At 29.9% G+C, this 65,276-nt stretch overlaps 4 protein-coding genes, 1 long non-coding RNA gene and 1 other non-coding gene across 10 annotated transcripts in view; 5 read left to right on the top strand and 1 right to left on the bottom strand.

Moving 5' to 3' along the window:
* Positions 1-4,675: 4,675 nt before the first annotated feature.
* LOC109336943 (VHS domain-containing protein At3g16270-like) lies at positions 4,676-10,049 on the top strand. Of its 2 annotated transcripts, XM_019573788.1 has the most exons (6): positions 4,677-4,780; positions 4,814-5,064; positions 5,964-6,710; positions 7,113-7,268; positions 8,480-9,403; positions 9,810-10,049. In XM_019573788.1, exons 2-6 carry the CDS (start codon positions 4,858-4,860, stop codon positions 9,849-9,851), a joined length of 2,076 nt encoding a protein of 691 aa, XP_019429333.1. In that variant the 5' UTR covers positions 4,677-4,780; positions 4,814-4,857; the 3' UTR covers positions 9,852-10,049. The 2 variants fall into 2 exon arrangements, with proteins under 2 accessions (XP_019429332.1, XP_019429333.1); XM_019573787.1 differs by having other exon boundaries at positions 4,676-5,064.
* A 2,603-nt stretch (positions 10,050-12,652) lies between these two features.
* LOC109336940 (dehydration-responsive element-binding protein 3-like) lies at positions 12,653-13,771 on the top strand. The gene has a single exon (XM_019573781.1). The coding sequence runs from the start codon at positions 12,793-12,795 to the stop codon at positions 13,462-13,464; it is 672 nt and encodes a 223-aa protein (XP_019429326.1). The 5' UTR covers positions 12,653-12,792; the 3' UTR covers positions 13,465-13,771.
* A 4,236-nt stretch (positions 13,772-18,007) lies between these two features.
* Positions 18,008-18,080, top strand: TRNAR-UCU. The gene has a single exon. It is a non-coding gene; the product is annotated as a tRNA-Arg (tRNA).
* A 13,724-nt stretch (positions 18,081-31,804) lies between these two features.
* LOC109336939 (GATA transcription factor 9-like) lies at positions 31,805-34,103 on the bottom strand. Its single transcript, XM_019573780.1, has 2 exons — positions 33,688-34,103; positions 31,805-32,641 (listed from the first exon to the last, which is right to left on the bottom strand). The coding sequence occupies exons 1-2, from the start codon at positions 33,982-33,984 to the stop codon at positions 31,940-31,942; spliced, it is 999 nt and encodes a 332-aa protein (XP_019429325.1). The 5' UTR covers positions 33,985-34,103; the 3' UTR covers positions 31,805-31,939.
* A 5,508-nt stretch (positions 34,104-39,611) lies between these two features.
* Positions 39,612-54,873, top strand: LOC109336941. The gene is made up of 3 exons (XR_002106388.1): positions 39,612-39,623; positions 52,917-52,931; positions 54,788-54,873. It is a non-coding gene; the product is annotated as an uncharacterized LOC109336941 (long non-coding RNA).
* Positions 54,874-60,832: 5,959 nt separating this feature from the next.
* LOC109336942 (homeobox-leucine zipper protein ATHB-15-like) overlaps positions 60,833-65,276 on the top strand; it is a 7,522-nt gene continuing 3,078 nt past the window's right edge. Inside the window, exons 1-13 of one of the 4 annotated variants that reach the window (XM_019573786.1) lie at positions 60,833-61,022; positions 61,320-61,556; positions 62,138-62,297; positions 62,470-62,570; positions 62,677-62,767; positions 62,899-62,994; positions 63,077-63,190; positions 63,285-63,368; positions 63,532-63,687; positions 63,777-63,851; positions 64,030-64,139; positions 64,224-64,416; positions 65,035-65,220. In XM_019573786.1, the coding sequence (XP_019429331.1) occupies positions 61,348-61,556; positions 62,138-62,297; positions 62,470-62,570; positions 62,677-62,767; positions 62,899-62,994; positions 63,077-63,190; positions 63,285-63,368; positions 63,532-63,687; positions 63,777-63,851; positions 64,030-64,139; positions 64,224-64,416; positions 65,035-65,220 (1,575 nt within the window). In that variant the 5' untranslated portion in view covers positions 60,833-61,022; positions 61,320-61,347. Of the gene's footprint in view, positions 61,228-61,267; positions 61,557-62,137; positions 62,298-62,469; positions 62,571-62,676; positions 62,768-62,898; positions 62,995-63,076; positions 63,191-63,284; positions 63,369-63,531; positions 63,688-63,776; positions 63,852-64,029; positions 64,140-64,223; positions 64,417-65,034; positions 65,221-65,276 lie in introns of all 4 variants that reach the window. The other 3 variants (XM_019573785.1, XM_019573783.1, XM_019573784.1) reach the window with 3 other exon arrangements.

Here is a 65,276-nt window from a genome sequence, read left to right as displayed (position 1 = left end):
TTAAAGAAAGTAATCCGAGAAGGATGTATGATTTAGGGCGATGCCCAGAAAAGGATACGTGATACCACGGAGCGAGATCGTCTGACCGTAAGTGGCTTGGTCTGGGACCGTCCAGGGTGATTCAGCGATGGTCGTAGTGGTAGGGACGTTACCCTTTTGGTTATGATGTGATTTAGGGCGCTGCCCAGAAAGGAACCCAGGATACCACGTAGCGAGATCGGCTGACCGTAAGAGGCTTGGTCTGGGACCGTCCAGGGTATTCAGTGATGGTCTTAGTGGTGGGATGTATTTCCTTTATATTACGTGTTAACGTAAGATCGGGACCCACAAGAAGCATTCCTGAGGGAGATGAACTTAAGGTAGGCCGAGCATGTAAATAATGATTAAAAGATTTAATCATCTAACTGCGGTTAGTGTTCATATGCATATGGTTAATAATGGAGTAGTGGAGAGGAAATTGACGGGATGACTTAGAGCACCGTGATGTTGAGAGGGACGGCGTTGTTGAGAGGGACAGCGTTGTTGGACGGTGATTCATCAACAATGCCTTGAGGGAGAGTCTAGGTGAGGTGAACCCCTTGTATTCCTGGGAGAGGATATCCTGTTGGATCGGACAATTCTAACAGGCCAAACTAGACGATCTCTGACAACCCCTCTTTGCAATCTGGATCAATGAGAGGGGTGCCCAGAAAGCGTTTGTTACGACACCGCCTCTTATGGACTGTTCCTATGGAACTTATTGATCAATTGGCTTATGAAATGCTTTTTGGTGTGTACAAAGTGGCTTGGTATGGGACTTGTACTCTTGATTTATTTCTGACTAGGTTATTGGAAGGATATTGGGGTAAGGTGGATGATCATGACATAGCGACATAGCATGCATATATTGCACTTGTGGAAGTGGATTCCCACAGCGACTCGAGAGGTCGCGTAGCCGAAAATCGGGGCGCGACAGTGGTTATGATATTTGTTTATGAAATGTATGTTGATACATTATTGTTTATGTTGATAAACGGTGGGTTATGATGCTGGTTATAGATAATATATGTGTATGTTATTATTTGGGGTTATGATCTCCACTTATGTGTTATTTAATTATAGTCATGCTATCTTGTCGATGAATTATATATTGATAAATGGTGAATTATGATATTGTTTGGGAATAAGTGTTGTTTACATTACATAGGTTGATTAGATAATTGTTTATGAGAACAATTGATGAGTTTGGTTATATTACTCATGTGGATTGGATAATTGTTTACGAGAACAACTGATGAGTTATAATGTGATATATTATATATATATGAACTGCTTTTCATATTTGAGTGTAATATTCTGAGTAAGTCCACGCCGTCAATGAATTATATTCATTAGATGTCTTACTCTCTCTATTTCTCTTCTTTTCTATTGCTTGCTTTTCGGACGTGTGCTCGTCAGATAGACAACTTTGCTCGGATTTGGAGCTACCCGTCCGTGATGTTCCCGGAGGGGGCATGAGGAATTGAGGAGAGGAAGTACCCTAGTTTTGGAGTTATCCACTAGGAATTGCTTATCATTTTGTGACTTTTCAAACACTAACGGCTTCAGTTTGTTCATGTCTTTGTTTAGTGTCTTTTGAAGATGATTAATATTTTCGCCCTTTCTTGTTGGATATGTATATTAAGTACTTATGATCTTTTATATCTATGAAGATATATATTCAGGAAATGTTGAATCATTTCAGTTACCGTTAGGTAACCGATTTTGATTTCCGCGTTATATGTTACTTAAAGTGATGTCCCAGAAAAGAAAGGTTTTTAAAATGAAACAATTTTATATCACCAATTTCAAAAAAAATACTCACTTTTCCGCGTAATAAATAAAAAGTATTTTTCGGGGCGTTACACTGTTAGAAGAGTATAATTTTATTAGGAAGTTTTAATTTTCTTAAAATTCATGACTATCTTTAGATGGAGAAATTTTCTTTAAATGCTTGTGAGTTTGTGATTGGTCAAACGTGAATTATTTCCTTACAAATTATACCTATATATATCTAAATAAGAAAATGGATTGTATAATTACAATATAAATTTTTACACTACAAACATAATAGTCATCATATTTACAATCATTAAACTTACAATATTTCTATTGATTCTAGTTTCTAGTTAAGTTCATTTAGTCCTCTTATTATCTCACCAGAAATAAGTATCCAAGATGTTCAAAGTTGGAACCTCCAAAATTACAAAATCAGACAATTTATAGTGTCCCCATTCGAGTTATTAGAAATTTAGAATGACTTCTTATTTGGTCCTTTGGAAAACTCATCACCTAATGGTTTAGCTCAAAAAGTGGTATATAAAGTAATACAATGAGTGAAAAACCACATGTACTATAACACATTTGCTATTCTATTATTTTGTGTTACTCCATGTGTCACGAATTATAATTAATTAAAAAAATATTTAATAATTACGATTTTCTAGGCCAATTACAATTTTCTAGATAAAGGATGAGTGAGTATGGTCTAGGCCAATTACACAATTTTCTCAAACCAAGATGAATTTTAATATATGCAGATGCATTCTTAATCAATTTAGTCCCTCTTAAATGAATGTGATTAATTTTTTTTAAGGGTGATAAATGAATATTATTAATTTAGTCTCTACCCTTTAAATTTTCCATATTTTAATCTCTCCCTACTTGAAAACTAACAAACAACAAAGTTTGTAGCTAGACTTATTTTTCTATTAGTGTTCCTTATAAGGACCACATTACAATTCTTTTTTGTGATGTAATGTCACCACAACACCCTTATAAATAAAAACTAACAAAATTAATTTATAACTCCACAGACTCATAAGTTTATATAATTATTGTTTATAGTTACTGCCATTTTTCAAAACAAATCATTTATTTTTTTTTTGATATTTTATCACGTTTATGTACTGTTTTTTTTAATGAATTAGTTATAGATTCTCCTATCAATTAATTATTATTCTAGAATCAAGGGATTTGGTGTTAGTTTATGTTATGTTGAAACTGTCCTTCCTTTATTTGTTTTATTTTTCAAAACTAAAAAATGGAAGAAAAATCCTAGGAATACTACATGAACACATACTAAAAATATCATTGTACAAATATTTATAAATAAAGAATTGATTCAGTGATGTAAAACCATACTAAATCTCCGCATATCATACTAAGTTAAAGATCAATAATGAAACGACTTCTGAAAAGTTAAGATAATATGTATGTGCAGCTAATACAAAAAATATACAAGTATTTAACTTTATAATAAATATATATCATATTAATAAACACTTTTAACTAATTAAATCGTATTTGGAGAAATAATAAAATTAAATAACTAAAACCTTAGAAAATTTTAAAAATGTTACAGCTGGCAATAGTTTAGCCAACACATGTGTTGAGTTGGCCCATATAGATTCGAGCTTAACTAAATCTGACCAAAAAAACATTTGGGTTTGGTCGAAAAAGTAGTTATTAGGATAGGACCTTATAATAAGGATGGAAGGAGGGCCCAAATAAATAAAGACATATATATATATATATGTAGATATATTTTTAAAAAATGTTTTTTTTCTAAAACACAAGTATGTAATTACTTGTACAAAGTATACATAAGTGATAGAAAAAAATATATACAAATGTGTATATAAAAGTAATAAATATATTTGGAAATATATTTTTATATTAAGAGGAGGAATCCGTTTAAACCCTTATGGTTCGTTAAATTTAAAAAAATGAATAGTTGAGATTGAATATAAATATATTTATATATTAAAATAATTATTATCTGAATAATAACATATACATATTTTAAATTTGTTATTATAGTTTAATCATTAAAATTCATTGTAAAATAACAATAATAAAAATTATATGTGATGTTAAATTAATAAAAATATAAAATATTTATTATAAATAAAAAATATTAAGGTATTTATGAGTATAATGATACTCATGTCATTCATAAAATATTATTATAGTACCCATTCTAAGTATTTTTGTTATCTCTAACCACAATAATCATATTGCAGTCTTTTAGAATAAAAATATAAATATACATTTTAAAAACTAAATTTGACATTTACTGTATATTAAAGGATTATTTTTCATTTTTTGTTTGCTTTTACTACACTTATTAACACTTTTATAAGGGTCATCATCTCTTATATCTTAAAGATTGTAAGATTTTATTAAATCAATATTTTAATGAATAATATTCGATTCTTCAAAGTTATACTCAAATTAATATAATATGATATTAAAAACATAGATTTTAAATATCATTCTTAAAGAAAAGAAATGCATTATAACAATGTTGTTTATATCACTTTATAAGGAATGAAAATAATATTGATATATAGTGATAAATATGTTATTCATATTTTGAAAATGATAGATTAATGATTTAAACCTAATACTTATTTGTATCCTAGTTAGCCATTGAACCATTACTCATTTATATGTTATAAATACTATTATTTAATCTTATATATTTATTATAATAATTATGATATATATATTAATCAATATACAGTTTAATTATTGAACTACCACATGTTAATGTAATTAGTACTCTGACCGAATAAACAATATGATATTAATAATACTAATACATTAAAGTCTGAAAATGAAGCAAAAGTGCTAACGTGCGCGGTGAGCGAAGCATAGTGTTTCAACTCTAACAACCATTTACCTGGCAATATCGCATGGCAACACCTTCTTGATTTTCTTGAACACATATATATAACTTACTTCGATTCTTCTCCAAATCCCTAATCTCAACTCTTTCACTTTCTCCAATATCCATTCTCAATTAGGTTTTTTATTCAATCAATTTGGGGATTAATGGAATCGAGTCGAAGAGCAGTGGAATCATTTTGGAGGATGAGGTTGATTGATTCAGCTACCTCAGATGAAGATAAAGTAACCCCAGTTTACAAATTGGAAGAAATCTGCGAGCTTTTGCGTTCTTCGCATGTTAGTATTGTGAAGGAGTTTTCTGAGTTTATCTTGAAACGTTTGGAACATAAAAGCCCAATTGTGAAACAGAAGGTACCCAATTGATGAAATTGGATCTGGGTGTTTCAAAGTTTGATTTTTTATTGATGGGGTGTTTTGAAATAGATGAATGCATAGAACATGAACTAGTTGGTGGGTTTTGAAATTTGGGGTTTGATATTGCTTTGTTTTTTCAGAGCTAAGGAAATAGTTGGTTAGGGAATTTGTGAGACTTGGTTGTTGATTGAGTAATGTGATTGTGAAAATGCATACTTTTTTTCTTCACTTTTTGCTGATTTTACTTTATTTACTGCAATCTATTGGTGCATAATTTGCGAGGTGAGAGTTATATATTTTTGTTTTTTGGGATACTGGAATGGAATTATCCCCTAATAACCCTTCCATATGATACAATTGTTTTTTGATTTAATTATGCACAATGGTACAATTGTTTGCCGTGTGAGTTGTGACATAGAGGTCATTAGTTTAATTCCTGGAAACAACCTCTTCACTTGCCAGGGTAATGCTGCGTACATATCCTCCCTGGACCCTACCAAGTAGGAACCGCACTGGGCCGCCCTCTTTTTAGCACTCCTTTTGATTCAAAAATTATACCAACCTCCCTTGAGGTTTATGTTATCATTACACTTACCTCTCTGAAAGGTTATGATTCATATCTTTGACCTCCCCTATGGGGAGGTGAATGCTGCTTTTGAAACAGAGTGATGCTGGGTGTCAGTCAATGTAATTTCCCATAAATTTATTTATTTTTTGTCTCAGAGTTTGCACAATCCATTATAGTGGATGTCTCTATTGTTCTAACCACACTTCGTTTGTTATTATATTGTAGAAATTTGGAGGTGGGGATGTTAAAGAAACGGATAATCATGGTCTCAGCGTAGACACGTATGACAGATGTGTTCTTTTTTATTAATTTATTTTAATTTTTGCAGGCTTTAAGATTGATAAAATATGCGGTTGGAAAGTCCGGTGTAGAGTTCAGAAGGGAAATGCAGAGACATTCAGTGGCAGTTCGTCAGTTGTTACACTACAAGGGACAGTTGGATCCTCTGAAGGGTGATGCACTAAATAAGGCTGTACGAAACTCAGCTCAAGATGTTATCTCTGCCATGTTTTCAGAAGAAAATACGCCAGCACCTGCCGAAGATGTAAACAGGCGGATACAAGGGTTTGGAAATACAAACTTCGAAGCACCATCAGGAGACAAGAAATCTTTCATTAGTGAGGTTGTTGGTATTGGCAGTGCATCAATTAAGCAAGGACTTAATAGCTTAACACAGGGACATTCGTTGATGAAGAATAATTCTGGAAATTACAGGGGTCCAGACCTACAAAGCTCATTCACCATAGAAACAGAAGATGGTGGCAAATATGAACCAGTTGCATATCGTAATGAAACTCAGAGTAGTTTTGGACTTCCAAAGAATCAGTCTAGTGGTCCTTGGAATCAGGATTCAAGAGTAACTACGATAGAAATATCAAACGGGGACTCCAGTGCAAGTTATTCAGGGGGTAAGACAAGAGAGGATAGGTTGCTGGAGACAATTGTAACTTCGGGAGGCGTACGCCTACAACCCACTCGAGATGCCATTCAAGTTTTCCTAAGAGAGGCTGCAAAGTTGGACACCCAGGCTTTATGTCATGCTCTTGAATTAAAGCTCCAAGCTCCAATGTGGCAGGCATGTCTGTTATGTTGATGTTCTTTTTTTGCAAAAATATGAATTCGCAGTTTCACACATGGAATCAGTTACACGGACATGCACTTGTTTATTCAAAGGAGTTGCTCAAAACTTCAGATTAACTTTCTTTTCGAAGTATTTTGTGATAAAAATATTGTGGGAGTTTACATACTCCTTTCCGTTTGGCTGCAGTAATTTTGCATGGGTTTATTTTATACATTTTATTTAAGCATATACATCATTTTTATAGTATTATTAGACCTTGCATGCATCAATGCACATACAAGTGAAGGCCATGAGTAATGATTTGTTAGGTATCATTTTTGTTGTGTTTTTTGTTTGTTTCTGCATGTATTATAATGCAACTTCATATAATAACTGCATTTTTAACTATATTTTCAGGTTCGCATGAAAGCTGTTTGTGTCCTTGAGTCCATCCTTAGAAAGAAGGATGATGATAATTTTTCATATGTGGCATCTTACTTCACTGAAAATAAAAATGACGTGCTGAGATGTTCCGAGTCTCCCCAAGCCTCTTTGCGTGAAAAGGCTATCAAGGTACCTTATTATCAATCTGAATGAATAATTACTACATGAAAATTTATCTCCTTGTTGATTCTGACATTTTACGAACTTGGAGTGATTCTCACATTTACGAACTTGGAGTGATTCTCACATTTTTCTACATTCAGTCTCCCCAAGCCTCCCTGCAGTGATGAAAAAAGTGGCTAACTAGGAAGAGGAAAATTTGGTCTAGAGTCCACAAGTTGGCAATATATATCACTACTTTGTACTACACTACAGATTTATGTACTATGGTTGAAGAAAATGATGATCATCAATCTTGTAATATTAGTAATCTAAAAATTTAATTGTTGACAAACAAAACTTGACTGTGAATGCGATTACAGGACCAAAAGAAAAGGATGGTTAGCTTGGATAGTGCCGTCAGAGGATTGTGAGTTGGTTATATAGGTAGATATGGTAACATGACTTTAGTGAAGGGAAATAAGGTTTGAAAATTTTGGTCCTTGTTTGGCATTGGATATTGGAGAAGAATGTCTTTAAAGGATGGCCCAATGAACGAGGGCCTCATCTAGATAGGGTCTATAGATGTATGCAACCTTAACCTCGTTAGTGAAGAGTCTATGAACCCATGACCTCTAGGTCATAAGGCAAGCAACATTACCGTTGTGCCAAGACTCATCCTCTGAATGGAGAAGAATGTCTTTACAGGTTATAAATGGATTTGCCATATGAAAATTTTGGAGACCAGGTAGGTGAAAGGCTACGTATTAAAGTGGAATCTAATTTGAGAAATAACCTTCATAATTTGTAGCAAACCATAAACTGAAAACAAAGAACATCACCTAGTTTTTATTCAGCCACCCAGAAATGACCTCCAACCGAGTCTCCAAAAAAGAGTTAAGTATCATACCACCTAAGGTGGATGGTACCGCGCTGATATTATAATGAAACTTTTGGGTTTGGAGAGAAGAAAGAATGAGGTTGAGTAGTGACAATGGATAACTGAATATGATATTATTGATGAAAGAATGTGTTACACAAATACAATAACCTATTGCAGTTACTTAACCACTATTTCGGTTACGTACTTGTATGACTACTTACAGTACAAGCCCATGCCGAATAATACTAATAAAAAACCCTATTGCATTGATTATACTCTAACACTTGGTAATTATCAGTTTATAAGTTTAAGAGCAGCCCTTGTAATTTAATTTGGCACTTGGCTCCATGATGGACAGGTTCTTAGTCTTCTAGGTGGAGTCCAGCCAAACAACTCTACTGCTAATTCGGAGAAAGCTGTGAAGGTAGAGAGTACTAATGTTGCTGAGTTGCCTGACTTGATCGACACTGGTGATTCAAATGACTATCATAGTACTATAAAGAGTACAGATGATCAAAACTTGGCCAATTTGACATCATATACACCTCTTGTTGACGATTTGTTTGGAGATTTTAGCGGCTCTATTGGAGCTAGTCATGAACTGAAAAATGACGACGACCCCTTTGCCGATGTATCATTCGTTACGAGTGAGAAAAAAGAACAGGTAGATGATCTCTTTTCAGGGATGACGGTTGGTGATGATAAACAGGTTGATCATGGGAGTCACGGACAGGGGAATAAAAGTGATCCTCAACTTTTTGATATTTTTGCTTCCAATTCTGAGCAAGGAAATCATGAAGAGTTTGTTAGTGATTTAATGACTGGGTTGTCAATGGATGAAAATGCCTCAAGTATGAAGCAGAAAGCAACATCTCCTTCCGTGCAATCTGAATCTTTATTTTCGGGTTTAAATAATCATGTCCCGGACAATACTTTAGGTGGCATGTTGGGCTCTCAGGCAGTTGGGTTCAACGTAAATCCCATCTTTCCTACTGGCCATCTGCCTTATAATGGTGTAATGTTGAACCACCCATATTCCTCTCAGCCTCTTAATTATGGTGCAATGGGTCTCTTGGCTCAGCAGCAATTTCTGGCAACAATGGCTAATTTCCAACACCTTAGTAACTCCAACGTGCGAGATGATGGTGTTGCTCAAAGTGCTGGAACAGGTGGAAAAACCGCTCTGCCAGACATATTTCAACCAAAATTTTCAACTCCAACTCCTAGCTCAATGGCCAACAGTTCAAAGAAAGAAGATACGAAAGCTTTTGATTTTATCTCGGTAAGTCACATACATTCGGTTGGTTTCATTTTTGTTAGTGGTCTGGTTTGAATTTACTGCATTGTCGTATATAATCCATTGGATGAAATTAAATCATATAAGATGTGATTCATTTTCATAAGCAGTCCACTTGGTTTTACAGTCCATTAATGAACGAAATACTCAATACCAGAAATTAGTAATTGAACATCTAGAAACAAGAAATCCATAATTGAATATCTTGAAACCAAAAGCCACATGAATAGTTTATGTTGCTAAACCGAATTACTCTTTGGCCACTTGTTCTCAGTAACAGGTTGTGATGAGTGTGGCTTACTGGCTTTTGCTTTACTGTGCAGATTACTCATTAGAATGCTTTGTCTGGCTTTTGGTTGATTTTACTTAATCACTTGTTCCATGCTTGTAGGATCATCTTTCTTCTGCTCGTGATCCGAGGAGAGTGATTTGAAATTTCAACATTGTGCTTTTGTGAAGGATATTTATTTACAGTTTTTAGTGTTGGACTAATAGATTAAACAGTTTATAGTTTGATTTGCTATGAGGAAAAAGTTCATTTTCTCTTACCATGATGGAGCATTCTAGATGCTATTCTATATGTCCATATAAACAATAAAAATAATAAAATGAGAACATTTTAGACATGGAAGAAGAAGTTTCTCTATATTTTTGATAGAATTGAGAATGAGAATGTTGTGCAGTGTAGTTAATAGTTGAGATTTTGAAACTGTAATTCAGGCATAAGTACCATTCCTCTCATTTGACATTTGTTGTGTGCCTCTGTCTCCAGTATTATGTCTCATGTGAAAACCTTGCTTATCTGATTCAACCTCTAATAAGGTCTTTTGCGACGAGTTGGTTTTTTGGAGGTTGGAGGGTAATGGAAGGAAGGAAGAGATTTGTGAGCCGTGAAATATAGTTATGAGATGACTCTGAAATTTTTTCATTTGAAACCCAACTTGCAAACGGATCCTTAGAGAATATGCATCCCATGATAGTGACTCTTATGATGATTTTATGCATGAGTTCAACCACAGAATTCTGTATAAAATTGAGTTTTTAGTGCAAGTGAGACCATTTGGCACTTAATTATATAACACTTTACCATTGCATGAAGTGTAAGAATTTCTCCACAGCCTTGGATATTGACTTCAAAAGTAGGGGTATTTGTTAAAGTGGTCAAGCACTACAATAAATTTAGTAAGGAAAAAAAAAAACATGCATGTACTACACTACATTGTTGTTACATACACTATACTATTGTCAGTGCATAAATATTACACTCAAAAAAATATTATATATAATTTGCTAATGAAATATCATTCTTCCCAAATGACCTTATTCCCTTATTACCCATCCTACTCCACTCCCCACTCTTTCATTGTCATTCTGATAAGTGAAGGGTTGAGAACACTAATTGATGTGAATTTCTTAAATGAGTGACACGTTTATATTGTCAGTGTATAGATATTCTCATCTGTAATCTTTGTACTAGTTTGTATTTTTTATGATTAAGTTGGTAAATACAAAAGTTGTAAAGAACAAATTGAGTATTAACTAGTAATTGTTATAGTTAAGTACTTAGAAAAAAATATCAATAAAATAAACAATTCTCTTATTTATGTAATATATTTAAATAATTTTGTAACAACATTTAATATTGGATATAATTTTCCTACGTTATAAAATATATGCCATGTTAATATTTATTCACATCTATATATATACAAATTTAATATTATCCAAAATAGTGCATAAAAAATATTTGTGATATTCATTTTTTTATTGTGCACTGAAAATTGATATATAAACAAATTCTAAAGTTGTGTTTTATGTTAATAACTTTCGATTTTTTAATTCTTTAGTGATGTCGTAAATTGTCAACCTCAACCTTTTTCTGATTAGAAATGTTATTATTAACGTTGCCTATTGTACAACATTGTGTGGGAACTTTTGTATCACTACTAGTACTCACTCATTATTTGGTTCCTACATTCTTCTCAAAATTAATGTTATAAGTTATAAATAAAAGGTGAACACATGTTCTGCTTTTTAAAAATGATATTAAATATTTGACCTTCTAATTTTAACCATGTATATATATCAACCTAATAATCAATAAGAAACTAACTCCTTCCTAAACATACCTACTTTCTTCTCAATAAATATTATTGATAGGATCAGATCTTGACATTTATAATTACACTAGTTATCCCTATATAAAAACCATATCATTTTTTTTACTATTGCCTTAACTTACTTCTCACCTTATTTAGGTGACCAATATAAAATTAATCCTAAATAAAATAACTAAATAAAGAAATAAAATACACGAAAAAAATTTGATTTTAAATTATCTATATATTTAATTATTTCATTGAAAAATTGTAAATTAATAACTGAATAAATAATAAATAAATATTGTATGTACTTTTTAACCATTTTATAATTTAGTTAATCTCAAATCTTGTTTTATCAATCATCTCTAATTTAATAGACTACTTATATATCAATAAGCTTTTAGTTCCCCAAGAGTCAAACTGAAAAAAATATCATTTTCACTTGTGCATATAAATAAATAGAAAATAGTTTAATCATTGCTAATATATTCATTATTTACATTTTAATTACTAATCCTTAAATAAAATTAATTGACGTAAATGATATATTGATCATGTAAAAATTATATTAAACTTATAAAATATATACTATAAACCAAAAATATGCTCAATCTAAGTTGGATGAGTTCAATTTTTTTATATTAGAAGTATCCTTCACGCCATACATAAGTAGTTAACCTCTTGTGTAGACTGAGTATGTATTGTCCCTCACAATGATCTAACTTTAATATTTGGTTTTAAACTAAATTTGAAAATCAAACAACAAATCCCATCTAACTTTAATATTTGATTTTATACTAAATTTGAAAATCAAACACTTATATTCTTGGACCAACTTCTTTTTCTGAATAAAAATACACGAGTTTTATAGAAACTAGGGTATATATTTCGTAGAATATAGAAGTATATATATATATATAACCTTATTCTAAAAGCGGATAAACTATTTTTAAAATTTGTATCGTTAAAATCATAATCATTAAACAATAAGTTTGTTGTTGCTCTAATCTCACATTGGATACTGACACGCCTTGCAAGAAATCACTAAATTTTGATATTATTATGAGTATCTAAGAATAAATTTGCATTACCTCATCAAGGTTTTTCACCTAACGGTATCAATTGTGAAATACATAATTGGTAGGTTAAGGGTCGCTTTATAAGACCCTATCCTTTCACTACTACAAAACCCTACCCTTATGTCCTCTATCTCCTCATTCATTCCTTCCCTTTCTTTTCTCTATTCTTTCCTTCACTCTCTCTAACAAAACAATGACAGAAACATCATCTTCTGAAACAACCACTGCTACAAAACACAACAACAACAACAACAACAACGTTTGCATAAAAACAGAGTCCCCAAAACAGAGCAAACCTAAGAGATCAAGAGACAACAACAAACACCCTTTGTACCATGGTGTCCGGAAGCGCAATTGGGGCAAATGGGTATCCGAAATTCGCGAACCGCGCAAGAAATCGAGAATCTGGCTTGGAACATTTGAGACACCAGAAATGGCAGCAAGAGCACATGATGTTGCATCTTTAAGCATTAAGGGCCAATCAGCTATTCTTAATTTTCCAGAATTAGTTGACATGTTTCCTAGGCCTGTTACTTGCACCCCACGTGATATTCAAGCTGCAGCTACAGAAGCAGCAGCTATGGTTAAATTTGATCCTCAATCTTCACATGGGTCAGAGGAAGAGCTTAGTGAAATTGTTGAGCTTCCAAATATTGGAGAGAAGAGCTTCGACTCGGTCGAATCGGGGACCGAGTTCTTGCTACTTGACACCATGGATAGTTGGATGTATCCGTCAATTGGATTAGAGGAAACCGAACTCTTAACCACTTTTTCCGATCAGTCATTTGCACAACATAGTTTTATCGCGGATAACTCCTTTTCAGAGTCCGAAATTGAGATACACATACCTGTTTGGAGTTTGTGAGTATGGTGCAATTGCAACAACAACTCCGAGTGAGATGTTGTAGCCTTATTATATGATGCGGTCTGCAATTTAAAATCGTGTTCACGACTAAATTGGGTTATGGTGCACCATTTCTGGCACTGCCTGATTCATGTGGATTCTATTAATGATGTTACTTCCGTTATTGTATAAGCTTTAGGAACTGTAATAATTGAAAACAACCTCCTTCTCTCACTTCTCTATTTAGTCTTAGGTAGCTTTATTCTGTGTACTAGAAATACAAAATGTGAATGTGAAATAAATTTTTACCACATTTGGTAATTGTAAATATTTTATTGTGAGGTTGATATTTCTTTTTTCTCCATGATTTTACTCTAGTTGTTCATTTGTTCTACTATTGGCAGTGAGTTTAATGGTAGTAGGAAAAGATTGATGGTTGTTTTTTTTTTGTCTTACTTGGTAGGTTCACACAAGTTATTTGTGTTGATTCTAAGTGTATATAAAGACTACGGTTCAATGTACCCAAATAAAAGACTAAGGTTCTCATATATTTTTCAAAAACTTCAAACTATCACACTCAAATTAGTAAAATATACTTAATTTATTTAATTTTATATAGAGTGAGATATGTAAGGATAATTAGGAATTAGAATCCTCTTTGATAATGAACATAGAAGTTGTTGCTTTTATTTTTATTTTTATTTTTATTTTTATTTTTATTTTTAAGGGTAAAAATATAATCACTTTTTTATTTATGTATATTCCTTTTCATTACCGAAGAGTCTAATCCAATACTTAGATATATGAAATAATGGAGAAATGAATTCATTGATGCTCACATTCTGGTCTCATTGGCAATATGGTTTTGGAGAAAGACTTATATAAATACATGTCTACCATGTTAGGTTTGGGTTGGTGGTATAAGATGAAATTCTTAATTGAAAAAAATGATAATATGGAATGGAATCCATCCAAAGTCCCATATTGTATTCCTATCATCATTGTGGCTGAGCAAATTGCAAGTTGCAACTTACCTAGGGAATGAGTTTAATCTAGTTAATGTTTTAGACTTGTTAGGCACATCCACTATTTATGACCTAATGTTTTTTTTTTGTAGTATGAAGTTTATTTCCTCGTCCTTTTTGAGTAAGAAACTAATTATTTTTGGATTGGGTGGTTGTCCCTTCCAACAAGTGTCGCTCACAGAAATCAAACATATGTTTGATCTTTTGGTCATCCTATGGATCTAGCGGGTCCTTAAACCAATAGACCAATATATTGTTGGTAATTTAGTTCAAGGAATAAAATGTATTCTCATACCAAAAGATAACTTATCTCCTTAATTATATCTAATGTTTGACAAATGTCTTATTTTTGTTTTATAATATATTTAAAATGAAATTTTTTTGAAGGAAGAGAAATAAGACACATGTCAAATATTGAGTGAAGTTAAGGAGATAAGTTATTTTCTTGTACGAAGATGATATACTTTATTCTCTGTAGTTAATGTGTTTAATCATATTAATATTTTACATTTAATTAATTATATCATTAGTAACATCTAGACTTGTTAATATAGTGAATGTCTATATCTATATATACTTCTATTCTATATATAAAGGTAAAATATGGTGTAACTTTCACCATGGTGTAATTTTCACTTCCTATTTTGTCCTTCATATTATTTATTTTTTATAAAAAAAACCATATAATCTTAATTAATCATCACCAACATAGGGATGACAATAAAAACCGAACCCGTGGGTATCCGCCCGAACCGAACCCAAATTTAATGGGAAAAACCCGATGTGATTGGGTTCGGGTTTTACCCGGGTTTAAATTTCAGGTTCGGGTTTGGGTTTGGTATAGCAAAGACCCTAACCCGAACCCGCTCTGAAGTAAGGTAATTGAATTTAAAATTGAATTTTCTATCATTTGCCAATTGTTTTTAATTTCTAATTTCACTTTACATACTATTGGATCTTCAAACATAAAAGAAATGAAATAATACAAGAGAAAATAGAAATATTAGAGAAAATTTACACGAAAAGAATATCATATTTTCCTTGATACTATATCATTTTCGGGTTTTTTTCAGGTTCGGGTTACCCGAAACACGACGGGTTTGGGATGGTATTTTTATTTTCAACTCCGTTGAGTTTGGGTTCGGGTTCGAGTTTTGAATTTCGGATTTGGGTATGTGCAAACCCGCTCCCGCCCTGTTGTCATTCCTACACCAACACATTAATTAACCACATCTCTCACTTTAAACTATACATTATTATAAACACAATAAAATTATAATATAAAGTACACTAAATATAAAAAATATATTCTAATTATAAAAAATAAAATATATAAAAAACTGATATTTAATACCATACAATATTGATCGGAAGACACGAAGTACATGTACACACTAGTATCATATAAAAGTATTTTAAATTGTAATAATTGAAATGAGTAGCAAATTATCATTTTTATTTTATTTTACTTGTAATAATAGAATACTAGTTAACATAATTTTATTTCTTAACTGATATGGTAATAATGTAATATTTATGCACAATCAAATTAAAAATTTAAACACAATTACTATATCATTCACCATTCATTTGTAATAATTTTTTGAAGAGTCGTTGATAATTAAATAATAGATGATACAATAATGATATATAAAACTCATACATTTTCAATGCATACATTTTTTATTCTAAAAGTGCAATTGTCATATAGTTAATGTTGTTTATGTAGTGTCATCTTCCACAATGTTCATCATCTTAATCATTTGATTAAACCCTCTCTTTTTTTCTCTCTCCTTATTGTTTATATGTTTTATGGAATGATATGGTACTTCTTTTTGCTAACTAACTCGTTTGGCTAATTCAATCATTTCTTTCATTTATCATTCATTATTTGACTTGGTTTAGCACTCTAAATTATATTCACCTAGAAAGACACTTGTACGAAGACGTATGTATATAGAAACAACCAATTAAATTATATCAACATATTAAAAATTTAATTTTGATTAAAATTTAATCATAAATAATAGCATTAATAAATATAAATATATTTGTCTCTAAATGTAACGTATGATACGTGTCTTCATATACGTTTTTCTCCTTCACTAACTTTATTCTGATTTGTTGAAAGGATCCCGACAGAAAGAAAAGAAGGAATAAAGAGAGAGAATAAAGATAATGATCAAAAGATTCCAAGCCAAAAAAGCTAAGCCAGAAAATACTGTGGAATACAATTGGAGTAAAAAAGATTGCTTTTTTGGAAAATGTAACGTTGCCAAGTTTTGAATATCCTTTTGGTATTTGGTAGTATGCCGTTACAATGTTTTGAATTTTTATTTGGTGACAAGGATATAATTTTTATTTGGTGACAAGGATATAATTTTTATTGTATATCTAGAGAAAAGTTATTGGATGATTGACACCTATATCTAAGAGGTTGAAGAGAAAGAGATATTATATCTGATATAGTTTTTTTTGTACAACGATATTTTTTCACTCTATATATAAAGAACTAATTTTGTATGAGTTTTTTGTTTGTCTCTTTCAACAAATGTCGCTTTTAGTAATCGAACCATAAATTTTTTTGGTTTTTTTGGTAATCTAACAAAATCTTATATCACTAATCACTATATGTTGCCTTGTTGATATCGAGTTTGGTTATGAAGAGAGAAAGAAAGTAAAAAATAAAAGATGTGTGTGGTCATATCAAATTCTTTTTCTTCAAGTTTAGGAGAAAGTGAAAATATAATTATAATATTTATTTTTTAATAATATTAAAACAACTTTTTTTACTCTATTTTCTTTATTTTAGAGTTATTATTGTCCTTTGGAGTATAACATGATGTATTTCTTTTGCCACTTTTTATCCCACCAAACAAAAAATTTGGTATTACCAATCATATTATTCTATTGGGTAAGAAACTAATCTCTTCGGATGTATCTCCCAACAAGTGTCACTCGTATGAATCATATCATTAACCTTTTGATCATCTAGATATTTAGTGGAGACTTACACCATTATACTAAAACTTTGTTGGTATTCAACCAAACAAGTGAGTAAGCTATTCATTTTCTTTCATTATTCTCTTGTCCGAAATGTTACAAAAAATTACTTTATTTATCTTTACCCTTACTCATCTCTTTCTCTCTTTTTATTTTCTTTTCTCTAACCAAATAAAGCATAAATGTCATTTGTGGTGTTTTCTTGATTTGGAATTCTAAAAGATACATATTTACTTACTTTTAAAATGAATAAAAAACAAAAATTAAAATAAGATAAACAAATAATTTTTTTGTTATACAAAAAAAAACATAAGGCATTAGTAAGTACATATCTATTGTCCCACAAGTTGTGTTATTACATGTGTCATTAATTATGATTAATCAATAAAATAATTAATTATTAATTTTTTAACTTAAATATATTTTCTTCAATCAACGATAGACTAGTGGTACATGTAGTGGCACAATTTGTTGGCGCAGATGTGCTCTTTAGAGAAAATAAATAATAATCTACTAATGAAAACAGTGTAACAAAAGCGCCCATGGCCTAATGGATAAGGCGCTTGACTTCTAATCAAGCGATTGTGGGTTCGAGTCCCACTGGGCGTGTTTTTATTCTTTCAATATTTTTGTTCTTTTTGTAATTTTTATTCTCTTTTATTTTGTAATTTTTTGTGTAATATATTTATCCCTTTTGAAAGAGGCAATGAAGTAGTTGGGTTGGTTTGAACTTATAAGTTATTATCAAACAAGACCTTAACATGTGATTAGATTCCTTCTGCCTAAGCTTTAAGGTCATTTTCTTACCACAGTTACATAGGGTTGTTATAAGACTACAAATCTTCTCAACTTCTTTTAAGATTCATTTGTCCAATACTTATTTCTTTAGTATGTTTAATGAATTATTTTATTATATTTATATAGAACCAATAACAAACACATACTTGAGAACTTACTTCAATTATATTATAATTTGCTTTGTCCAATAATCATATTCCACACGATTGTTTTGGTACAAAAGAGTTGTCCTTTTAATAACTTGTTTTTTTGTTCAAATAATTTGGAAGTAATGATCTATAATTGGAGTCATAGAAAAAAACCACACAATTATCTTCTGCCTACCACAAAACCATTAATCAATTTATATTTTTGGTATAACTAATGATATCCCTCGCCTATATAATTATAGAACTAATCTTTTTTGGAGTGCATGATTGTCTCTCTTAACAAGTGTAATCGAATATTTGACATTTTGGTCTATCTGATAATCTAATTTGGTCTTATATCACTAAACTAATGATTGGTTGATATTAATAAACTAAGTTGATAAAATAATAATTAATCTTAGTGGAAAGAAAAGTTGATAATACCAATGACCAATTTAACATGTTGGTGGGGCAATAATTTGTCCAATCTTAATGTTGATTGACAACACAATGTGACTTGCCGTGTTCTTATTAGAGAAAAATCATAATCAAATTTGGGTTTTATTTATCATAATCATGATAGTTGCTTTAGTTGTTTAAAACCTCAAATTTATTTTGTATGTTTATGTGATTTGGATCCTACACTTCAAAGATAAAATGGGTTACTAATGAGTATTAAACTCTAAACTATTTAATGATTAAGTTCACTTGCCGTTTAAAATAGCTAATTAGTTGAGAAAATTTAAAAGAAAGCGACAAAACCTTGAAACAAGCATTTAGTGATAAAAGTATAATTGCTAACCAAAGTAGGTAAGTTGAGTCACTCACAAAGTTTTCAAAAAAAAGAATGGATGTGCCACACCTTTTGACCATCATATTTTGCATGATAAATTGTATTTTTTTCCTTGAAGTTTTTATATGGCTTTTGGATGCTATAATAATAATAATTATTGGGAATATATAAATCCCCCAACTATTGGAAGCAAAAATCTCTTAATCTTAATAGCATGACATTAAGACTTTGGTAAAACATTATGATATCGTTTAATCCATATAATTAACTATGCTAAATAAGATAAAATCTTAGTTATCGTTGTTGTATACAAGATTCATACTTACTTTTTAGGTTCAAACTTAGTTTAGTACAATGATGTAAAAACTATATCGTACCGGCCGATTTGACCAGAAAACCAGTGAACCGGACCCCTAACCGGTATGGTACATATGTTGAACTGGCTAAGTATCAAAACTGGCCAAAAATCGGTCAAAACTGGTGAACCGGCTGGTATTTGAATAAACCGGCCGGTTTATACACATATTTTTTTTTATAAAAAAAAACACTTAAAAACCCATTACAAGGTAGGTGACTCATCTTTCTAACTCTTCTTCAATACTTCAAGGCACATGCTTCCAAGGCTTAGATTACACATTTTGGTTCCTAACATTCGTATGTAATCTCAGTGACATTTGTGTAATCTTGGGGTACTGTCTGAATATATGATTTGGTGCAAATATGATCTCAATATGAGACAACTTTGACTCCTTAGTATTAAATGTTAAAACTCTAAACTTATTTGTTTTGTAGAGTGAGTTGTGAACTTGTGTCATTTATTTATATTTTGCGGTTGTTAAGTGATACTTTTGGATTTATATATGTTTTATAATTTAGACTTTGAATTTGTTAAAGACTTAAAATTGTTTGTTTATGTGAACTTTTTTTGTTAACCGACATGTGGTTTAATTACTGAATCACCGGTTAAACCACTGTACCACTATATCACTATCCTGACCGGTTTGATAACCGGTATGGTTTTAACAACACTGGTTTAGTACTTGTAAATGTCATGTTTTAAAGAGAGATGATTAACTTACTTGTGGATTAAGTTAAAAAAAATACTCCATATCATAACTATCAATTATATAAAAATTTAAGAGTTTCAAATTTATGCACTAATAGTATAAAGTTTTTTACACTATCAGCACATCATGTACTATTGCTTTGTATTAGTTTTGTTTGAGAGTCAATGATAGTTAACTAATGATCGACTGACAGCGTAAAAACTCTTACATTGTCAATGTATACATATTAAATCTAAAATTTAATGGTTGACGTGATTTGAATTAGTGAGTAGATATAAATCATTAGCATCAATAAATCTAACTCATTTGTAAATGAATGAATTTCTTAAACATGATATCACTCATCTTTATTGTCTCTATAATGTAAAAGTATTTCTCATATAATTTTATTTAATTTTTATCTGGTTTGAAATGAAATTATATTTCATTGAGTTAGGAATCCTTTTATCTTTAGGCTCATTATTGCACGATTTAGTATTAGTAGTGTAAATAGGTACCCATGGTTGTTGTTTGGATTTAATATGTATATACTGATAGTGTAAGTGTTTTTATACTATCAGTAAACCATCCACCAATGATTTGTTAAATATTATTAACTCTGAAACAAAAGTAATACAAATTAATGATGAATGATATGCTGATAGTGTAAAAAACTTTACATTGTCAGTGTACACATTTTAAACTCATGTTGTTTTCCTTAACTTTACTTATAAAATGTCATATAAATAAGAGGAGTATCATATATTATATTACATTCTAGTTAACTGGTTGTTGTTTATGCACCGATAATATATAAATTTGTATATAATTAGTGTATTATTCATCATTCATTTGTATTACTTTTATTTAAAAGTCAATAATACTTTAAAATGAATGATACAATAATGATGTAAAAAACTCACATACTATTCGTGCATACACAGTTTTCTCTTATAAAAAACCCATAACCTTTTTGGATTCTCTTGTTGTTCCTATTTATTTTTCCTTCCATTTAGTTTTACTTTTTGTGTCCTATTGTTGCCTCAAATGACATTCATTCTCATACCAATTTCGCCTAATCTTATTGTTGCCTATGATCAATTTCATTTGATTTCATTATTGCCTCTTATAATTTCTGTCTAATCTAGTTAGTCTCCGATCAATTTTGTTCAATTGGGGTGATCATTGCCCTAAAAGTGGATGATAGTTCCAAATATTGTTTGGTTTTATTTCAGTATGGTGTTTCATCCATCATGTAGCATGGTAGTTTTCATATTTTGATTTCCAAATTCAAATTGTGAAATGTAAAGACATTTGTGATATGATTTTACTATACAAAGATCATCTGTATTGAATAATGTCACATTCCATATTCTGAGTCAATTACAATGTTAATTTTTATTTTAAAAAATTTATTTTATTATTTAGCAATATATTATTGGTATAAGACATAAAATAAGGCACTATTAAGAATAGATGGTTTTTTTCCGATTTTATTAAGTCTTTATTTAGTTTGATATGATTTCATATCATCACCAAATTCAAATTGGTATACATAGTGTACAGTTATTTGTGATATTATTTTATTCATTCTTTAGTTAGTTTGATATGATATGATTATCATTAACTTAGAATTTGTTATATGATTATGCTCGTTATTGCAAAATTAATTTTGTATTAAATATGACCACAATAAATGAATATTATAATTGGGGCATCTTTTGGTATAATAAATGATATCTTTTATATAAGAAATTAATATTTTTTAAAGTATGTGACTGCTTCTCCTAATAGATATTGTTGATATAAATGAACATATGATCTTTGCCATAATTCGATACTCAAGAATCTAATAAAGCTTTATACTACTAGACTAACCATTTGTTTGAAATTTTCGATATGTATAACATAAGTGAAATACATTCTTGGTAAAAACATATTTATTTCAATAATTAAATTGATACCTAGATTAGTCTTTGATTCTTTATTAAATTTCAGCCTTGGTAAAAAAAATTAATTCTTTCTTGCACTTCGTTTTCAATAGCATAAATACTTCATTGTCCTATTAAAGGACTGAGATATTCTATGTCCATGGTGATCTTGAAAGTAATGTCATTTTATTAAGTGGTGGGTTCTTGTAATCATTGTGATGTCATTTTAGAACTGTGCTCTACAATTCAGTTTTTCTTTAGAATTAATCCATTGTGGTGGGTTCTTTTGATTAAGGAATTAATCCATTTTGAGATACATGACTGCTTTTTCTAACAACTGTTACTCACAGGAATCGAATTTTTCACTTTTTGTCATCCAGAGATTTAACGGTATCTTATATTATTAGACCAACACATTGTTGATTTTTTTTTAAATTAAAAATATTTATTTTAAAGAAAGAAAGAAACACTTGTCTTGAGGAACTGTAACATGTAAGAATTAAGTTAATATATAAAAAATAATAATAGTACACAAAAATCTACTTTTGTTAATATACATTTAAATTTATGATTTGGAATGTATTATTTTATTTGACTCTATTATGCACCACTAATAGTATGTTGTTGTTAGTTAGCAATAATTATTGTTGTTTGGAAAAGAAGTTGAAGACAGCACTGTTAATAAATACTCAACAATTGTTTATCAATAAATAAATAGTCAACAACTAATTAAAAGTAACATTAATATGGTTAGCTATAGCTTTGAAGCGTTTTCAGTCATGTCCTTATGATTAAAGAACATTGGAGAAGATTAATAAGTACGTTAAGGAAATTGGTGAAGGAAAAATTTTGTTAAAAAAAATGATGTTTTCACAATTTCACCTATCAAAAGTGTTAGAGTTGATTTTCTTATGTAATATTTTTTTCTTTTATATTCCTTAAATAATTCTTTTATCTCGGGCAATGATTCAACAATTTAAAATATTTTTCTTGCGTATTTTTGATAAGTCAACGTTTATATATAGGTGTAAGAAAATCGCTTGGGAAAAAAGAAACCCCCTTGATCTATTCATTTGTAAAGAATTCTAGATGTGAAAATATAGAGACAAAAGTTTTGTCTTGGGATTTGATTAAACTAAATATTCAATTTTCTTTTTAGTACTTTATGGTAATATTAAAACAACTCATTCTTCCACTGAAATGCAGTAAGGAAAAGTCTGTCTCTCCCTTTTCTTAGGCATATTAACCTCGTTTTTGTAGAGGAAATTGGTAATAATTTTTTCAAATTATAGAAAGAAAGGATAACATGATGCAAAATAATAGTTTTAACTAAATATAATCGTACTCCATAGATAAGAACTAATCATTTTTGGATTATGCGACTAACAATTTCAATAAGTATTAGTCCAATGATCGAACCTTGATATTTAGAGTTGTACAACATTAGAGAATCTAGTAAATAGCATTGTATGGTGCAAGAGAATATAGTAGAATCCTACACTATTGAATCAAGTGTTTGTTGGTACACAATACCAAATATTAAGGCAAATGTTTTTTCTTTTCCTTTTTTCTTTCTAGAAAAGTGGAGAAAAGCATATGTAATCAAATATTTGTTACAAATTAATTGAGTTTCAACGATTTGAACATCATAAGTTTTATTAGAGCCCAAGTTTGGCCCACTTCCTTGTTTGGGGCCCATGAATGGAGATAGCAAGCAGTGATATACAAGTATTTCATAATGTGATTTTATGGATGAAAAAAATTATGATATCAAAATCAGATAGATTGAAATATTGAAGATATAATTGGAATTGTTCAATTTGGGGATTGAATTGGAGCTTTGACAAAAATTTATTACACATTCAATAATTCAAGGACAATAATTTTCACTAAGAAGATGTTAGTCTAATAATCTAAAGTTTTACTAGATCCACATTTTTCATAACGAGTCATAAAAGTTAAATGTTCAATTCAATAGAGCGACATTTATTGAGTGAGATAATAACATATTTTGAGAGATTAATTCCTTACTCGTAGGTTAAAGAAATACCATTAATTATACCCAATTTCTTTTTGTACTATCTATAAAATAAGCTATACATCTAATGGCTGTTAAATTATTTACATTTTTACAAATATTCATAACAAACTCTATAAATAGTTCTCATACATAACAGCTGTAATTTTTTTGCAACATTAGATAACGTGCAACATCAATAAAAGGGTGAGAGTATATTGTGAAAACCGAGCCGGACCGGAAGAGGTTTCATATTAGGTTTAAACAGTTAAACCGTTTGATCGAACCAGGTGATTTAATATATAATTAATATTTTTATAAACAAATATATAATTATATATAAATGTAAAATTGTATATAATTAATTATTATGTATAATTATATTAAAATAACATCTCTTAATATTTTTTGGGGCTAGAGTAAAACAAAATATTAGAGAAGTGTTCCATTTTTTTAATTTTAAGTAGACCGTCTGGTTTACTTCTCGGGTTATTCTGCTTTAACCGGGTTTAACACGGTTGGACCGGAATATTCCCGGTTCAAAGCGGTCCAACTCTTATTCGGTTAAGACTGCTAACCAGAGTCATTTTCAAGTCCGGTCAATGATCAAACCGGTTGGACCGCCTAGTACAGTCCGGTTCTCACAACACTGGATGAGACTACTCTGGTACCATCAAATGATAAATAAAAAAATATATTGTTGATGTAAAGACTTATACACAGTTAATACTTTACACAAAATTCATTTGTATTACTTTTTTTGAAAAATAAATAATCATTAAATATAATTGATGATTGATATGGTATTAGTGTACATTTTTTTTCTAAATAAAATAGGTTTGGTTAGTGGATCACCAATTAAAAATGTCAATAGCATTATCCTAATATAATAGAGAAAGAGAAGTTGCTATGCTAACTATTTCAGATAGGGCCAGGCCAACTACATGGGCTTCATCACATAAATTCTTAGAGCAAATAAATAAAACTGTATAAAGTAAATCATAGCCCACATAACATATTCAAATATCATGGGCCTTCAGAAAGTTGGGTCATTGAACCAGAGCAACTCAAGATTGGTGACTATCAGGTAGAGATTAAAGGATAGAAATAGTGTTCTAAATTGCAAGGGGAATGCATTATGACAAGGGGATCTTCATGGGAGTTGGATCATCTGTCTCTGAAAAAATCATGTCTTCATGTACTAAGCCAATCAAATCTCATCATAATTGAGTTGGGACACAATGAGATATGAAAAAGTGGGACAAATGATCCTCATTCATCTTTATGACCTTACCTATTTCTCATAATTGGTGTGGGGTGCTACTAAAAAGGGCATATCTAAACTATATAAGGCAGGCCTAGAGAAGGTTGGTATCTCTATGTAACAATTTATCGGTAACACGAGCTATTATTATCGAAGAATGTTTAGATCATAATACTGGTAATGAAATGCATCATAAGATTGTTTGAGCTATCGTCTGATCTTAAGATGAATTGTAGAAAAATTAAATTGGTAGGGTTGAATGTTAGAGAGGATCATATCAATTTCTTATCTAAATTTTTGAATTGCAATGCCAGTTTCCAAATCTAAATTTTTAAATTGCAATGGTATTTTTTTAAATTAAATTGGTCTAGACGACTCTTGTTGAGAAATTGAAGACAACATCGTCATCTTTGAAAAGGAAAAAATATTTCATTTGGAGTTCAAGTTTTTCTGATTAATGTTGTTTAATCTGTTTTGTTTGTGTACATTTTGTCTTTCTATAAAGATCTATATGTTGTTATACACTCTATAAAAAAAACCCAAAGAGAATGTCTTTGGGAAGGGTGTGTGAGTGTAAAAAAATAAATTGATTAAAGGATAGAATGTGTGCAAAGCAAAATCTGATGGTGAGTCGATGATAAAATATGTAAGACTCTTCAACTTAGCTCATTTAGGAAAATGAAAGTGGAAAATGCTAAATGACATTGAAGTCTAAATATTGGAGATGGAGGTTCGAAAGCTCACTCAAGGAACAACACTCGTATTCAATGGATGAAAATAACATTATAGATCGGAGACTTAGATAGACTAGACTTGGGAGACCTTGATGACATGAATTGATTTTGGAGTAGCACTATGAAAAGGGTGGGGATGGAAAAAACATAAGATTGTCACAGTTTAGATTTTGAAAAGCTGGTAGGAGAAAAACTTCTATGAAGACGCATGTAACACGTCACATTTGAAGACAAATATATTTTATAGTTTTTTATGATATTATTTAAGATTAAATTTAATGAGAATTAAAATATTAATATGTTGATAAGATCTTATTGATGGTCTCTACGTAGTTTCGTCTTCACACGAGTGTTTATCAACTCGTAGCTAGGTACAACCAGTTTTGTAATTTAGGCTTGGGTAAGGATACATACAATGTGACTTAGGAAATTAGTTGGGTGGGGAATGGAGGTGGTCCTTGGACAATACAATCTTTTATTTATTTATTTTTGTTTAATTAAGGTATCTTCCCTTACCTTATGTGTAAGAAACTAAATCCTTTTGTGGTGTGTGATTGTCATTTCTGATAAGTGTTGCTCTCAAGAATTGAATTATTAACATTTTAGTCAATCTGATAATTCAGTGGAGTCTTACACCATTAAACCAACGTGTTGTTGATAATCTTATAGAGGGCATACAAAAAATTACATCCACGTGTAACACCAAGACCATTGAGATATTACACCAACGAAATTGAATGTTTAATTACAAAGATACCCTTTGCTTGTGACTTTTTACCAACAAGTAAGAGGAAGCAATAATTTAAATGGCCCCAAAAGAGGGGTCACATTGACATAAGTGAGTAAAGGTACATTGATGAGTGGGGTGGGTAGTGGGAGGGGACAAGAACCCATTACCACCATAGTCTTTAAGTCTTTATACACATAACATGGAAAGATCCCATTCACAATGGGGCATGCATCAGCAAAGCCATATCCTCAAAAACTTTGAATATATTATTATATTACGATCGTAATATCTATATGTTAGAAGTATAAAAATTTATTTACAGTAAATATATTACTCACTTTTGATTTGTATTATTTATATTTAAAAAAAGTCAATAATGATAAAATATGAATGATGAATGATATATTGATAGTGTAAAAAAGTCTTATAGTATCGATGGATATATATATTTTTCTTATATTATTATCACTAAACATAACACAACGTAGGCAGAAGGTTGTAGTCATGCACGTCACGTAACTCATGTGCTTGGTTTCATCACCCACATGCACACTCACAAAACACACTCCCCTTATTCAATTCATATGCATGATGTATAAGAGAATTTGTAGGTTGATTTTGTAAGAAATTGTACCATTTTCTTGACATGTATTGTATTTTTTTGTACTATTAAGGGTATCTTCTTACTCTTTGAGTAAAGAATTAATCATTTTCGATATGTTTATCTATTTTAACAAGTGTCATTCTCAAGAATCAAATAATTAACTTTTGATCATTTTGAAGATCTAGTGGGACATTATACCACCAAACCAACGCCTTATTGATCGTGTTTTATGCTTCTTTATCTTTCCTTTTTTAAGAACATAGGTATTTTTCAGCCAAGAGCCGGAAACTAATTACATTCTATACGTGAAGATTTCACTTTTATTAGGAAATATTTTTCATATACATGATAGAAATAGAAACCTAATATCATGTTGAAGTAAAGTATCTATGTTTGGTTTGTCTTCTATATCTATTCAACACTTGGGCATTATCCACCATCCTGCATGGACATAGATCACATATTTTAAAGGTTGTTCTATTTCCTATACTAAACTAATCAAATATTGCCACATAAATAAATAAAAACTTATAAAAATAAAATAATAACATTTTTGTATTACTTGTTAAAATCTGATTAATTTGGGAGAGATAATAAGACATCCTTATAGATATCTGATCTTTGTCTATCCTACATTGCTAATTTTATCAATAAATTAAGATTGGCCAATACCTACATTGGACACATAGCAATGTGCATAAAGTGTACTTTGTGTGTACCCTTTGTTCAATGGATCGTGGCTTTGTTAAAGGCTGAAAGCTAAGTATATATTAATTAAGGCATTTATCTAGTCATGCAATGTATTGCATGGAAAACCTAGAAGTACCCTTTTTTCTTTTGATTTTACTTTTTTTAGAGTTTGAATAATGAAAGTCACAATCACGGTCTTTTAAATGTACGAACAAATAAACTAGTTTATGGTTGCATTCATTTGGTGGTAATTAGTTTTATTTTCTATTTTTGTCTCACTCTAGCATATACCCATAGCTCAATAGCGAATAGGCAGTAACTAATAACTACCAAAAGGGTACTTTTTAAATTACTTTAACTTCCATTTTTATAGGCACACGTTTATATGATTGTCAATGTTTGAAGTTGGATATCCACCTTTTATATCTCAACTCAATTAACTCTTCAGCACAATTATTATTACCCATAATTATATTAGACCCAAACTTGCACAAAGCAATTAAAAATGTAATATATTATATGTGAAATTATACTGACTTCCCTTGACAAATTATACAACCTCCCCTAACGTCCAACAAATTATATCTACCATTCCTCTTGTTTCATAAAGATACATTCACTTCCTTTTGACAAAGATTTACTATCTCAAACTTTGTCTCAAATCATGTGTTTTTCTGTTTTTGATTCAATATTATTAATTTGAAACATGATTTAAGACACAGTTTGAAATAATAAATCATTGTTCACCTCCCATTAGGGGAGGTCAACCAAGGGAAAGGGAAATGGATTAGAAAAAGATTAGTAGTGAAATAATTAAGTTTTTTAGTTCTTGCTCTAACTCTACTTCACTCTCCAGTTGAAATCCTTTATTTATATATATTGGAAACTATAATTAGTCATTTTCACTTTGAATTTCAATATTTAGGTGAGTTGCATCTTGAGTGTATTAAAGATAATAGTAAATACTCATTTCAATTCTTCATGTTTTTCGATTTTACTAGTTTGGTTTTTCAAAAATTAAAAATCCAAAATGTTTCCCAAAATTTAAAATAAGGGTCAAATTAGTCTCTATTAGGTATTGTAAAACATGCTAAAAATGACTAATTTAACCAACATTTAAAATTTTTGACAACTATTTTAGGTTTTTCAATTTTGAGGGACCAAACTGATAAGATCGAAAAACATAAGAGACTGAAATGTGTATTTACTCTAAAGATAATACCTAGCCTCACAACTATATGACCGTTGCAGTGATATATGTTTACAGATTACCACAAATGGTGTACTTACATCTATAATATAATTTGAACTTATGATCTTATATTCTATGAGTCTGTCTATTAACAACTTTCTTTCTCCATCTTGAGTCACTTTAACCTTAAGTTTTTTTAGAAGAAAGTCAAGAAGAAGAAAAATAAATTATTAGACATCATAGGCTCTAGATTACAAAAATGTTACCCTATAATTTTTGACAAGTAAGAACCTAGTTAAAAATTTGACTTTGATCACCATGCCTTTAGGGTAACCAAGGTATGTGAATATCACACAATTGACCCATGAATAGTATTACTCTATACACAACTAAAGGGTGGAGCCCATGGAAGAGGAAATGTCTAGGATTGGGTAGACATTAATATCATCCCTCAATGTGTGTACCTAATTCTTTGTTTATTTATCACTCCCTCACAACTCATCTCACATGACATTGTTGCACCATTTTGCAAGCTAAGTACCTATTTATATTCTTTTAATTCACCTTTAATAGTATTTTTTTGCCCCTCCCACGTTGGGTTCATAATTTCATTCTTCCCTTGCCTTTAACGTACTTCCACATTGATTGTACGTATAGAGGACGATGTGCAATTGGGTAGTGCCTAACCAAGAAAAAATAATATTTTAATTTCATAACTACGCTGAAATTCATGTCATTCTTTTATTATTTTATAGTTCTTCCCTAATCCCTATCAATAAGGATCATTGGTATTCACTCACACGCACACAACCAAAGACTTTAATTGAGCCTTAAAAAGTGTTGGTTTTATCCTTTGTGGTAAAAAATAAAAAGGGTTGAACTTGAAGTTTAGATTCATGTACATTTGTCGGTTAAAATGAAGTTCAAGTATGGAGACAAGATATTTCCTTGTGAAAAGAAAGAAAGCGAAATCTATACTAATCACATAAATCCACGAGGAATTTATAGATATAATAGTAATTGTACCAAACTTTATTCCATGGTGTGAATTTAATATTTATTCCACTGAGTGAGATTGAAATAGTTATAAGTAGTAAACTTTTTAACACAATCATTGTTTATGGGCAAATAATCCTTGAATTATTAAGCCCGAAGATACTACGTGTAAAACCATTAGCTATCATGAGCATTGAATTATAGTGGAATGTTAATATTGACAAGAAACTAGTCGTAGCTTAAATTTGTATAAAACTCTTAACTCCTTTTAATTTATATGTAAATTTTCATACTTGGTTTCTAACATGGGGAATTTGACATTATGATTCCAAGTATTTTTCTTAAACATCTTTTTCATTCAAGTTTTTGTTAAGATGAGTTAATCGTCTTTGCTGAAAAATATTCAACTCCCCTTCTTGTATTAGATTTGATTATGTCATTGCTATTTTTAACAATGTAGCATTGGAACAATTTATGCTTGTTATTTGAAAAAAATGTTTAGTTTCTGTTTATGAAAGTGATTCTGGCATTTCATCACTGCTATAGTTTAGAATTTTTAAAAATTGAATTTCCCACTTCAGTTGTGAACTTAACCGGTTATAGTTTGGAATCTGGGTTGTTTCTATACTTTTGACCTTGATCAATACCATAGTTAATGTTGTTTGATGGGACCATATCTTATGTTCTAAACGTTATACAACTTTATGTATCATAGAAGTATATCTGTTGTCTCACTTTTTGTATTACAATTATTAAATATTTTTCTGGTCAATGATATCTTCTGACACCTAGAGTAGTGGTACAAACAGCAAATGTGAATTCATGTACCACTTGTTACTTATTGATCAGAAAATATAAAATTAATATAATTTAAATTTATGTTTTACTTTTGATTAAAGATAAAGATCAATGTCGAATCTTCTAACGTTTAACATCAATATAAACCAACCGAGTTCGATAGCCAAATTTTACCAACATTAATCTTTTTTCTATTCCAGTGTAATTTTTCTTGTACGATTCTCATTTTTTGTTATTTTTGGTATTTAGACGAATAATTTTTTTCTTCTTCGACTTTTTCGCTAAAATTTCATGTAACCAAATAATTCATGTTAAGCATAAAAGACTCACTTAAGGTAAGGAAAAACTCTTCAAATATCTACTTTTGTTCACAATATTCGAACTAGAAATCTTAAACTTTATTTATCCTTAATTCCAATACACAGAGAAAAAATAGATTTCAATTCTAAATTTATCAAACTACGGAAACAAATACAATAACAATAGATTTTACAACCCAAAAAAACTCGATCCTCTCCCCTATTTTATCTGCTCCTCATAATTCTACACTTTTTTTCTTATCTAACTTTCTCCCATAAAGGTGAAAATGCATAAAAACACTAAATACTCAAATTTATAAGAACAAAATTTCCCATAGCCAAAAAGAAACAAAAAAAACTAAAGTGAAAAAAGAGTGTTGAATGCTAATGAAGTGTTGGTTAAACACTTAAACTTAAACATACCTAAATTAACCTACACAGGGACACACTACATAACATGTCTAAACTCTTGTCCAATATGATTACCATGGATCAAGTAATCATCTCCACCATTGGATACATCAAAAATAGAAGTTTGATTAATCAACTCTTGATGTTGATGATGATGATGGTGATGTCGTTGAACATCTTTTTGTCTTCTAAGTTCCATAACCTTCCTATGAGAATTCGAATGTTTCGTCGACACAAACGTTGGACTCGCTGCTGGTCGATATTCTGGTACTAACCTACCTGACTTGAACCTCACGCCACACGCGTTGCATAATGTCTTTGGGCCCATAGGCCCAGTCCTCCATTGTGGTGTTTTATCTGCACCACAATGGAGACACTTTCTTCCAGAACATTCCACACTATTGTTGTTGTTGTTTGTGTTTAAGTTTAACGACTCTTCTTCCTTTGTTTTTGGTGGTGTCACGAGGTGAACAAGGCGTTTGGACCAATCGCCTGGTGCAGCTCGTGAGCGCTTGCTTCTTGCTTTCCCTGGGAGTGGGGTTTCAGCATGGAGAAATTGTGTGTTTCGTGTTGTGTCGATATCGGAGGATGATGATGAATCCGGTGTGTGTGGTTTAGTAGTGGCGGAGGTAATTACGGCGCCACCAGAGAGAAGTTGGAGTGTTTTTAAATCTTCCTCGGTAGAAAATGAGTCTTCTACGAAGTTGGAGAGCCATTCTAGTTCAACCATATCATCATACTGTTACAAAGTGGAATTAAGAAATTGATTAATAGAAAATAATATCATTCAAATTGTTATAATTTTATGGTAATACACAACGAACATTTCATTGTGAACTTGGAGGCATTCGTGATATAGTATTAGTCTGAGAAAGAAATGTATGTATTAAGAGTATATGAGTTTGATATATTATTATTATATCATTTATTATTCATATTTAATTTTGATTGTTTATTTAAAAAAATAATCTAATTTAATGATGAAAGATAAAAAAAATTAGATTGTTACATGTATATTACACTTGTAGTCCATATTTTTACATGTATATTATTACACTCGTAGTCATTTTACTCATTTACTCTAGACATTTCTAACCAAAGTTAGTTTTAAATTGTGTAAGCTGATGTAATAAATAGGAAACTTTTGAAGTATATTAATCTTATTTAATGGATCAAGAAAAATAGTATAATATTTATATATTATTAATGTAAAAATAAAAATTTATATACAGTCAATACATTATCTAATATTCATGACATGTGTCATGTTTCATCATTTTCTATAAAAATATTTTTAAAAGTAAACAAAATAGCACACATGTCACATTTTTACTGGCTAGAAGAGATAAGTTATATAAGGAGATACATTATTCTCTCATTGGTATTGCTTATATTTAAAAGTCAATAACTACAAAAAATGAATAATAAATAATATAGTGACAATGTAAAAAAAAATTATAGTGCACAAATCATTTTCTCTAAAAAAAAATTAGAGTTATAGACAAGGATACACTGGAAAGTAATATAATTTATATTGAATTTCTAATATATCAAATAATTTGGAATAAATTTAATGTAAAATATAATAAAATGTAATAGAGTAGTAAAATTTAAGAATTAAAATAATACATATCCATAATTAACCACTAATATTGATAATATTTACAAATGCAATCCAGAATAAACGAAGAAAATAAGTGTAGGAAATAAATGAATAAAATGAGACACTAAATGAATAAAGGGTTTTGAAAAAAAATGGGAAGTGAATTGTGAATAATTACTTACCGGAACACAGAGTTCACCACCGGAGAATTGAGAATCACCACCAGCAAATGCGCAAGGCACAATGGTGCCGGAAACTATGGAATTGCCGCTGTCAACAGTTCCGGCAACGGTGGAGGAATCATTTGAGTTACCTACGACATTGTCGAAGAAACCATCCGACATAATGGCATCAGCGTTGGAGAAGTCGAGGAGGTCATCAACGGCGAAAGGCACGCCGGATTTTGGTTCACCGTATCGGTGCTCCGGCGAGTATTGGTTAGCTCCGGCGCCGAAATAGCCACCGACGAAGTACTCCATTTAACTGTTATAGTGAGATAAATAGATAGGTAACGTTGAAATTGATGTGTTACTTTTAGAGAGAGAAAGTGAGAGAGGAATGAAACGCACCGTTTTGAGAGAGAGAGAGTAAAGGTAAAGGATACAAAACTGTGTCTGAGAGAGAGTGAGGGGTGATGGGGTTTTGAGGAGTAAAGAAGGGGCAAAAGTGTAATTTAACTGATATTGAAGCATCTTTATATAATATTTAATAATAATGGAAGTGACTTGCAACTTCTGTAAAGGTAATCAAAACCACGTTAATTTTTTTTGTTTGTTTTGTTTTTTCTTTATTTTACATTTCAGATTTTCTTTAATCACTATTAGTATGAAAGTTTTTCTTCTCTTTGTTTCCTTTTTTTTTTTTACTTTCTGAAAGTATATAATCAAAAACTAGTTTATGTGTTGTCAATGTATCATTCATGAAATTGATTACTTTTTTATTGGCAAATAAATTTTATTAAATAAGTAATAAAGGTACAAGAGTGAAACTTGGAAGATACAATATGAAGGGTATAAGATTGAAATAAAATCATCTTGAGTAATGAAGATTAAATATACTAAAAACAAGAGAAAAAATAATATGATTAGACATCGTTATTTTTGAGATATAATGAAATAACATTTTTATCTATATGTGCAAATGTGAGTTACTTCTCCATTATCGGAGGAGATCATTTCCCAATAAGATTTCATTTCTAGCTAATCAAATGGACCAAATTATTGCTACATCATTTTTTATGAGTTAATTATTATTAACTACTCTTAAATAATATAAGATATATTGACGTAAAAGTCTTTACACTGTACTTTTGTTTCTTCTATTTGTTTTTTTTTACATGAAGTAAAGGATAGTTGGAAAATATGACCCGCCAATCTAGCTTTGGAAATGGATGACCATGGCAACAACCTCACCCAAAATATAGGTATCAATTAAAGTGCAATTATATCAATAATTAGATAGATTTGTCATAGTTTATAACTTTATTTAGCATTGAAAATAAAGGTGTGCCTCTATGAAGCCAATCGACCACATTAACTTTTAATTTTCTTAATTCTATCCCTATAATGTTCATAAATTATCCTCAAATTTTATAATATTAGGTTTAATGTGGCACAATTTTTATTTTAATAATATAATAATGTTACATTTTAATGTTATAAATGTATTTTTGGCCCCAAAGTTAAAAGTTAAAACTCATGCTTTTAATGCTTTAAAAACTCTTAAAATAGTTAAGAAAATGGAAACTATCATTTTGTTATTTAATCTATTAACAACATTTGTTATATAATCTATTATATATTAGCAATTTTACTATTTATATATGGCATTTAGAAACTATGACTTATCTATTTCTTCCAACAATGCATGTTATCTCAACCAATTAGACATAGCATGATATATGGCTTTTAGAGTAGCTATTCTAACAGGAAAAGAAAATAGTGTGGAAATACTAGTTAATTTGTTGAAAGCATTCAAATTCATATATATTTATATTACTATATTATAAAGTTTATACTAACAAAATATTTATAACATATTAGCTTTCCCTGTGATTTTTTTTATAATCAATAATATCCTCACCCAAATGAATTAATTATTTTCAGAGTGTGTGATTGTCCAATGTCTTTTAATCTATCAGAGAATCCAGTGAAATCCTACATCATAGACCAATTCCTTTTTTTATGGGCAAATGTTAGTATGTTAGTATTTGTTATAGGTGAGACTCGAACCATCAATTTTCTTCACTTCATCTATTCTCTCTAACCAAGAAACCGCCTCATAACTTTTTTTTTTTTAAATTTGCTACCTGGAAATTTAATATGAGTAAGACTCGAATCCACAATCTCATTTACGTCATTTTAAACAATAGATTTGAGATTCCATGCTAAAGAAGTAGAAGCACCAAAGAATGACATCGAACTAATTACTTTTGCTGGCACTCTTTATCTTTCAAGTACAGAATATTAGTACGTATGTTAGAAAAGTAATTAATAAATTAAAATTTATTAGTAAAGTTAGTATGAAAAATGAAAGATTATCAGATTAAATTAGAAAAGGAAAATAGATTAGTTGATGCAATGAATAATGATCATGTGGGTATGATCAGGAATCAAGTGTTTAAGTTAGAAGCACAAGGGTAAGCTGTCACTTAGAAAGAAAACAACTATGGCCACATACACACTCTGCACACATTCTTTAATATTTCAATTTTTTTTGTTACTACCAATAATATCTTTTTATTTTATAGGTAAATAACTAATTTTTTTTGGATTTATGGTTGCCCTTATAATAATTGTCGTTCCTAAAAATTGAATCATTGAGTTTATGATTATACTGTAAATTTAGCGAAACCTTATATCACTACCATGTCGTTAGTTAATATTTCAGTTTGAGACAATGCATTTGGTGATAAAGTAAAACTAGTTAGCAGAGACATTAATATTTAAATGCATATAGTGGTAAATTATTGGACAATAAATACTTTAGTTAAAAATGATTAAAAGGGTGGAATTTAATGTTTCAAATTCAATACCTGAAAAAAATATGGATCTGTTGCAGGATTTGTCACTGACTCCTCCAATAGTGTCCAAGCTTACAGCCAGATTCCTCTGCTACTAATAATATTATTACTTAGGGAAATGTGCAAAATTTTAATTTAGTCCTTATATTCTGATTTATTACAATAATTTAGTACAATTAAGTATACTTTATAGTTTCTACTCCCTATAAGGCTATAACCCTATTCACCTATGATGAACTTTTTATTATATTCCTCTATTCACGTTAATGCACGATGCTTACAGCTCAATTTCATCCAAACAATCACCATGATCCATCCACGTGGCTTGCTAGGAAGTCTTTTTTTTACTCTAATCTCACTTGCTACCTTAGCTAAAATTTTATCATACATAAATTAAAAATGGGGTAGATCTACTATGATTTCTGATTTTCCTTTTAACTTCAAGCTTTGTTATGGGTGATATGGCATATGGGTACATTATTATATATATATATATATAAATATGTAAAAAGAAAATGCAATTCTTATAAATCCAAAAAATAAAAATAAGAACTATTACTCAAAGATTAAAATAATCTATGTCATATGTCATAAAAATGATTAAAATGACTAATTTGATCAGATACTTTTTTGGAATGTTTCAAGTTTTTATATTTTTCAGAAACCAAATTAATGCAGAAAAATTATGAAAGACCAAAACAAGTATTTACTATATATATATATAATACTTTTTTATTTTATGTAATTGAAAGACTAAAATAAGTATCTACTATATATATATATATATGAATACTTTTTTATTTTCTGTCATTAAAATAGAAACTAGGAAGTTTGGTTAGTTAAATTTTTTATAGGGTTTGATTTGATTCATTATTGAGGTGAGTTTCTCTCCATTGCATTGTCCATTTCCTGTCAATATCGATTATCAAGGAATCATGTACGACCATTTCATACAAGTGAAAAATATGTATACACAGAGTTTTTTACACTGTCATTGTATTATCTAACATTCATTTTCAATCATCATTGATTTTTCAGAAAAAATAATCCAAATGAACAATAGATGATGCACTAACTGTGTATACATCTTTACACTGTCAGTATATAGATTTAATACTCTTCATATAAACTATTTAATTGTAAAAAGGTCACATATTTGGTAGGAAAACAGGAGTCACATATATGACGAAATCTATATGCAGTTTTAAAGGAGTCACATATGTGTCAAAATTATTATACTTGTTATATTTTCTTCAATTATATGTGAAGTGTATCATATTTTCATTAAAGAGTACTATGACAAGCAAAAATATAAATATCATCTAAGTTTTGTTTGTTCATATTTGTAATGTAAATTTATTGATGTACTTTGTACATAACATCAATAAAATTAAAATTAAACTCTTATTCATAACATTATGACGTTTGTACTTTGTACTATGCTGCATTTGGAAAATACTTTATCTATATTGATAGCAGCATGAAATGGATTAATGTGAAGAAGTAAATATTATAACTCATCAAAGTGGTTGCCATTGCCAATATAAAAATGAAAGGAAAGCTTTTAATATAGTTTATTAGATTAGTTTTCATGTGAGTAATGAACCTTAGTCTTAGCAAAGATCAATGATTAATTTTTCGTTGGATACTCCAAAGTTAATATTTATCTTAACCGACTTCACGAAATTCAAAAACATATTCATGTAAAACCATGTGGCTGCTGGTGAAAAGCAAACATATTATTTTTTATGTTGTTATATAATAAAAAAGTGTAATACTTATATCGCGCTATATTCATACATAATTATTATATCATTTACCATTTATTTAAATTATTATTTTTAAAAATTTAATAATAATTAAATATGAATGATGCATTTGACAATATATTAAACACATACGCAATCAATATATACATTTTTTCTCATAATAAAAACCACCTTTGGTCTCAGTATGTAGTCGGCTAAATGGTTCGAGTAATATTATAATACTTTATCATAAATCACGATAATTAGGAAATTGCTGATATCTAAATATTTCTTAATCATTTGCTTATAATTTTTCTTAGTCTCTCTTTACTTCTAGAAATAGAACTAACATTCATGGAATCTACTCTATATGCAAGTTTCTCGTGGTAAGTTCACACATACAAAAATTACTTAAGTGATAATTCTACCATTTCTCTATCATAACATTGAACTCAACATTGTCCCTTTAATATCTTTAATCCTAATCTTATATTCTCTAGTATATATTCATTTAACTCAACATTTTTATATCCACTGATAAATTTATTCTCTAACATTTTACCATCTCACTTCATATATTACTATAAAAGCCTAGTCACTATATTTTTGTTATGCATGGAAGATCTATATTGACAGTGTAAAGATTTATATATATGTACTTTATTATCAACCATTTGAATTACATTTTCTGAAAAGTCAACAGTAATTAAAAATCAGTAGTGGATGATGCAATGCCAATATATAAAACTCATACATTATCAGCATATAAAACTTATACATTGTCAATATATAAAACTCAGTATATAAAACTTATACACTACCATTATATTCGTCTTTTTTCAATTTTGTATATACCACAATGTTAAACAAGGATTGAGTCAGATGGGCCTGCTCATGCTACTCTGATCCCAAGGTTAATGTACCCAGTAAATAATGGATAATGTTTCCTTGAACTGTATATAGCATTATTACTATCACGTTTTTCTACAATTTATACATACACGTTAAGTTATTTATTTTTAATTTGAATCATATATTTTTTTCACAGAAATAATTTGTTCGAATTGGTTATGATGATTATGTACATCAAAATTGTAGATATCATAAATTTAAATTAAGTTAAGAGTCTAATATTTATACACTAAGAATATAAAGATTTATGCATAATGCATCACCTATCATTCATTTGTATTAATTTTATTTAAGAGTCAATAATTATTAAAAATGAATAGTAAATAATACAATAACAATATAAAAAACTCTTATAATGTCAAGGTGTATATCTATTCCTCTTAAAACAACTCAATTTGATTTATGTGATTGCTGGTTAATTAAGTTAATATTTTGTGTTCACTTGTTGCATATTTTAGAACAAATAAAGCAAAGAAATGTTGTTTCGAAAGTGCAAAAAAGTTGTTTAAATATATAAAATATATGATGCAGTGGTTTCACTTTATTATCTTTATTTTTACTTGAAATAGTGGTTTCACTTTATTGGTGTGGTGTTAATTAGAAAATTAGTGGGTTGCAGGGAGCATGAGAAAAAGAAAAGAATTGAAAGGAGTGTCAGCTATCATGTGAGTGAGTCTTCTGGTTCAAATGTGATACTCCATTTAGAGTCATATCACTTATCTGAAAGTATGTAGCACTAATACATATCTACTGATAAGAATTAAACTTTCATTCCAGAAGTAGATTATTGAATGATGTCATAATTTCTATCATAAATAATGTTTATTAATAAAATATTAGTTTTTAAGTCTTTCTTAATATTTTACCTGTAGTTTTTTATATTTCTTTTCTATAAATTGGACTAACTTTTATTTAATCTAATCTTATCGTACATACATTTTGGATGGAAGATGTGGTACAATAATTTGATGATTTTTTTTCCTTCACTTTCCTTTGAAGCTTCACCCCACACGTGCATACTATTCAACCATGTCCTAAGCCTAACATGGTACCACGTGCACCGCACACAATAAATTATGCAATGCAATCCTCTCTCAAATTGCAAATAATTGAAATTATATAGGTTTTTCTTATTATTATACTTTTGGTGCAGATTGTATTATTCATTCTGTTAAGTTGTGGTGCACCATATATTTTCATTATCAACTCACAGTCATTCTAGAGATTTCAGAATTTGGGCAAAAAATTTAGACATGTTTAATCCATAATTCATACACAATATTTATTTTTGTAACTTTTGAACACTAATTTTTGTAATTCTTTTTGTTCATAGTAGAGTGCCAAGATATGTTTTTAATATGATTATCTAGAAGATCCAATGACAAATAGTAAATTGGAAATCTAACCCGTTGAATAAGGTGGGTAGGCTTTGTCTTGTAAAGTATGTTCATAACTCTATTTCTACTTATACCATGTGGCTCCCTCAAAGTACTTACAATGAGATGGACAAATTGAGGTGAAATATTGTTTGGGGTGGCGATGTCCAAAACATCATGGGTGTTTGGGGCTTCCAGATTGACAAGTGTCCAAATGATCATATTCTATATACTTTTTTATGACATTTTGACTACTTAATCAACTCAAATAAATGAAATTATACTAAAACATGATTAAAACGTGTTTAAATGGCCAAGTCTCACATCTAAAGTGTTTTATAGGCTTAATCCAGATGAATAATTGCAAAAAGAGAAGTTCCAGACAAAAACAAGAATTCAACCATGACATGTTGGAGTAAAATTGGGATAACTCATTCGTTCACTATTGAATCGAGCTGAAATTTTGATATGTTCTTGACTGATGGGACATCAATGTGAACAACCAGGTCATCAAAATAAGCAAAACACATTGCACTGAATGCAGGTTTATGCGCTTAGCGCACACATCAACAAATTTCAGCATTTTGATAGTGTTTCATCTCCGCTCAATGTACCCACTTGCGCTTAGTGCACGGAGCTGTGCCTAGCACATATGGGTGCATTGAAAAGTCGCAATAAGCAAACTCGAGGTGCATTGAGCGCACAGGACAACACCAGAACACTATTTAAGGACTTCCAACTTGAACTATTTGGTATACACTTCATATATTCACATTGCAATATTTATTTTTGAAGTTTTTAAGGAGTTTAACTTACTTAGATCGTGAAAACTAAATGTATGCATTATAGGAGTTAATCTATGCTCATTTGTGAATGGTTCTATCATCTCATGAGTTATGTATTGTCCTTATCTTGCTTGCATTGTATGAACATTAATAGCTAAGTACTCCCTTGTTGGGATTGAATGTAATACAAACTTGATGTATAAATACTGATTTATTTATATAAAGTTCGTAACATTTTGTTTATGTTTGAGTTCTTGTATGAGCATAATGCTTGCTTTACTTTTGGCAAACTTATTGCATGAATTTAGAATAGAATGTTAGTATCATACTTGCATAATTTTGAACTTGCATAACTCAACGATTGATATATTTTCTAGGCATAGACTTGTATCAAATTGTCATCTCATGCGAGTTACTTATTAGCATATACACATAGAGCTAATTTTGTAATTTTTTAACTCTTGAATTGAATGGCATGGATTACTAGACATAAAAGTATGCTTGAAGGTTCATAAAATAGAATTGTATCATTATAGTTACTAGACATAGATCTACATATGATAAGCTGCTAGTATAGACCAAAACATTGGTGGCTAGTACAACTGAGGTGTTGTATTTTAACTCAACTTACATACATGGACTACTAGACATAGAGGCGTGATTTTGCAAGTCATATTTCTTAATCTTATGGAATTAAGTTGCTAGATATAGAGCTTTGTTGAAAAAGTTACTAAATTGACTACATTAGCATTTAGAAATATTGAGGTCATTTGTGTAGAGTAATCATTATGAATTGGATATGTGTATTGAATCATATGTATATAGATAGTGAGTATGAATTTCATTCCCAACTCCTTTTATTATTCTATTACATTTGAATTATATTGTGTCATCAAACCAACCTTGAAAACCCATTTAAAAATCAGTTTAGAATAGTAATTTGACTGTTGAAAGGCTAAATTTAGCAAGTCCATGTGGATACGAAAACTCATTAACTCTATACTTGTTTGTGACACTGAGGTAGTATTTATACTCCTAGTTATTCTAGAGATTTCAGCATTTGGGCAAAAAAAATTAGAAGGTCTATGTAATTCATAAACAATATTCATTTTTGTAACTTTTGAACACCTATTTTTGTAACCTTGGAAACTACTTGGGCATTTTGTTTGTTCAGGGTAGGGTGCCAAGATATGTTTTTAATCTAATTATCTAGAAGATCCAATGGCGCATGGTAAATTGAAAATCTAACCTGTTGAATAAGGCGGGTAGGCTTTGTCTTGCAAAGTATATGCATAACTCTATTTCTACTTATATCATATGGCTCCCTCAAAGTACTTATAACGAGATTGACAAAATGATGTGAAATTTTGTTTGGGGTGGCGATGTCCAAAACATCATGGTGGTTTGGGGCTTCGAGATACACGCTCAATTAATATTTCTCTTCTTGGTAAACTGTGTTGGAACATGATCTTGGATTACAACAAGTTATAATGCAATGTTTTGAAGGGCAAGTATATTGGAGAGTTTTCTATGTTGTTTGCAAGTCACAAGTCTTGTGATTCTTATACTTGGAAAACCATTTTGAAAGCTATTGATGTGCTTAAAGAAGGTTTTACTTTGCATGTTGGTAGTGGTGACAAGTCTTTTCGGTATGACAAATGGTCTAGGCTAGGTAGACTATGCAACTTGGTGGACTATGTGTGTATTTCTGATACCATATTGTGTATGATGGATCTTTTTGCGGAGATACATGAAATTTCAACAGTCTGTCCATCCTTCTTTCCACCGAGGTAAGACAGGCTATCTCTGTCTTAGTTAATGCAATTATTATTCCAGGTTGGGTTTGGAATAACCATGTGTCAAGAGGCTATACTGCTAATTCAAGCTATAATAGGTGGCTAAAAACTAGTGGGGTTGATGATTCTCTATCCTATGCTTGGAGGTGGGTATGGTGTATAAATGTTCTAGAAAAAGTTAGATTTATATGTTGGCTTGCTATTCATGACTCTCATCCTACTAATGAGTTGTGTTTCAAATGAAAGTTGACAATGAGTCTTATTTGCTCTAGGTGAAATGGTTACGTGGAGGACATCCTTCATACTCTCAGAGATTGTTTTAACTCGGTCCATTTGTGACAATGTTTAGATTTTATTATACATATTTCTAGAATAACTTTTCTTTCATCAGTTGGTTGGAGGAAAAATCTCAATTCCCAAATGGAAAATTGTTCGTGGAAGATATCTGATGGGCTTGGAGGTGAAAAATAACATTATTTTGAAGACTGTGGCTTGTGAATTAATCTTCTTGCGCTTCACATTATCATGAAGTTAGAGATTGGTTTAAAATTGTAGGTTCGAGCTTTGCGGATAGCAGTATGCCTCCTTTCCAGTGTTGTTTACTAGTGTTTAGACAAGTGAAGCTAAATGTAGATGATATTTGTTCTATGAGTTCTAATACTATGAGCGGAGGTGGTGTGATTCATGATAATGAATGGATTTGGCAAGTGGGTTTCTCCTCAAGTCTTGGGGTTGGTGCTGCTATTGAAGCTAAATTTATTACATTGGAGCTTGGTCTTCTTATGACTTGGGAGAGGGGTTTTGAGTCTATTGTCTCCTATTGAAACTTTTTGGAGGCTATGTAAATCATTACCGAGGGTCTAACGAACCATTTCAAAAGCTTTCTAGAGTGATGAAACAGATACGTGAGTTACTTACATAATGTTGGATGGTTCAAATCAGTCTTATCCTAAGGGAGGCTAACTCTTTGGCCGACTTCATGGCAAAGGTTGGTGCACAATCGACCTCAGATCTTCAGTATTGGGATTCGGCTACTACGGGTGCAATGACAATCTTAGATATGGATCTCCCTTCTTAGTTTTGTTTTTTCTTTTCTAATGTACCAAAAAAACTATTTGAAAGAATAACCTAAGCAATTTCTCTCCATTAAATTGTAAATTCCATTTGGGATATACTGTAACTATATCTACAAATAAAATAAATAAAAGACAATAACCTGCATGTCAAGTAATAATTGAAGAAAATTTAAATGGCTCCCCTAATTCGATATATTCTTGATGCATGCGTGACAGGGATCAATGTAATTGTTGAGGTCACCAATTCGATAGATTATTTATTTATTTTTTTAAAAATTGTGCAAATTAAAAATATTAAATAAAGGTATATTTAAAAGTAATTATTAATACTATCATAGATTTCAATACAAGATAAATAAGAAGGAAAAAAAACTCATATGATCGAGAAAGATAAACGAGAACAAATGGAATACTTTTTATTTATTAGATAAAGTAAGTAAAGCTATTTTACTTGGAAAGTAAGTATTAATACTTTCTTAAATTTCTAAATGACAGAAGGGGGAATTTAGAGAAAAATATTTATGTATTGATAATATATGAATTTTATATATTATTATTATATCATATATCATTCATATTTAATTATTATTGACTTTTCATAAAAATATAATACAAATGAATGATGAATATAGTAGATATATAAATCTTTACACCCACAATGTATAAATATTACACTTAAAATAAATAGGAGCATATCATATATCATTTATATTTAATTATTATTGACTTTTCATAAAAATATAATCCAAAATGATGAATATAGTAGATATATATAAATCCTTACACCAACAATGTATAAATATTACAATAAAAATAAATAGGAACATAAATACTGTTCATTTAATAGACAAAGTAAAGCTATTTTACAAAACCAAAGGCCCAAAAAATTGGCACACAGGCCCTATTTTATTGTCTAACTCAACTTAACCGGAGAGAGAGAGAAAAAACACATAAAAAATGAGAGGGAATTCACTTCATCTTAGTTATCAATTTTAGGGAAATCTAATAGTTTAGATATACTCATTAATTCAGACTGTCGAATTTCTACAGAATTGATACTAAGATATGAAGTAAGTTTTTTAAACTTAATCTTAGAGTAAGTAAATTCTCTCCCTAAAAATATAGTCCAAAATGTAGAAAAAACCAGGATTGTGGATGGAAATTGTGCTTTGAATAAAATTATGATAAATATAACATATTACATTGTTAAGGACTTGATCTCAATGTTATGAAATCCAGTGAAATAATATGATGAGCCTACTGCTACTATAAAGCTATATCATGTGGATATCACTTGAATTGGCTTCACAAGTAAATAAAAATTCTTGACTCAATACAGGTAATAATGTTGATCCAATATAATTGATTTAGGTGACGACTAACTTGGGAACCAATTAGTTTGTTTTCAAGCGAACTATTTTTATAGCCGTTAGATTAAATGACATTAATTTCATTCGTTAAAAAATATAACCAATTACCTTTTATGTATAAAAGTTGTGATATTTCAGTACAACTTCTATATGTTAGGAAGTCGTTTTCAGTTAACACGACTTATGAACAAAAGCCGTATAGTTATATAACGACTTATGTATATGAATTAAATAGAAGTTATTGTAGATTACTTGATATATAGAAGTCTTTTTAACTATTTCGTTGTAGGTCTGAGTCTCATATTCATCTTTTTTAATTTATTGTTGTAAATATTTTTGGAGGATTATATTCATTGCATTATAACTTTGATTGTGGACTTTTAAACATCAATTAATAATTATCAGTTATTTCTTTAGTTGATTTTTATTTATACATTATGTAAAAGTAATATTTTTAAGTCATGTGTGATTGAATAACATAATTTAAAAAGCTGATGATGGTTAATCCTCCAAAAATATTTACAATAATAAATTTAAAATGATGATTATGAGACTCGAACTCACAATAAAACACTTGAAAACACTACTATTTACCATGTGATCTATAGAGAATTTTGTTTATTACATGCACATAAGTCATTATATGTGAAAGATAACGCTCCGCAGATCCTCCAAAATTTAAAAGTCCATGATGGTTAATCCTCCAAAAATATTTAGAACGATAAATTAAAAATGGTGAACATGAGATTCAAACCCACAACCAAACAGTTAAAAATACTACTATATCATGTGATCTATAGTAACTTTTGTTTATTTTATGCACAAAAGTCGTTATATAACAATACGACTTCTATTCAGAAGTCGTGTTAACCAAAAACAACTTATGTTCATAAGTCTTGTTAGTCGAAAACGATTCATTGTAAGACTGAGATTGCAACTAAGAGGGGGAGGGGTGAATTAGTTGACTTAAAATAATGGACACTTTTTCTGCAAAATCAAGAGTTAAAGTGCAGCGAAAAATATATGCAAAAAATTAACAAGTAAAATCAAAGAGATAAGGGAGAAGAGAATACACAAGGATTTTTATACTCGTTCACCTTCTTGTCCAGTGAATGCTACGTCCAGTATTCTTGCAGCACAGTAGATTTTCCAACTAAAGATTATGAGTTGCAATTACAATATCTGACCCTAAGATCTCTATGTACCTTGAACATTCATTAATCCTTATTCACCCTTGGAAAACACATTTCCAAGTGATTCTAATCCCCTTTCTTATCACACCCTGTGAAAAAACATATTCTGCAATAATAGTGAAGAATGTTCAACAATGACGGAATTGTCTTTACAAGTATGAAAGTAATGTAACTTGCAATCCAATCAACTCTTTTGTATACTTAGTAATAATGCTCTTTATAAGTTTGTAAACTTGAAACACTTTTTCACTTTTAAGCAACTTCAAAAAAATCAACTTTGAAAGTTTAAGAACTTGTTGCCAAAAGTGCATAAAATAATTTCATAATGTGTATAAGAGCTTTTGAAATTGGTATGAGAGTTGTGTATATATTGTGTGTTGTGATTGTGAGTTTTAATACCTTTATATAGGCTTTCCAATCAACCAAAATGTCTCTTCGAAAGGGTGAGAATTGATTGGAATGAAACCATATCTTTTGGGTTGAAATTCATTCACTCTGAATTTGAAAATCTGATGCAACGGCTCTCAGTAACCGATTACAACATTGAGTAATCGATTACTCAAATATTCTGTCCACTGATCATTTATTTTCAAATTAGAGTAATCGGTTATTCAACTTTAATAACACTGGTAATTTGTTACTCAAAGACAGTAATTGATTACTCTGATCAGTTTTAAGTTGGATAACTCTTTTTTCACACTCGTAACCTGTTAGTTAGATAAAGTAACCCGTTACACATTATTTTTGTGAAGTGTTTCAATTTTCTTTTAAAATATTTTGAGCATTACTACTATTGTATAATCAAGATTATAGGATAGAATATCTATTTAGACTTACACTAAAAGTCTTGAATATCTTGAATTTTGAATCTTCATTGTCTTCATAAGTATTCTTCATTTTCTTCTTTTTGGTGATGTTGGTGTCTTCATCAAAACCGTGTCAATGTCAGGAGCAAAGATCTTCTTCACATTCCTAACATACAGAATTCGTACTGAGTATCACGACTTCTAGATACAAATTTTATATACAATCACTACAATATTTACCATTCATTTAAATTACTTTTTTGAAAAGTCAACGATAAGTAAATATGAATGATAGATAATGTAATAATTGTATAAAAACTCATACACTATTAAGAGATATATATATATTTTTCTCTTGATGAATTGTTTCAAAGATCATATATTCGAAATTTATACTGTAGGAAATATAAAGACTTCATTAATTTATAGGTCTTTATAGTCATTCAACTTGGAAGTAATTGACAATAATTATTATTATGAAAAATTAGAATAATTAACATAAACTATTGAATCTTATTTGAACATAATATTAAAAAATGATCATGTAATTAATAATTAACTTTTAATTTTAACTATTTATATAAAGTTGTAAGACTCAAATTTATTACTTTTGTAGTTTTTATTTGTTACTTAAGTCACTTTTGATTTAGTTTATCCAAATTATGGTGAACTTGTTAGACTTAACTCACCTATATTTTCTTTATAAAAAGTACTCAATAAATAATGTATGAAAATAAAGTATATTTTCATATAAGATAAATCATTTTAGTCATTATATATGTGATATTTAATTTTTTTCTACAAAAATCATCAAAGAGATAATATATTTTATAATATAATGATATGTTTTATCCTCATAATATATACTCAGAAAATAAGTGAATAAATAATTGAGGTGATGAAATGAAGATGGAGCGTAATTGAAGTGACCCAATTTATACATTCATTGGTCAAATACGTGACGCAGCGAAGTGATACCAATGTCAGCCCTCTGGACGCATGGAATAATTGCTTCTCATAGGAAGCTTCGTTTTCTCTCTCAAGAAAATCTGTAATTTTATATAACATTTTTTTTATTAGTCAAAAATATTTAATTATTATATTTTTAATTTAAATATATATTTTTGACCAAATACAAGATATATAAAGTGACACACTTTTAGAAATTGCCTTATTTTTAGTTTTTAATTAAATATTAGTTATGTATATGGTTTGAGAAATCAATAAATGATGTAAAAATAAATATAATTTGATAAAATAATCTTATTTTATTAAGGTTCCATCTCAAAACCAATTGGTAATGAGCCCAACAGGTATTTAAACCATTACCAAGACAATGAGGTAAACGATGTGAGACTTACTTTCCAACATGCCCCCGTCCACGTAAGTCTACCGAACCATGCCAAGGGGTTACCTTTGACCCATAACTAAATGACATCTTTTGGCCCTTTACAACCGAAAAGAAGTTGGACTCTAACTCTGATACCATTTTAAGGTTCCATCTCAAAACTAATTAACAATGAGAGGAGTAGTCCAACAAATATTTAAATCATTACCAAGACAATGAAATATGCGATATGAAACTTACTTTCCAACATATTTAATACATATTTAAACTGAATTGAAAAGAAATAGAGAAATAGAGTATAAAAGAGAAATAGTAAATAATAATATAGTTGGAAAATAAAGTGTAAATGTATATTGAATTTCTAAAATATGAAGAGATATGAAATAACATGAAAAAAATCAAAATATCAAAAGTTGAGTTTTGGAACTCAGTAGATTTTCACATACGTTTAATCACCCCAAGAGATTTTACTATCCCAGATTTTTTTTAAACTAGGATTCGGATCTGGTTCAGTTGATTAACTGAATTTTTTAACTGAATTTACTATCCCCAACAGGTATTTTTTAACTGAATTTAATGATTAATAACTAGATATGATACAAATTTGAACAAAATTTCTTTATTCTCCTTTCACTCTTCAAAATTGACCTCATAAGGTAGAAGGCCATTTCAGCTTTTTGGAGATGATGACAGTCATAACTTATGTGGTTGGTGTTATGAATTGTCTAATTCCAATCTTATATATTTTGTCAATATTTATTCCTTCTACCGGGAGGAAACAAGTTTAGACAATGTCTTGAACATATAAAATTAAAAAAGGCATATATTTTTGTAATCAAGGGTATTTCCTCACTTTTTGGGTATCTAATTTTTTGGGTGTGTGTTTATCTATCTCAACAAATGTTGTTTTCAGAAATCAAATTCTTGTCATTTTAATCTTTCTGATATTTAGTGAGATCTTACACTATTAGATCAATGCGTACTAATATATCATATCAATACAATCACAATCTTTTCTTTTTTGCATCATTAATATGTAGAAAGAGGAAAAGGTGATGTATTAATACTTCATTGTGGAAATTAATAGAAATAACATAATACAATGATTACTAATTAATCCTGATTTACAGTCTTACCTAGGAGTAGAGAGACATGGACAAAGATAGGAAAGTGTTAGTTTCTTATATCAACAAAAGTAAGACTTCATTGTTGTGATTGTCACAAAATTGGAGTCAAAGAAATTGCATATTTTATATGTTATTTTATTAAGTCTCAAAGGTACAACAAGACAATGAAACTTCCCTTGCTTTTTGATACATAAACTTTGCAAATAAGGTTTATAAAAAATAAACCAAGTTCAAGCATGAAAAGTTGAGAGACTATTTTATTTGGGAAAGAAAGCATGAGGAAATAAAGCACAAGTAAAGGCATGGTGTAAAAAATGAAATGGGTTTTTTTAATTATTTTTTTGGTACTATCAAGGGCAACCTCTCACCTATTTGGGTTAGAAACTAATCTCTTTTGGGTTGCGTAGTTTGCCCCTCACAACAAGTGTTGTTATCGGGAATTGAACATTGACCTTTTGGTCATCCTAGGAATCCAACTAGGACTTACACCATTAGATCAATATTTTGTTATTTTTTTAATTATTTGGTATGTCCGGAAAAGCAACCAAAGTTTGGAGAAAAAATAGTTGGAATTGAAAATGTTTGTGGGTTTAATTTTAGAAATGAATGAAAAGAAAGTGTTAAGAATCGCCTAACAATTATAATAGTTAGTATTTGAGATATTAAAAACTATGTAACCTTTTGTGACATTGGTATATCCTAGGAACAATCTTTTTTTTTGTTTCTCATAGATATTTTTGTACACACTGAAGGCAATCATGTCTGAGTCGGGAACATTCATAGGTACGACGTGGGGCTAACTTTACCAGCGGACATTTTTTCCATCTACAAGACTCGAACCCGAGACCTTACTTAAGGGAAATCAAACATGTATCACTTCAACCCACGCCTAAGTTACTTTAACCCAACTTTGTTATGTTAATAGCTAATTAACTAGTATAATGGAAAGATACAAAACTTCATAAGGGAATTTCTTTTTCAAAGCAGGCATGCGCAACATATTGATAATAAGTATTGATATTTCCCTCCACTATCCCATTCCATTGAGGGGGTGTAAATACAAGATGCTTAATGGATAATCCCTCTATTAGAGAGAATGATAACATAAAAAATCCTACTCAATTATTACTTCTAACCATTTTAACTTTCACAAAATATAATGATAAATCTTTAATACTTTAGATGTTTCAACTTTGTTATTTATAAGAAAAAATCTATATAAATCTAGATTGATCATCCATAATTGTGAAGAAGTGCCTACATCTATGACCTCAAACGTATAGAGAATGGAACCTAAATGTCAACATGTATTATATCAAAACATTATACAAAATGTGGTTGACTTAAAGGAAAATTTAACTTTTTTTTGTTTGGCTAAATGACATATGTAAATACATGATCCTTATTAAAAGAAACATGTGGATATTTTCTCTTAATAGCATGGTGGAGGAGTTAATATATAATGCCATAGTCTACAAGTAACATTTATAAAATTAACCATAGAAAACTTGACTTTATAGAGATGCTTAGTTGTGTTAATCACATAGAATCCATTTGAGATATTAGTTGTATCCATCATCTTCAAAGAAACCCTATCTTGGATCTTATAGCCAGATGTATTAAAAGAGAGAACATAAAAGGAAATTAAGGTCAACTTAGGTTAAGAAAGAAGATTATATGAAAAAGTAGGTAGGTATAAGACATTGTGTACTGTTAGTGTTTGAGAAAGAGGAATAACGCCGAAATTTGTATAAGAACTTCAATTCCATTTAGTAATTTAACTCTAAGATTCTTAATTTGGTAGTATGTTAGAATATGTGAAATTGTGTAAGAGTTAATTAATCAACACTATAGTTAATTGATTAATTGTGTAAGAGTTAAACGATTAGCACTATAGTTAATCGATTAACTGGTTAGTTGTTTCAATTAGTTTGTGTTCGATAATCGATTATCAACATAGTTAATCGATCATCTGGTTAACAATTTATGTTTTCTGTTTTTGTAATTGTTGTATATAAATGGGTATTCCCCTAATCTTTGTAATTCAATTTCATTCAATTCAGTAATGAGAATATTATTCATTCATTTCTCATTCTTTCTTATTTCATCAAGATTGTTCATGACTCATACCATTTTAACATAGTAATAAGAAAAGATTGACAACAAAGAGCTAACGAGGATCTATTGCACCAATATATAAAATCCATGACACATATTGACATTTGGGATCAAAATTACCTTCATTCTCCTAATCTTATGGAACCGAGGTAACGGACAAAATATTATTGATCTCATCTTGGCTTAAAGATAATTTCATCTTGGCTTTTTCCCATGTTGTACAAGCTGCTGATTGTTATGGCAACTTACTTTGTGCATATTAGCAACCATAGCCGAATTTACTTGCTCATTCCCTATGAATTGGAAGTAAACATGGAATTCATGCAATCTATAACATGTCTCTATGGTATGCTTTGTGTAATTTAAGGAGATAATGGCATAGATATCACAATATTGTTAACTATTTCCCAAGTTGTATATAGGGAAACTTATTTTGAAAACATCTGAATAGAATCATAAACAAAACCTAATTCATGCTTTGAAATGAAACTCATCTTCATCAATCTTATTCATTTGATGATAGTTCTTTCCATTTAGCAACGGAAAAACTCAAGAAATTATAAGATTATCTTAAAGATATACAAAGAATAGTAAAGATGGATCTCACTGGGATCCATATGATAATTAGTAGAATTTGTGGAAGAGACAAGATTGGAAGAAAAATTATATGAATTAAGATTGAAAAGATAATTATTGAAAATATGAGATAAATGAATTATATAATATACTAAAAGTTGCTTCTTATTAAAGTAAGTGACTAAATAACTAATTTTATCAGAGAGCTAATAACTCAAAGTGCTCAATAAGTAGCTTTTAAACCTAACCTCTACAAACTCAACACAATTATCAAATTAAGTTTGCAATAAAAAAAACTAAAAATAATACTCAATAAAATTTACATATATATTGAGATCGAAATAATGAAATCCATCTAATAAATAAAACTATAAAAATTAACAATATTATAATATTACACAATTTAATAGTAAAAAATAGGAATAAAATTTAATATTAGAAGAAAATCATATTAAATAATAAAGTAAATTTTCCTGATACCCTATCAGATTTGGTGAAATTATATAAACCTAAAACTACCATTTTATTTTTTACATAAACACAAATTACCTCTCATTTATATAAATATATTACTTTGTATATCCTTTTAAGGCCATTAGAGGAAGTAAGATTAATATAATTTCACTAAACTATCAATGAAATTTTCTAACAATAATATTACACTATATTATATATCATCGAATAGGGTCGGTCTACCCTACTCACTCACCCGATATGGTCCGATCATGAATATCATCGAATAGGGTTGGGTCTCATCGTTATAGGACTGAGTTCAGATTCAAATATTAAATCCAGTCAATATTTAAGGACCAAACATGACCTGTTCCGACGTGTCATATTGTCTCTCACTCATCTTGTTTAAATGTGTCTCTATTCAAATGTGTAGAGAGTAATGTTATTTTTTGGTCGAAAGTATCTTTTATTCTCTAACTTTTTAATCATATATACATGATTAATAATATATATATATATATATATATTATTTTATATGTCAAATATATATTAATAATAATAAATAATATTGATAAATTTTATCAAAAATGAGTATGTATTATATTTAATCGGATATATGATTGGATTCGGTTTTAAAGATTAACCCGATCGATATTTATGGTCGGGTTAACTTTGAGTCTATGGTCGGATTTATGTTAAGAAAAGTTACTCAACTAACATTTGAGGCCAGATAAGGACAAATCTTAACCCATTCTAATCTGACTCATGTCCACCCCTAAGATAAGCATGTCTAGGAATGGATGTAAAGAATACAGTGTGTTCAAGAATAGAAGAAAATAATATATACAATTAACAAACAATGTGTTAAAATAATAAGAAAAACAACCCTCTTTAATAATGGAGTACAATTAACAAACAATGTGTTAAAATAATAAGAAAAACAATAAAAGTAAAGTCAACCCTCTTAATAATGGAGTACAATTAGCATGGACGAGGATCACATTCTCATAATTTTTGCATCCTCATGTCTCGAACCAACCAAACTTCACAAAATAATATTAAAATATTATTATTTTTTTTTATAATTTTTATTTTTAAATGAATGGAGTTTTTTCATTGGCTTGATGCACCAAATGGTACATGAATTGGGACATGTAATCCCATCCCTTTTAGTAGCAGCACAATAGGATAATTGGATAAGTGGGACACACTCATATAACAACAATAAGGAAAAAGAAAGTTAAGCAACATGGATATATCTAACTTCATAGTACTAGCTAGTAGCAATACCTTAACTTAGAAGAGATTAGGAGTTTTTTTTTTGTCTCCAGAAGATTTTTTAAGGTATGTTTACGAGTTGAGTTTCAGATAAAATAAAAATAAAAAAATAAAAGCTTAAGAGACACAAAAAATGTCGGTGAAATGATTTCAAAGCCTCCCCTTTTTATTTCTCCTCATCCAAAAATCAATTTGCAAACTGAAAGCTAAAATACTCTTCAAAGTAATTGATTGCAAGAGTTTGGATTGAAATGAAATAATGAACTAATGTATTTTCTCTTACGTTCAATTTGTTAAGGTTTCATCTCAAAACCAATTGATAATAAAAGGAGTAACCCAATAGGTATTTAAACTATTCTCTAGATAATGAGACAGAAGATGTGAGACTTATATTCCAACACAATCTACTTTAAACTTCTCCAACTTTACCTTATTAGTTCTATTAAGAAATGTGACCCTTGTGAGAAGCATATGCACAAAGTCTTCATCAAGTTTGTCTTAATGTGATGATTATGACTCAGATGATCATTATCTTTATTTGAGTGTAGTTTCTTGGGAATGTGATGTTTGATCACAACTTGACTTGAAACCAGGAAGTATACCATACACCTTTTGTTTAATCAATAGTCTGGATAATGAACTAATCTCTTTTAGGATGTGTGATTGTTCTTCTCAACAAATGTTGCTCATATGAATCAAATATTTAACTTTTTGATAAACCTGAGAATCTAATAAGATCTTACACTACTACACTAACATCTTGTTGATACCCATTTTATGTCTTCAGATGCAGTCTTCAACTTTAGAGCATTCTTCTTGTGTCTTATAAATAATATTTTGATAATTGATTAATACTTGATGTATGAATTGAAATGATTAAGTAGTTTTATATATTGAATACTTAAGTAGGTAACAAACTTCATGAACATCAATAAAAATATTAGTGAGACACCAAAATAAAAAAGGGTCATAAGTCTTGTGACCCAACACACTTTTCTATTGTCAACATTTCCATACTCCCCTTCTCTTAGATGAATGATGATATGTATGAAGTTCTTGTAAGGGAGAAGATAATGATGTTCATTAATGGTGTAATTTTGGCTCATGGAAGAAGATGATTTTTTTTCTAAATTCATTTTTCTACCCTCTAAAAAATGTTGGAAGAAAACATAAAGCAAAAGATGAGAGATGAAAAACACATTTAAACTATCATTTTAATAATTCAAGGTTTTTTAGTTTTACTAGAGAAAGACTAGCATTGAAAAACTGAAAAAAGTTGGAGGGCCTAAACCGCAAAAAAGAAATGAGTAAAAAATTAGTAGAGAAAACGTGTATTTAATTGTTAAAAGAAAACAAAGTATGATAATAGATGGTCACAACCAACGTACGTTGGTTTAAGTGATACATGCTTGATTCTCCTTAAGCAAGATCTCAGATTCGAGTATTGTGGATGGAAAAAATGTCCACTGGGAGAGTTAACCCTACGTACCTGTGGATGTTTCTGGCTCAGACATGATTGCCTCCAGTGTGATGATACATATGGGAAACAAAAAAAATAGTCACAACCAATGTTATTAATAAGGTAAGTAACTATTATCAAATGATATAATAGTATAAAAGTTCACTCAATAATTCATTGATTAAACCACATATGAGTGAAGTTAAATATACATATATTTTATACTAATAATAATGTTGAAAAATCAATAAATAATACAAACCAACTTTTATTTATACAATTTGTTAAAGCAAAAGTGTATGACTTGATGGTAGACCATATTTTAGAAGTATAAAAATGTAGTAGTTGAATGTTTGATCGTCCATACCAACATTTTGGTAAAACAAGTCATATTCATTAAAACATAATTTTAAATAAAACTATCAGTATGACCGACACGGTTCAATGAAAATTGGCTGGTATGATCATTTTTGATTAATTTTTTATCGGTATAATTACATAACCAATATAATTGTTGTATCATATTGGTATTGAAAACAGTTCACCGGTTGAACCAACCGGCACGAAACGATTTTTATATCAACGGTTGCAACAAAAAAATTATTTTGTTAAATTATGAGTCAAAGAATTAAAAGAATAATAGAAGGGAAAATATCAATTTGGTCCTTTGACACTATTAATTAACTTAGTCCCTAACTTAACCAAATTTAGACCCTTACTTTGACAACAATGGTAAACTAATAATCCCAAACATTAGTGTCTCAGTTAAATCTAACAAAATGTCTCATATGGTAAATAAGTATCAATGTGCTTTGACCCTATCTATTAGGTTATTACACTTCAACTAAAGTGGTCACTTAATCTTTGAAAAAAATCCAAAGCCAATAGATAAGCCTTGCAATGAGCAAATTGACTAATAGACCAAATTTTAGAAACCATAATGAAATAATTGAAGAATTGATAATTAATTGAATCAATTTGACTATTGCCAAAATAGTATTTTTTATTCGTATGTTACCCACCAAATTATTGATAATATCAATCTGAAGAAAAAATTGATAATTTACTTTGTATGAAGAAAATGAGAAAGACCAAGTTGCATTAGGAAAGGCGAAAAGGCAATGAAAACCAAAACAGCTTTATTATTTGATGAAAAACTTGTTAGATTTTTTTCTTCACATTTATATATACCATGTTTAATGTGAGACAAATGTTTGGGAGTACACAAAAATTATGATTGTTTGATGTTTGGAATAAGAATATAATATTTATGCACTATGTATAGATTTACATAATTCATTATTAATTTATTATGTTATTTAAATAATTAATAATAGTTAAATATTAATGGTAGATAATGCAATAACAACATATAAAATTAGTATAACATTTTTTACTTTTGGAATAATGCTACACCCATCTAGGATTGACTAGCTTGATGGGTGGTATTGTTTTCTTTTCTTGTTGATGGTTTGATCAATCTAACTAGTTGGACAATCAATTCTTGAGAACAACAACCCAATGAATACATTCAACCTTCAAAATTATTCAAAATTTGACAAAATTCAATTTTAGAACAGTCACTGGAATCACCCACCTGAATATATTTAGGTTAACACCCAACACTTTTGTATTCCTTCTTTTTGGATATGTCATACTAATAATATTTGAGAAGAAAATATATTTACTATAAGTTTTATATATTATCAATACATTATATACTATTTATGTGATTTTATCAACATTGACTATTTAAAAAAGTAATAAAATGAATTGTGAATAATGTATTAATTATATGTAAATCTTTATACGGATAATATATAAATATTTTTGTAACTTGGTTTATAGGATAATTAAGAAAAAATAAACCCTTAACAATCATAAAATAAATTTATAATATAATACTTCTTATATGAAATTAGATTAATACTTAAATTTATATAGTATCTAATATAAGAGAATAATGTATCTCCTTATATAAGGAGATAACTTATCTTCTCTAACCAATAAAAATGTGACATGTGTGCTATTTTGTTTATTTTTAAAAATATTTTTATAGAAAATGGTGAAACATGACACATGTCATGATTTCACTAACAGGAGGAGATAACTTATCTCCTTACGTAAGGAGATACTCCATTCCCCTAATATAATTACATAACATTTGTTCTTAGAAAAATAAAGGAACACATGTAAAAATATAGATCACCAAATATAGTTTGAGATAGAAGCAATGTTATAAAACTAGTCTCGAATGGATCAATCTGATCGGTTCAATCGAACCGGACATCTAATCAGTCTGAGCCTCTCATCTAATCGATTTTGCATCAAATAAGGTTGACTCGTTCAATTTAAGCCTAAAAATAGTGTCTTGGGTGGTCGGAGCGGTTGGACCAGCCTAGTCAATCAAAATAATAATTTTTTTTAAAAAACAACCAAATCGATGTTGTTTTTCCATGAAAAACAAGTATTTTAACTTATTTATAATTTGTTACATTACATTATAACAAAATCTTCGTTGTTTAATTAAATTTTAAACTTATTGTATGTTTTTATTATAGTTAAAACATAGTTCATATATTATTTGATGATGTTATCAACTTACTTGTGTCATTTAGTAGCAAACAATTCTTTTTTGTTGTTTAATTAGACATGATCAAACTAATGACACATTGACCGAATACCGGGTCATTGACCAATCCAAATTTTTAATAATACTCGTTAGAAGGATGTGGAAAAAATATATAATATAAAAGAAGGAAGAACCATTTTATAGCCGACAGACCCAACAAAATTAGATGCTCTCTCACTGTAGTGATTGTACATATCTTATGACCCATATGTCATGTCACTCTCTAACCAGGGTCATGTCACTCTACAATCAATCACATGTATCCACCCATATCTTCCATCAATTAACCACATTTTAAAGCATAATATCTATATGCTAATATATAGATTTATATAATTAGTATATTATTTATTTAAATTATTTTTTAAAAAGTTAATGATAATTAAATATAAATAGTAGATGATACAATAATATATTAAGTTTATCTACCATCAACACATATACTTCTTTTTTATTTTTTACACATTAATTGTATTTTCTATTTTTTCTATGTATCACTTTTATTTAGGATTAAATACTAATTAATATATAATATATATATAATATAGAAAACAAATATTAAACTTTTTTGTTATCATGAATTTTCATTTTTAATATAATTGTATTATTTTTGTTCAATATTTAAAATTATATATAGAGTTTAACCAGTAATTAAATGGAAAGATGATAGGTGAAAAATACTAGCAATAAATGAGGGTAATTAGAAAATAAAATATTGATATATTCGAAATTTCTAAAATATAAGAACATTTTTTAGGTTATCTCTTCACTTTATAGATAAAGAAATAAATTTTTTTAGACTGTATAAATATTTCTCCCAATAAGTACTATTTATAGGAACCAAACATTTGATCTTTTACTCTATATAATGATATAATATTAATAGGCAAATGCCTTCTTCATAAACAAAAAAAACACTTAAAATAACACTACAAATATAAAATATGGGTAGAATATTTACATAGTGATATAGTTTTATAAACAATAATAATATAAAATTTATATACACTCAATATATTACTTATTATTTGTTTATACTCCTTGTATATAATATCAATAAATATATATAAAGAACATTTAAAAAGATATGGATGGGAGAAAGCATTATTTATTATTGTTTAAAGATGTTGAGACGCATGCAAAAAAAGGTGATGATTGTGTCCTACTCCAACGCACGCAACAGAAAGCTTTTGTGTATTTTAAGACTCTGATCATCGCATTATCTTCTCTCAACATATATTCCTACCACATTCACTTTTCTCTTCCCATTTTCACTCTCTTCAAATTACATTTTTGCCATTTAAATTCCAAAAATAATAGTGAAATTATATCTAACAACATGCTCTACTTTTATATTTTATTTTGAAGAGAACTTTAAGCACACATATTTTCTCATAACCACATTTTCAAAAAATATAACAGAAACAAATGTATTGCCGAATCTTATATCTAACAACATTTAACATCCATATTTTGTCATTATTGTCTATTCAAAAAAGTAATACAAATAAATAATAAATAGTATACAAACTGTATCATTCATTTACACCCACTCATACATTGCATATGCATTATTATTAAACATCATTTAATCATAAAATCAATTGTATTTTTAAATCTTTTGATATTTGAGAAAATCAATAACCATTTATTTTTCATTTTTCAATTATACCCTTAATTATTACATAATTTTTTCATCCCTTATTTTCCTTGAATGTTGTTACATAATCTTAAAGATAACAAATAAGGAAGTGAGGAAATAACTAGTTACTTAAAGTTGGCCATATATGACAACAAATTTTAGTTCATCATGAAAAAAAGATAAAGTGAAGGAGACAAGTGTATGGAAGAAATGCAATGGTAATAATATCATATGAAGTGTGTGGCCCCATGAAAAGGGTAGTTATGTCCAAAAAATCTCTAGTCCTACGCATTCCACTTTTGAAAAAAATAATACTATTATATTAATTTTCTAGAAGAAAAAATAAAGGAGAAAATTGTATTTTTGGTAGTAGGAATAATATTCTTTTACCTTTATAGTAAATAATTAATTCATTTTAGGTTTCGTAATTACCTCGCTTAATAAGTGTTGCTTTTGAGAATTGAAACATTATCTTTAAGAATTAGTTGAATCTTCTTAAAAAGATAAATTGTTTGAAATTATTCATTAAATATGTATAAATCTTTACATGAATTAGAATAGTGGACCATTATTATGCATGAAAGTGAGAAACCAATAAAAACAGTAACAAAAACACTTCTCATAAAACAAAACACTCAACTCATCTCTTTAAGCTCCTAACTCTTCCTCTGCCAAACACACCCTTATGGATTAAACTGAAAACCCTCTCAACATGGAGATCGGTGAAAACGGCGTCGTTTCATAACAATCAAAACAACCATTGTCTCTGTTTCTATGTTATTATTTTCGTCAATTTTAAGGTAACAGTTTTGTACGGGAAAAATATTTCTTGGGAACCAGATCCTTACATCAAATTACTTCAACATCTTTGATCTCAACATATTTTCACTTTTCCTCGTGTTACTACTTGTCTCTAGCTTAGTTAACATAAAAAGTTTGTTTTTTTCATCAAAATGAATAAACTTTAGTGTTAGAAGTAGAACCCAGTTTGTGAGTTGTGGTAGTTTTTGTGATTATATCATAAGGGTGTGTTTGGATTTTGCAGGAATAAGTTAGTTTTTGTGATTATATCATAAGGGTGTGTTTGGATTTTGAAGGAATTAAGTTAAGTTAATTTGGGTAGTTATGGCAATGTCCTGCAAGGATGGTACTAAGAATGGAATGGATAATGGAAAGTATGTAAGATATACACCTGAGCAGGTTGAAGCTCTTGAGAGGCTTTATCATGATTGTCCTAAACCCACTTCGATTCGGCGCCAACAGCTTATTCGTGATTGTCCGATTCTATCTAACATTGAGCCTAAACAACTCAAGGTTTGGTTCCAGAATAGAAGGTATGGTTTTTATTCTTTACCATGTTTTTGTGTTTTTTTTTGAGTTTCTTAAGTGTGTGTGAGATTTTAGTTAAGAAAGTACCATGTTAGGAAGAAAGGGATATACAATGATAATTAAGACTTAGTCGAACTAGGTGGTGTCGATGGATATAAAAGTACAAAAAGATTCATAGACTTGATTATGTCTTAATGTTTTGAGTGAAGATGTGATGTCAGATTCATTTGTGTGATTCCTTTGTTTAGCTTGCAGATCTTATGCAAATACTAGGTTATGTTTTTTTGGGAATTTCAATTGAGTGAGACATGAGTGAAAGAAGTCCCATTTTCTTAGGAAGAAATGGATAAATTGAAAGTTCTACAAGTAGAAAGTATGTTCAGGCTTCATACTAATAGACCTTAAGCTATATGGTTTTGGGTCGTGGTGTCGAGACTCAAGACCATTTATGTGGTTATTCGTTTAATAGAATATTAGATGTGAATATCCCTAGTTTTTTTTATCCCCCCTATCCGAAGAATGCTAATTTGGCCACTTTAATGTAAGTCATGCAAATAATTTGATGTTTTTATTTTTGTGGATTCAGATGTAGAGAGAAGCAGAGAAAAGAGGCTTCACGGCTGCAGACTGTAAATAGGAAGTTGACGGCAATGAACAAACTGCTGATGGAGGAGAATGATAGGTTGCAGAAGCAAGTGTCTCATCTGGTTTACGAAAATGGCTATTTTCGTCAACACACCCAAAATGTATCAATCTTCTTTCTGTTCTTCATTTGGGTTGCTTACATGATTTTGTAATTAATTCTGGCTGATCTAAAAGCATTCCAAATTTTCAAACTAAACTTTGCTTTTACCCTTCGTAATGGTTATTCGGTACCGAATGCTTTGAAGTTGATTTTGAATGGTGTTTTCTGTGTAGACTACGCTTGCAACTAAAGACACAAGCTGTGAATCAGCCGTGACAAGTGGTCAACACAGTTTGACAACTAAACATCCGCCAAGGGATGCAAGTCCTGCAGGGTTAGTGGGAATACGATTTTTGAAATCCTCTCCGTCATTTTGGTCTGTGACAAATTGAATGTGTACTTGTTTGCTAATCATATCACCTGCCTTATTTCTTTCCCAGACTTTTGTCCATTGCCGAAGAAACTTTAGCAGAGTTTCTTTCGAAGGCTACTGGAACTGCTGTTGAGTGGGTCCAAATGCCTGGAATGAAGGTATACCAGGAACTCTAATTTTGTTCTTAAAATTTCATTGGAATAAGGCATAAACAGAATGATAGAAGAACATAAAACTTGCCATTTAAAATCATGCTTCTTAATTAATTAATTCATTAAAATATTGGCAGCCTGGTCCGGATTCCATTGGAATCGTTGCTATTTCTCATGGTTGCACTGGCGTGGCAGCAAGAGCCTGTGGCCTAGTGGGTCTAGAACCCACAAGGGTAAGTACCCAAGTTTTAAATCTAATATAGTAATTGTATTGCTTGAGATTATGAATCACTTGGCTAAAAACACTCTTTACAGGTTGCAGAAATCCTCAAAGATCGGCCTTTGTGGTTTCGAGATTGCCGAGCTGTTGATGTTCTCAATGTGCTGCCCACATCAAATGGTGGAACCATTGAGCTGCTTTATATGCAGGTAAAGTGAAATTTATAGTGCTTGAATAATGACAGTGTCCCATGATTGGCATTAAATCACTCATTTGTTTGATTACCCTGACTTGGATGATCAGCTATATGCGCCAACCACATTGGCACCTGCTCGAGACTTCTGGTTATTGCGCTACACTTCTGTTTTAGAAGATGGGAGCCTAGTGGTAAGTGACTCTTAAGAATTCATCGCCTAAATGTTTTATTTGACTTAAACATTGTAGTTAATAATAGACCTCACTCATGCCCAATGGCCTACCTTGCACATATATTTTTTATCCGTTCTGCCACACAAGAATGTCTAAATCGTTATTATGCTGTGTGTCTTAGATATGTGAGAGGTCTCTTAAAAATACTCAAAATGGTCCAAGCATACCTCCCGTGCCACATTTTGTTAGAGCCGAGATGCTGCCTAGTGGATACCTGATAAGACCTTGTGAAGGTGGTGGTTCTATCATTCACATTGTTGATCATATGGATTTGGAGGTACATTAATTTAACTTAGTTGCATTAATTATTATTATTATTATTTGTTTAACTTGATAATAGCTTTAGTATGTTTATATTATTTTTAGCCATGGAGTGTGCCAGAAGTGTTGCGTCCACTTTATGAATCATCAGTAATGCTGGCCCAGAAGACAACTATGGCGGTATGCTTGTTTTATCTCCTTTTCGGACTGTACAACAGTATATATAATGTGTTTCTTTCTTCTAATTTGGGTGCTATTCAATTATTGTAAATGTTATCACTTTATGGTGAAATGAATGTTGATTCGTGGGTTTAGAGAGGCTGTGGTGTCCTTACATATTTTTCTCCTTATCATACAGGCCCTACGTCAGTTAAGGCAGATTTCACATGAAGTTTCTCAGTCAAGTGTCACCACTGGGTGGGGTAGACGTCCAGCAGCTCTAAGAGCACTTAGCCAGAGATTGTGCCGGTAATATATTCTGCCACCGGGGGTGTGATTTTGGTTAATTTTCTGTGCAAATCGATTTGGAATCTCACAGCTATTTCATGGCAGGGGTTTCAATGAGGCACTTAATGGGTTTACTGATGAGGGATGGTCAACAATTGGCAATGATGGTGCAGATGATGTTACGATTCTAGTGAATTCATCCCCGGAAAAGTTAATGGGTCTAAATCTTTCCTTTGCCAATGGATTTCCATCTGTCAGTAATTCAGTCTTGTGTGCCAAAGCATCAATGCTATTACAGGTCAGGGTGCTTAGATATTTCTTCGCATTTTCCTAAAATTATAAAATAAAAATCTGAGCAATGAAATGACAAAACACTCCTAAATCAAGTTAATGCGTAAAGTGAGCAAGGGTGCATAAAATCATTTGGTAAGTTAAAATCATGATGCACTTTAGATGGAGTCAAGGGTGATACGTCGTTACTTGTTACTAAACTTTACAAAAAGCTTACTTTAAATGAGCTTTTTCAGCAAGGAAATATGTCTATTTTGTTGCTGCAAACATTTCGGCAAGGACACAGGTCGTACTCCTATGATTGTATCGTAAGCACATGGTGCATAATGTTTACTGCAATGTCCTGTCTTTGCAGAAGCAGTTGAGCACGTGTTCCATTTTGAAAAGAACCATGTACTCAAATGACCATTAATATAGTGAATGCTCACATCTAAGCACTTGTTTGATCAGTCAATAACTTCTTCAATCAACAATTGATTAACTTGCCCGATTTTTAGTATCAAAATTATTTGTTCATGTATGTTATGCACTTATGCTGTTCCCCTAAACAAAAGCATGACATATAAACTTTTAAAAGTTACCCTTATATTTATCTGCTGCCATGTTCCATCTCTTTTTTGTCTAGAACGTGCCCCCAGCCATTCTCCTCCGGTTCCTGCGGGAGCATAGATCAGAATGGGCAGATAACAACATGGATGCTTACTCAGCTGCTGCCGTTAAAGTTGGCCCTTGTAGCTTTTCAGGATCTCGTGTTGCAAATTATGGGGGTCAAGTTATTCTCCCTCTAGCACATACTGTTGAGCATGAAGAGGTAATAGTTGTTGTACAGAACTATTAAAAAATTTATAATTCTGCATGCACTAATAT

This window comes from Lupinus angustifolius, unplaced genomic scaffold (genome assembly GCF_001865875.1).
Source record: "Lupinus angustifolius cultivar Tanjil unplaced genomic scaffold, LupAngTanjil_v1.0 Scaffold_1_480, whole genome shotgun sequence".
Taxonomy (NCBI): domain Eukaryota; kingdom Viridiplantae; phylum Streptophyta; class Magnoliopsida; order Fabales; family Fabaceae; genus Lupinus; species Lupinus angustifolius.
This window is presented reverse-complemented; position numbering and strand designations above follow the sequence as displayed.

Coding starts and splice junctions, on each gene's coding strand:
- LOC109336943 (XM_019573787.1), top strand. CDS start 4,858: ATGGAATCGAGTCGAAGAGCAGTGGAATCATTTTGGAGGATGAGGTTG. Junction 6,711..7,112: donor TCCAAGCTCCAATGTGGCAG/GCATGTCTGTTA, acceptor CTATATTTTCAG/GTTCGCATGAAAGCTGTTTG. Junction 7,269..8,479: donor TGCGTGAAAAGGCTATCAAG/GTACCTTATTAT, acceptor CATGATGGACAG/GTTCTTAGTCTTCTAGGTGG.
- LOC109336939 (XM_019573780.1), bottom strand. CDS start 33,984: ATGGAGTACTTCGTCGGTGGCTATTTCGGCGCCGGAGCTAACCAATAC. Junction 32,642..33,687: donor GTGGTGAACTCTGTGTTCCG/GTAAGTAATTAT, acceptor ACTTTGTAACAG/TATGATGATATGGTTGAACT.
- LOC109336940 (XM_019573781.1), top strand. CDS start 12,793: ATGACAGAAACATCATCTTCTGAAACAACCACTGCTACAAAACACAAC.